The 72,089-nt window shown below is 41.2% G+C and overlaps 2 protein-coding genes across 11 annotated transcripts; one reads left to right on the top strand and one right to left on the bottom strand.

Annotated features, from left to right (window-relative positions):
* The first annotated feature begins 20,993 nt into the window (after window positions 1-20,993).
* On the top strand, window positions 20,994-55,766 carry Slc17a1 (solute carrier family 17 member 1). 6 transcript variants are annotated; one of them, XR_015640627.1, is made up of 15 exons: window positions 21,011-21,096; window positions 23,988-24,056; window positions 26,095-26,267; window positions 27,010-27,070; window positions 27,156-27,243; window positions 27,324-27,411; window positions 28,119-28,205; window positions 30,216-30,334; window positions 30,436-30,597; window positions 31,881-32,013; window positions 32,105-32,252; window positions 44,307-44,397; window positions 46,708-46,844; window positions 51,116-51,399; window positions 51,520-52,653. XR_015640627.1 is itself a non-coding variant. In NM_133554.2 (13 exons), the coding sequence occupies exons 2-12, from the start codon at window positions 24,029-24,031 to the stop codon at window positions 46,840-46,842; spliced, it is 1,398 nt and encodes a 465-aa protein (NP_598238.2). In that variant the 5' UTR covers window positions 20,994-21,096; window positions 23,988-24,028; the 3' UTR covers window positions 46,843-46,844; window positions 51,116-51,398. The 6 variants fall into 6 exon arrangements, 3 of the variants coding, with proteins under 3 accessions (NP_598238.2, XP_087445858.1, XP_087445859.1); XR_015640625.1 differs by having other exon boundaries at window positions 27,010-27,243; window positions 51,520-55,766; XR_015640626.1 differs by lacking the exon at window positions 21,011-21,096 and adding an exon at window positions 21,178-21,686 and having other exon boundaries at window positions 27,010-27,243; window positions 51,520-55,766.
* Slc17a4 (solute carrier family 17, member 4) lies at window positions 54,674-71,871 on the bottom strand. 5 transcript variants are annotated; one of them, XM_087591465.1, is made up of 12 exons: window positions 71,770-71,871; window positions 65,767-65,893; window positions 63,463-63,662; window positions 62,217-62,450; window positions 62,044-62,131; window positions 61,505-61,591; window positions 60,061-60,179; window positions 59,786-59,947; window positions 58,733-58,865; window positions 58,512-58,659; window positions 57,270-57,360; window positions 54,674-55,765 (listed from the first exon to the last, which is right to left on the bottom strand). In XM_087591465.1, exons 2-12 carry the CDS (start codon window positions 65,855-65,857, stop codon window positions 55,631-55,633), a joined length of 1,488 nt encoding a protein of 495 aa, XP_087447591.1. In that variant the 5' UTR covers window positions 65,858-65,893; window positions 71,770-71,871; the 3' UTR covers window positions 54,674-55,630.
* Between the last annotated feature and the right edge of the window lie 218 nt (window positions 71,872-72,089).

Genomic DNA, 72,089 nt, shown 5'->3' with positions numbered 1-72,089 from the left:
ACTTAGATGGGCTCACTTTATTATTGATAACAAACTTGGAACATTCTCATCAGCCCTGAAGGTTCTCCTAATGAGACATTAGATAATTAGGGCTACTCTGTAAGCCCCTTATCTGTAGAGGCAAAAATATGCATACATTTTTATTGTTTATGTTTTTGTATTTAATATGTGGCCCTGACAGCAGGTGATGATGTAAGCTGCTGGAGCTGAGTCCCTAAAGGCAGGTTGTGACAAAATCACAACATTCCTCCCTTTCATGTTACAAAAGTTGAGTGCATAGGAAGGGCTGGTGAGGAGGCAGGAATGAGGGAGGGTGCAGTGCTCTTTAGTCTGCTTCCTGCTGACTGGAGGCAAGGCATCTTTTGAGATCCAAGAAAACTAGGACACTAGCCAAGTCCTGGGAGACCTGGCTGTTTCTCTAACTGTGTAGGCTCTCTGGGACCTTCTGGAGCTAGGAAAGTATAAGAGGGTGGAGAAGCTGAGGCTAGTTGCTTTGAAGCTGTCCAGGATGCTGGAACACACACACACACACACACACACACACACACACACACACACACACACACACCCTACATTAGAAGCAGAAGATAAATTTAAGGAATTTAGGGGGAAAGCTTTTTCTTATGTATGCATTTGAAACTTTTAGGGCCATAATCCTTGTAATTGGGGAAGGGGAGGTCCAAAACCAGGGAAAGGTGAGATGTTCCACCCTCAGAAATAGGTAATAGATGGAGAGCCTTCGTCTGTTGATTGACAAGGGAACTTATCTGAAGTCCATCTTACTCATGAGAGGTGGGTTCAAGTCGATTCACTGAAGCTTACAAGAATTTTTTTAAGTTTATAAGAGATAAGTTTAATGGTAATGTCAGCATTTCTGTTGTTTGTAATCTGTACTGAAACCCACAATGTCATAGTAGAAGCTTGAGAAACATTTGGGTTAAAAACATGAAGACATTTTAAGGTGAGCTCAGGGAAGACAGAAGCCTTCGAGGGAGCAGAGGGGCAAGAGCTTCCTTTATCTTGATTTTCAGTATGAATACAGAAAGTAAAAGTGGATCTTCTTCCCTTTATGCAGAAGATACAAATTAGACAGGTGGTTTTACTTTTACACAATGAGAAGTTCCTTTAAGTCCATACTTAGACAGCAATCGAATAAAAATAAAGCTTGTCACTATCAGACTAATAGCTTATCAGAACTCCATTGACGAATGTTAAAACTCTGAACTTTTGAAGGTTTAATATAACAGTAGTTTATTGAGGGAAAGAAATCTGAAGCATTTTTCATTCTTTTTATATACCTTTAATCACTTTCTTATCACAACACATTATTTTTGTCCTCTGACCTTTATAACTTGCCGTACATTATAACTTGCATTTACATATCTGAAAACCCCTTCTTATACCCCAAACATTTTTTAGTTCCTCACAACTTAAACTTTTGTATGCTTAAAACTAGCATAAACTTTACACTCTCCCCCCTATCCAGTTATTAATTATGAGCCACAGGCGGTCGATTACTAGGAGCAACCACTGTAAAGTGGGTTCCTTTAAATGAAGAAACAGTAAAAAGTTACATGGAAATCTGTTTTGTGAGTTTATCTCTTTTCTGAGTCTGGTAACATGGTAAACTGTATTTAGACAGAGAAAGCAGCTCTAGGAGAGTAAGGCCTGAGGCCTGATTGTTACACATGAAGAGAATGGAGAAGGCAGCTGAAGCCTTGGCTGCTGCTGTTACACTGACAAAGCTATCACTAGTCTAGTCATCATCCCCATCAGAGACCGGAGAAGGAATTTCCCCTCAGTAAACCAGAAGTACAGACCAGTTTCCAACACTATTAAAAATGACAAAAGTCTTTGTTGAGGTAAAATTTTAAAAAAAGTTTTCTTTTATCCCGCACTATACTAGCCAGCAGTATAGTGCCACATTGCATCTGTGAAATCTTTTCATCTCAATCATCAAAATGTCTCACCTGCTAGGCTCCATCCCATATAGTATAGTAGCGATGGCTACTCTCTGAACCTGGCAACAATCTCTCTACCCATCTAGTTCCCAGGGCAGGTTGCTACCATGCAAGATAAACACATCCCAATTCCACAGTTGCCTAGTGCGTCCAGCCACCGCACACTCTCTTGAACTCAATTAAATTGTCACATGAAAGAACACACAACAAAATAACCACTGATCCAAATGATAAGATATAATTTGCTCATCTAGAAATACAAAGCCCTGTACACATCCATCCCTTAAGAATATTCATAACAACCTGTAAATGTGCAGAGAGGAATCTTTTTTTTTTTTATTATTAACTTGAGTATTTCTTATATACATTTCGAGTGTTATTCCCTTTCCCGGTTTCCGGGCAAACATCCCCCTCCCCCCTCCCCTTCCTTATGGGTGTTCCCCTCCCAACCCTCCCCCCATTGCCGCCCTCCCCCCACCAGTCTAGTTCACTGGGGGTTCAGTCTTAGCAGGACCCAGGGCTTCCCCTTCCACTGGTGCTCTTACTAGGATATTCATTGCTACCTATGAGGTCAGAGTCCAGGGTCAGTCCATGTATAGTCTTTAGGTAGTGGCTTAGTCCCTGGAAGCTCTGGTTGCTTGGCATTGTTGTTCATATGGGGTCTCAAGCCCCTTCAAGCTCTTCCAGTTCTTTCGCAGAGAGGAATCTTAACATCAGCCTCCATGTTCTCCCCGCGGCTTCCTCTCCCTTCCCGTTCCAGTCTCCTCCTGTTCCCTCAAACTTTTCTCCTGCCTATCCTTCCTCCTCATCCAATGACAGGCCTTGTTTTATCCTGTACCTGCCTTCACCTGCATAATGACACCAAACTAGATACCTGGACAATCACCCTAGGCTCCTCTGTGGCCACTGGGAACAGAGATCCCAAGGCAGAATCAGTCTTTAGATGCCAGGCCAGAAGATCCAACACTTTCCTGTAGAAACTTAAGGGGACTGTTCTATCTTGTCTAGGTAAAGTGGGACAATCAATTCCCCAGTGTCCTGCTTTGTATAGCTTGTACAGCATGCTGTTAGCAGACTAGGTAAAGAGCAAATTTCTATCCAATGGCCATCTTTGCCACATTTAAATCAAGCTCCAGGTTGGGGAGGGGCTCTTCTGTGCCCATTATCTTCTTTGGAGGAGATCAGGATGCTGCCAGAAGCTATCACAGAAAGCTTATTGTTTTATTAAAAAATTTAAATGTCATATTTTGCAGATCTCTGAAGCATTTGAGGATCATCTATCTAGTAAGTATATCAGAATAGACAACCTTTGCTTGCTTCTAGTTACTTGATTCAAAGTTAGTTAACTTTGAAAGCATATGCAGGAGGCTAAATAAACCGTGTTACTGTAATTAATTATGATAGTACTTAGCAGGACTACAAGTTTAGTTCTGAACACAATAAAGAATGTGGTCATTTATAAAATGACTGGCTATTTATTATCTTAATTATCCTTAACAGTTTACAGTAAATTAATACTTTTCATAAGACTAGAACTCTACATTGCACCCCTATTTGGTTTAGCTGTTAAAATAATGATTCTGAATCGAAACTCTTCTAATATTAAAAACAAGGCCATAGAGAGACTCACAACTTTACCAATCATTTTATGGTGTACCGTTATATCCACCGTAGTTAATGTGGCTTCGTTTATCCAAGTAGCCAAAACTTAAAAGGCAAAGAAGCTAAAAAATATTGCTGTGAACCTGAGTAGACCTTAGGAGTTTGTAGATCACGATTAGCAAGTATATTTATTTATCAATCAATAACATATGTTATTACTTATCTAACTTTTCCAGCAGCTTAGTGTCACATAGTTACCAAAGAGATAAGTAGTTAGACATAAATCTTAAATTCGCTTTTGTTAATCTGAATAGACCTTTATAGTCTTAAAATGTCATCATCATATACAGTATATACATCATATACATATACACATATACAATATGGTGTAGCAAATATAACTCTGAATTTCTATTATCACACAAAAGTCCATGCCAATCCTTGAGACTTCTTATTGCTTCCTTAGTCTAAAAGGAAATACAGTCCCAGACCCGGTGAGAGAGAGACCCAACCGCCTGGTCAGGTGGGCACTCCTGAGGCTGCAGAGCGGAAGAGACCACCAACACTGCTCACCCCTGCCCACATCCCTGGCCCAAGAGGAAACTGTATAAGGCCTCTGGGCTCCCGTGGGGGAGGGCCCAGGAGCGGCAGGACACCTGCCTGAGACACCGCAGGAACCTGAAAGAAACAGACCGGATAAACAGTTCTCTGCACCCAAATCCCGTGGGAGGGAGAGCTAAACCTTCAGAGAGGCAGACAAGCCTGGGAAACTAGAAGAGACTGCTCCCTGCACACACATCTCGGACGTCAGAGGAAAAAGCCAAAGACCATCTGGAACCCTGGTGCACTGAAGCTCCCGGAAGGGGCGGCACAGGTCTTCCTGGATGCTGCCGCTGCAGAGAGCCCCTGGGCAGCACCCCACGAGCGAACTTGAGCCTCGGGACCACAGGTAAGACCAAATTTTCTGCTGCAAGAAAGCTGCCTGGTGAACTCAAGACACAGGCCCACAGGAACAGCTGAAGACCTGTAGAGAGGAAAAACTACACGCCCGAAAGCAGAACACTCTGTCCCCATAACTGACTGAAAGAGAGGAAAACAGGTCTACAGCACTCCTGACACACAGGCTTATAGGACAGTCTAGCCACTGTCAGAAATAACAGAACAAAGTAACACTAGAGATAATCTGATGGCGAGAGGCAAGCACAGGAACCCAAGCAACAGAAACCAAGACTACATGACATCATCGGAGCCCAATTCTCCCACCAAAACAAACATGGAATATCCAAACACACCAGAAAAGCAAGATCTAGTTTCAAAATCATATTTGATCATGATGCTGGAGGACTTCAAGAAAGACATGAACACACTTAGGGAAACACAGGAAAACATTAATAAACAAGTAGAAGCCTACAGAGAGGAATCGCAAAAATCCCTGAAAGAATTCCAGGAAAACACAATCAAACAGTTGAAGGAATTAAAAATGGAAAGAGAAGCAATCAAGAAAGAACACATGGAAACAACCCTGGATATAGAAAACCAAAAGAAGAGACAAGGAGCTGTAGATACAAGCTTCACCAACAGAATACAAGAGATGGAAGAGAGAATCTCAGGAGCAGAAGATTCCATAGAAATCATTGACTCAACTGTCAAAGATAATGTAAAGCGGAAAAAGCTACTGGTCCAAAACATACAGGAAATCCAGGACTCAATGAGAAGATCAAACCTAAGGATAATAGGTATAGAAGAGAGTGAAGACTCCCAGCTCAAAGGACCAGTAAATATCTTCAACAAAATCATAGAAGAAAACTTCCCTAACCTAAAAAAAGAGATACCCATAGACATACAAGAAGCCTACAGAACTCCAAATATATTGGACCAGAAAAGAAACACCTCCCGTCACATAATTGTCAAAACACCAAACGCACAAAATAAAGAAAGAATATTAAAAGCAGTAAGGGAAAAAGGTCAAGTAACATATAAAGGCAGACCTATCAGAATCACACCAGACTTCTCGCCAGAAACTATGAAGGCCAGAAGATCCTGGACTGATGTCATACAGACCCTAAGAGAACACAAATGCCAGCCCAGGTTACTGTATCCAGCAAAACTCTCAATTAACATTGATGGAGAAACCAAGATATTCCATGACAAAACCAAATTTACACAATATCTTTCTACAAATCCAGCACTACAAAGGATAATAAATGGTAAAGCCCAACATAAGGAGACAAGCTATACCCTAGAAGAAGCAAGAAACTAATTGTCTTGGCAACAAAACAAAGAGAATGAAAGCACACAAACATAACCTCACATCCAAATATGAATATAAAGGGAAACAATAATCACTATTCCTTAATATCTCTCAATATCAATGGCCTCAACTCCCCAATAAAAAGACATAGATTAACAAACTGGATACGCAACGAGGACCCTGCATTCTGCTGCCTACAGGAAACACACCTCAGAGACAAAGACAGACACTACCTCAGAGTGAAAGGCTGGAAAACAACTTTCCAAGCAAATGGTCAGAAGAAGCAAGCTGGAGTAGCCATTCTAATATCAAATAAAATCAATTTCCAACTAAAAGTCATCAAAAAAGATAAGGAAGGACACTTCATATTCATCAAAGGAAAAATCCACCAAGATGAACTCTCAATCCTAAATATCTATGCCCCAAATACAAGGGCACCTATATACGTAAAAGAAACCTTACTAAAGCTCAAAACACACATTGCACCTCACACAATAATAGTGGGAGATTTCAACACCCCACTCTCATCAATGGACAGATCATGGAAACAGAAATTAAACAGTGATGTCGACAGACTAAGAGAAGTCATGAGCCAAATGGACTTAACGGATATTTATAGAACATTCTATCCTAAAGCAAAAGGATATACCTTCTTCTCAGCTCCTCATGGTACTTTCTCCAAAATTGACCATATAATTGGTCAAAAAACGGGCCTCAACAGGTACAGAAAGATAGAAATAATCCCATGCGTGCTATCGGACCACCACGGCCTAAAACTGGTCTTCAATAACAATAAGGGAAGAATGCCCACATATACGTGGAAATTGAACAATGCTCTACTCAATGATAACCTGGTCAAGGAAGAAATAAAGAAAGAAATTAAAAACTTTTTAGAATTTAATGAAAATGAAGATACAACATACTCAAACTTATGGGACACAATGAAAGCTGTGCTAAGAGGAAAACTCATAGTGCTGAGTGCCTGCAGAAAGAAACAGGAAAGAGCATATGTCAGCAGCTTGACAGCACACCTAAAAGCTCTAGAACAAAAAGAAGCAAATACACCCAGGAGGAGTAGAAGGCAGGAAATAATCAAACTCAGAGCTGAAATCAACCAAGGAGAAACAAAAAGGACCATAGAAAGAATCAACAGAACCAAAAGTTGGTTCTTTGAGAAAATCAACAAGATAGATAAACCCTTAGCCAGACTAACGAGAGGACACAGAGAGTGTGTCCAAATTAACAAAATCAGAAATGAAAAGGGAGACATAACTACAGATTCAGAGGAAATTCAAAAAATCATCAGATCTTACTATAAAAGCCTATATTCAACAAAATTTGAAAATCTTCAGGAAATGGACAATTTCCTAGACAAATATCAGGTACCGAAGTTAAATCAGGAACAGATAAACCAGTTAAACAACCCCATAACTCCTAAGGAAATAGAAGCAGTCATTAAAGGTCTCCCAACCAAAAAGTGCCCAGGTCCAGACGGGTTTAGTGCAGAATTCTATCAAACCTTCATAGAAGACCTCATACCAATATTATCCAAACTATTCCACAAAATTGAAACAGATGGAGCCCTACCGAATTCCTTCTACGAAGCCACAATTACTCTTATACCTAAACCACACAAAGACACAACAAAGAAAGAGAACTTCAGACCAATTTCCCTTATGAATATCGACGCAAAAATACTCAATAAAATTCTGGCAAACCGAATTCAAGAGCACATCAAAACAATCATCCACCATGATCAAGTAGGTTTCATCCCAGGCATGCAGGGATGGTTTACTATACGGAAAACCATCAATGTGATCCATTATATAAACAAACTGAAAGAACAGAACCACATGATCATTTCATTAGATGCTGAGAAAGCATTTGACAAAATTCAACACCCCTTCATGATAAAAGTCCTGGAAAGAATAGGAATTCAAGGCCCATACCTAAACATAGTAAAAGCCATATACAGCAAACCAGTTGCTAACATTAAACTAAATGGAGAGAAACTTGAAGCAATCCCACTAAAATCAGGGACTAGACAAGGCTGCCCACTCTCTCCCTACTTATTCAATATAGTTCTTGAAGTTCTAGCCAGAGCAATCAGACAACAAAAGGAGATCAAAGGGATACAGATCGGAAAAGAAGAGGTCAAAATATCACTATTTGCAGATGACATGATAGTATATTTAAGTGATCCCAAAAGTTCCACCAGAGAACTACTAAAGCTGATAAACAACTTCAGCAAAGTGGCTGGGTATAAAATTAACTCAAATAAATCAGTAGCCTTCCTCTACAGAAAAGAGAAACAAGCCGAGAAAGAAATTAGGTAAACGACACCCTTCATAATAGACCCAAATAATATAAAGTACCTCGGTGTGACTTTAACCAAGCAAGTAAAAGATCTGTACAATAAGAACTTCAAGACACTGAGGAGAGAAATTGAAGAAGACCTCAGAAGATGGAAAGATCTCCCATGCTCATGGATTGGCAGGATTAATATAGTAAAAATGGCCATTTTACCAAAAGCAATCTACAGATTCAATGCAATCCCCATCAAAATACCAATCCAATTCTTCAAAGAGTTAGACAGAACAATTTGCAAATTCATCTGGAATAACAAAAAACCCAGGATAGCTAAAGCTATCCTCAACAATAAAAGGACTTCAGGGGGAATCACTATCCCTGAACTCAAGCAGTATTACAGAGCAATAGTGATAAAAACTGCATGGTATTGGTACAGAGACAGACAGATAGACCAACGGAATAGAATTGAAGACCCAGAAATGAACCCACACACCTATGGTCACTTGATTTTTGACAAAGGAGCCAAAACCATCCAATGGAAAAAAGATAGCATTTTCAGCAAATGATGCTGGTTCAACTGGAGAGCAACATGTAGAAGAATGCAGATTGATCCATGCTTATCACCCTGTACAAAGCTTAAGTCCAAGTGGATCAAGGACCTCCACATCAAACCAGACACACTCAAACTAATAGAAGAAAAACTAGGGAAACATCTGGAACACATGGGCACTGGAAAAAATTTCCTGAACAAAACACCAATGGCTTATGCTCTAAGATCAAGAATCGACAAATGGGATCTCATAAAACTGCAAAGCTTCTGTAAGGCAAAGGACACTGTGGTTAGGACAAAACGGCAACCAACAGATTGGGAAAAGATCTTTACCAATCCTACAACAGATAGAGGCCTTATATCCAAAATATACAAAGAACTCAAGAAGTTAGACCGCAGGGAAACAAATAACCCTATTAAAAAATGGGGTTCAGAGCTAAACAAAGAATTCACAGCTGAGGAATGCCGAATGGCTGAGAAACACCTAAAGAAATGTTCAACATCTTTAGTCATAAGGGAAATGCAAATCAAAACAACCCTGAGATTTCACCTCACACCAGTGTGATTGGCTAAGATCAAAAACTCAGGTGACACCGGAAGTCCCACACCGGCGGATCCCGGACCGCAGCAGCTCTCTGCTCCCAAACCCCGTGGGAGAGAGACCTCACCGCCTGATCAGGTGGGCACTCCTGAGGCTGCAGAGCGGAGGAGACCACCAACACTGCCCACCCCTGCCCACATCCCTGGCCCAAGAGGCAACTGTATAAGGCCTCTGGGTTCCCGTAGGGGAGGGCCCGGGAGCGGCAGGACCCCTGCGCCTGAGACACTGCCGGAACCTGAAGAAAACAGACCGGATAAACAGTTCTCTGCACCCAAATCCCGTGGGAGGGAGAGCTGAACCTTCAGAGAGGCGGACACGCCTGGGAAACCAGAAGAGACTGCACTCTGTGCACATCCAGGCGCCAGAGGAAAACACCAAACGTCATCTGAAACCCTGGTGCACGGAGGCTCCCGGAAGGAGCGGCACAGATTTTCCCGGTTGCTGCCACAGCGGAGAGGACTTAGGCAGTACCCCACGAGCAAACTTGAGCCTTGGAACCACAGGTAGGACCAATTTTTCCCCTGCAAGAAACCTGCCTGGTGAACTCAAGACACAGGCCCACAGGAACAGCTGAAGACCTGTAGAGAGGAAAAACTACACGCCCGAAAGCAGAACACTCTGTCCCCATAACTGGCTGAAAGAAAACAGGAAAACAGGTCTACAGCACTCCTGACACACAGGTTATAGGACAGTCTAGCCACTGTCAGAAATAGCAGAACAAAGTAACACTAGAGATAATCTGATGGCGAGAGGCAAGCACAGGAACCCAAGCAACAGAAACCAAGACTACATGGCATCATCGGAGCCCAATTCTCCCACCAAAGCAAACACGGAATATCCAAACACACCAGAAAAGGAAGACCTAGTTTCAAAATCATATTTGATCATGATGCTGGAGGACTTCAAGAAAGACATAAAGAACTCCCTTAGAGAACAAGTAGAAGCCTACAGAGAGGAATCGCAAAAATCCCTGAAAGAATTCCAGGAAAACACAATCAAACAGTTGAAGGAATTAAAAATGGAAATAGAAGCAATCAAGAAAGAACACATGGAAACAACCCTGGACATAGAAAATCAAAAGAAAAGACAAGGAGCTGTAGATACAAGCTTCACCAACAGAATTCAAGAGATGGAAGAGAGAATCTCGGGAGCAGAAGATTCCATAGAAATCATTGACTCAACTGTCAAAGATAATGTAAAGCGGAAAAAGCTACTGGTCCAAAACATACAGGAAATCCAGGACTCAATGAGAAGATCAAACCTAAGGATAATAGGTATAGAAGAGAGTGAAGACTCCCAGCTCAAAGGACCAGTAAATATCTTCAACAAAATCATAGAAGAAAACTTCCCTAACCTAAAAAAAGAGATACCCATAGGCATACAAGAAGCCTACAGAACTCCAAATAGATTGGACCAGAAAAGAAACACCTCCCGTCACATAATTGTCAAAACACCAAACGCACAAAATAAAGAAAGAATATTAAAAGCAGTAAGGGAAAAAGGTCAAGTAACATATAAAGGCAGACCTATCAGAATCACACCAGACTTTTCGCCAGAAACTATGAAGGCCAGAAGATCCTGGACAGATGTCATACAGACCCTAAGAGAACACAAATGCCAGCCCAGGTTACTGTATCCTGCAAAACTCTCAATTAACATAGATGGAGAAACCAAGATATTCCATGACAAAACCAAATTTACACAATATCTTTCTACAAGTCCAGCACTACAAAGGATAATAAAGGGTAAAGCCCAACATAAGGAGGCAAGCTATACCCTAGAAGCAAGAAACTAATCATCTTGGCAACAAAACAAAGAGAATGAAAGCACACAAACATAACCTCACTTCCAAATATGAATATAACGGGAAGCAATAATCACTATTCCTTAATATCTCTCAATATCAATGGCCTCAACTCCCCAATAAAAAGACATAGATTAACAAACTGGATACGCAACGAGGACCCGGCATTCTGCTGCCTACAGGAAACACACCTCAGAGACAAAGACAGACATTACCTCAGAGTGAAAGGCTGGAAAACAATTTTCCAAGCAAATGGTCAGAAGAAGCAAGCTGGAGTAGCCATTCTAATATCAAATAAAATCAATTTTCAACTAAAAGTCATCAAAAAAGATAAGGAAGGACACTTCATATTCATCAAAGGAAAAATCCACCAAGATGAACTCTCAATCCTAAATATCTATGCCCCAAATACAAGGGCACCTACATATGTAAAAGAAACCTTACTAAAGCTCAAAACACACATTGCACCTCACACAATAATAGTGGGAGATTTCAACACCCCACTCTCATCAATGGACAGATCATGGAAACAGAAATTAAACAGAGATGTAGACAGACTAAGAGAAGTCATGAGCCAAATGGACTTAACGGATATTTATAGAACATTCTATCCTAAAGCAAAAGGATATACCTTCTTCTCAGCTCCTCATGGTACTTTCTCCAAAATTGACCATATAATTGGTCAAAAAACGGGCCTCAACAGGTACAGAAAGATAGAAATAATCCCATGCGTGCTATCGGACCACCACGGCCTAAAACTGGTCTTCAATAACAATAAGGGAAGAATGCCCACATATACGTGGAAATTGAACAATGCTCTACTCAATGACAACCTGGTCAAGGAAGAAATAAAGAAAGAAATTAAAAACTTTTTAGAATTTAATGAAAATGAAGGTACAACATACCCAAACTTATGGGACACAATGAAAGCTGTGCTAAGAGGAAAACTCATAGCGCTGAGTGCCTGCAGAAAGAAACAGGAAAGAGCATATGTCAGCAGCTTGACAGCACACCTAAAAGCTCTAGAACAAAAAGAAGCAAATACACCCAGGAGGAGTAGAAGGCAGGAAATAATCAAACTCAGAGCTGAAATCAACCAAGTAGAAACAAAAAGGACCATAGAAAGAATCAACAGAACCAAAAGTTGGTTCTTTGAGAAAATCAACAAGATAGATAAACCCTTAGCCAGACTAACGAGAGGACACAGAGAGTGCGTCCAAATTAACAAAATCAGAAATGAAAAGGGAGACATAACAACAGATTCAGAGGAAATTCAAAAAATCATCAGATCTTACTATAAAAACCTATATTCAACAAAACTTGAAAATCTTCAGGAAATGGACAATTTCCTAGACAGATACCAGGTATCAAAGTTAAATCAGGAACAGATAAACCAGTTAAACAACCCCATAACTCCTAAGGAAATAGAAGCAGTCATTAAAGGTCTCCCAACCAAAAAGAGCCCAGGTCCAGACGGGTTTAGTGCAGAATTCTATCAAACCTTCATAGAAGACCTTATACCAATATTATCCAAACTATTCCACAAAATTGAAACAGATGGAGCCCTACCGAATTCCTTCTATGAAGCCACAATTACTCTTATACCTAAACCACACAAAGACCCAACAAAGAAAGAGAACTTCAGACCAATTTCCCTTATGAATATCGACGCAAAAATACTCAATAAAATTCTGGCAAACCGAATTCAAGAGCACATCAAAACAATCATCCACCATGATCAAGTAGGCTTCATCCCAGGCATGCAGGGATGGTTTAATATAAGGAAAACCATCAACGTGATCCATCATATAAACAAACTGAAAGAACAGAACCACATGATCATTTCATTAGATGCTGAGAAAGCATTTGACAAAATTCAACACCCCTTCATGATAAAAGTCCTGGAAAGAATAGGTATTCAAGGCCCATACCTAAACATAGTAAAAGCCATATACAGCAAACCAGTTGCTAACATTAAACTAAATGGAGAGAAACTTGAAGCAATCCCACTAAAATCAGGGACTAGACAAGGCTGCCCACTCTCTCCCTACTTATTCAATATAGTTCTTGAAGTTCTAGCCAGAGCAATCAGACAACAAAAGGAGATCAAGGGGATACAGATCGGAAAAGAAGAGGTCAAAATATCACTATTTGCAGACGACATGATAGTATATTTAAGTGATCCCAAAAGTTCCACCAGAGAACTACTAAAGCTTATAAACAACTTCAGCAAAGTGGCTGGGTATAAAATTAACTCAAATAAATCAGTTGCCTTCCTCTATACAAAAGAGAAACAAGCTGAGAAAGAAATTAGGGAAACGACACCCTTCATAATAGACCCAAATAATATAAAGTACCTCGGTGTGACTTTAACCAAGCAAGTAAAAGATCTGTACAATAAGAACTTCAAGACACTGAGGAAAGAAATTGAAGAAGACCTCAGAAGATGGAAAGATCTCCCATGCTCATGGATTGGCAGGATTAATATAGTAAAAATGGCCATTTTACCAAAAGCAATCTACAGATTCAATGCAATCCCCATCAAAATACCAATCCAATTCTTCAAAGAGTTAGACAGAACAATTTGCAAATTCATCTGGAATAACAAAAAACCCAGGATAGCTAAAGCTATCCTCAACAATAAGAGGACTTCAGGGGGAATCACTATCCCTGAACTCAAGCAGTATTACAGAGCAATAGTGATAAAAACTGCATGGTATTGGTACAGAGACAGACAGATAGACCAATGGAATAGAATTGAAGACCCAGAAATGAACCCACACACCTATGGTCACTTGATTTTTGACAAAGGAGCCAAAACCATCCAATGGAAAAAAGATAGCATTTTCAGCAAATGGTGCTGGTTCAACTGGAGGGCAACATGTAGAAGAATGCAGATCGATCCATGCTTATCACCCTGTACAAAGCTTAAGTCCAAGTGGATCAAGGACCTCCACATCAAACCAGACACACTCACACTAATAGAAGAAAAACTAGGGAAGCATCTGGAACACATGGGCACTGGAAAAAATTTCCTGAACAAAACACCAATGGCTTATGCTCTAAGATCAAGAATCGACAAATGGGATCTCATAAAACTGCAAAGCTTCTGTAAGGCAAAGGACACTGTGGTTAGGACAAAACGGCAACCAACAGATTGGGAAAAGATCTTTACCAATCCTACAACAGATAGAGGCCTTATATCCAAAATATACAAAGAACTCAAGAAGTTAGACCGCAGGGAAACAAATAACCCTATTAAAAAATGGGGTTCAGAGCTAAACAAAGAATTCACAACTGAGGAATGGCGAATGGCTGAGAAACACCTAAAGAAATGTTCAACATCTTTAGTCATAAGGGAAATGCAAATCAAAACAACCCTGAGATTTCACCTCACACCAGTGAGAATGGCTAAGATCAAAAACTCAGGTGACAGCAGATGCTGGCGAGGATGTGGAGAAAGAGGAACACTCCTCCATTGTTGGTGGGATTGCAGACTGGTAAAACCATTCTGGAAATCAGTCTGGAGGTTCCTCAGAAAATTGGACATTGAACTGCCTGAGGATCCAGCCATACCTCTCTTGGGCATATACCCAAAAGATGCCTCAACATATAAAAGAGACACGTGCTCCACTATGTTCATCGCAGCCTTATTTATAATAGCCAGAAACTGGAAAGAACCCAGATGCCCTTCAACAGAGGAATGGATACAGAAAATGTGGTACATCTACACAATGGAATATTACTCAGCTATCAAAAACAACGAGTTTATGAAATTCGTAGGCAAATGGTTGGAACTGGAAAATATCATCCTGAGTGAGCTAACCCACTCACAGAAAGACATACATGGTATGCACTCATTGATAAGTGGCTATTAGCCCAAATGCTTGAATTACCCTAGATCCCTAGAACAAAGGAAACTCAAGACGGATGATCAAAATGTGAATGCTTCACTCCTTCTTTAAATGAGGAAAAAGAATACCCTTGGCAGGGAAGGGAGAGGCAAAGATTAAAACAGAGACTGAAGGAACACCCATTCAGAGCCTGCCCCACAGGTGGCCCATACATATACAGCCACCCAATAAGACAAGATGGATGAAGCAAAGAAGTGCAGACCGACAGGAGCCGGATGTAGATCGCTCCTGAGAGACACAGCCAGAATACAGCAAATACAGAGGCGAATGCCAGCAGCAAACCACTGAACTGAGAATAGGTCCCCCGTTGAAGGAATCAGAGAAAGAACTGGAAGAGCTTGAAGGTGCTCGAGACCCCAAAAGTACAACAATGTCAAGCAACCAGAGCTTCCAGGGACTAAGCCACTACCTAAAGACTATACATGGACTGACCCTGGACTCTGTCCCCATAGGTAGCAATGAATATCCTAGTAAGAGCACCAGTGGAAGGGGAAGCCCTGGGTCCTGCTAAGACTGAACCCCCAGTGAACTAGACTATGCGGGGAGGGTGGCAATGGGGGGAGGTTTGGGAGGGGAACACCCATAAGGAAGGGGAGGGGGGAGGGTGATGTTTGTCCGGAAACCGGGAAAGGGAATAACACTTGAAATGTATATAAGAAATACTCAAGTTAATAAAAAAAAAAAAAAAAAAAAAAAAACTCAGGTGACAGCAGATGCTGGCGAGGATGTGGAGAAAGAGGAACACTCCTCCATTGTTGGTGGGATTGCAGACTGGTAAAACCATTCTGGAAATCAGTCTGGAGGTTCCTCAGAAAATTGGACATTGAACTGCCTGAGGATCCAGCTATACCTCTCTTGGGCATATACCCAAAAGATGCCTCAACATATAAAAGAGACACGTGCTCCAGTATGTTCATCGCAGCCTTATTTATAATAGCCAGAAAATGGAAAGAACCCAGATGCCCTTCAACAGAGGAATGGATACAGAAAATGTGGTACATCTACACAATGGAATATTACTCAGCTATCAAAAACAACGAGTTTATGAAATTCGTAGGCAAATGGTTGGAACTGGAAAATATCATCCTGAGTGAGCTAACCCAATCACAGAAAGACATACATGGTATGCACTCATTGATAAGTGGCTATTAGCCCAAATGCTTGAATTACCCTAGATCCCTAGAACAAACGAAACTCAAGACGGATGATCAAAATGTGAATGCTTCACTCCTTCTTTAAATGAGGAAAAAGAATACCCTTGGCAGGGAAGGGAGAGGCAAAGATTAAAACAGAGACTTAAGGAACACCCATTCAGAGCCTGCCCCACATGTGGCCCATACATATACAGCCACCCAATTAGACAAGATGGATGAAGCAAAGAAGTGCAGACCGACAGGAGCTGGATGTAGATCGCTCCTGAGAGACACAGCCAGAATACAGCAAATACAGAGGCGAATGCCAGCAGCAAACCACTGAACTGAGAATAGGTCCTCTATTGAAGGAATCAGAGAATGAACTGGAAGAGCTTGAAGGGGCTCGAGACCCCAAAAGTACAACAATGCCAAGCAACCAGAGCTTCCAGGGACTAAGCCACTACCTAAAGACTATACATGGACTGACCCTGGACTCTGACCCCATAGGTAGCAATGAATATTCTAGTAAGAGCACCAGTGGAAGGGGAAGCCCTGGGTCCTGCTAAGACTGAACCCCCAGTGAACTAGTCTATGGGGGGAGGGCGGCAATGGGGGGAGGGTTGGGAGGAGAACACCCATAAGGAAGGGGAGGCAGGAGGGGGATGTTTGCCCGGAAACCGGGAAAGGGAATAACACTCGAAATGTATATAAGAAATACTCAAGTTAATAAAAAAAAAAAGGAAATACAATAATAAAGAGCTAATTAGTGCTAAGAAGTTTCACAATTGTTGCTTTATACCAGGTGGTCATCTTAAGATGGTGAAGTCACACGGCATATATATATGGATCAAGAATATATATATACTAGGAAACATATACTATATATTTATATATAAATATAAAAATGATTTATATGTGTTATTAAATTTGAATACACACATTTATATATGTGTGTATTAAGTTGAATCCAAGATATATATATATGTGTATATATATATAATTGAATCTGAGTTACATACACACATATATATCCTAAACAAGAGTTGAAACACACATACACACACACACACACACACACACACACACACAGATTTTAATTATAAGCCTATAAGCTTAAAGCCAAATTTTGTTACTGATGATACAGATTTTTTAGCCATACCAAACTAGAAATTTACAAATCCTGAGATAAGAGTTTACAGCATAATCTGTTTTTGAGAGCAGAGTGCAAAGAAATTCTAGAGATAAGAGATTTTTTTTAAGAGCAGGGAAATAGGGACTGGGGATTTAGCTCAGTGGTAGAGCGCTTACCTAGGAAGCGCAAGGCCCTGGGTTCGGTCCCCAGCTCCAAAAAAAAGAACCAAAAAAAAAAAAAAAAGAGCAGGGAAATAGAACCCTAGAAATAAGAGACTTTGGGAATGTAGAGCAGAGCAAGTTTAGATAAAAGGTATTTGGAGATTTGGTTTCGACAGTAGTAGTTATTAAGGATTTGTGAGAATTCGAAATCAAGTTCCAAAATCTGAGTCCAGGGAGAGAAAGAGAGAGGGGGGGGGGGAGTTGGGGGGAGCAAAGCAGAACACCGTGTGCTGGTGTAGGGATGGGAGTGTGTGATTGTTAGAGGGGTGTAGGGGGGTTATCCTGTATGCGCCAAAAGAGAGCTGAGAGTGCAAGCGGGCTGCAGGACTGCCTTTTGTGGGTGAGTCCGTAGTGGACTCAAAGCCTGGCTGCAGAAAGCCAGAAGAGGGAGAGAAGGGAAGGAAGCCATCCACGTGGGTCAGCAGGCTGAAAGAACTAGAGCCATGGAGAACACAGGGCTAGAGAGAAGCAGCAGCTGAAGAACTGGACTCTAGAATTTGGCATCAAATTCACAAAAAAATGAACACACCTCGGCAGTGCTAGATTAGCAGTTTGGTTCCGAGTAGACGCTGCAGGGAAGAACAGATGAGTCCACTAACTGGTCTGCTTCTTTGGTTTTTCCACTCCTGATCATTACAAGGTGCACTTAAGAACAAACCGACAGACATAACAGTTTTTGCAGTGTGGGGAGGGAGATCAGGCCCAAAAAGGGAGCAAGGAATAAATAAATAAGGAAAGGGGATTTTTTTTCACATTTCCTGATCTCTCCACAGCAAGTTGAGGTCAGATTCAACTGGAAAGGGGGGGAGGGGTTGGAGGGTCTCCAAAGAAAGACATCCCAAAGGGACTGAGGAGACGAATGATGCAGTTCTGATAGGTGAACTAGGGAGAGGTCCCAAACCCAAAGTCCTGAAGCATCCCAAGGACTCAGGGAAGACTGAACAGAGAAGGCACAAGCTGCCCAATGAGTTGTCACCTTCACTGTACGGGCCAGTGCCTAAGAGCCAGAGGGTGAAAACTGTGAAACTGTGCTCAAAAAAACAAAGCCTCACCCAAGGAAATTGGTCAGAGACAGGTACCTCCACCAGAGGCTCAGAGAAACATTTAAGCCAACTGAGGGGGAGAATTTACCAACTGCCAGTGTTGGATTGGATGCAAAGATTGGTGGGCCAGAAATTATCCACTTTCTGTCGTTGAGGATGGAGTGGACCAGTAGGGTTCGGTATGGCTAGACACCAGGAGAGACACCCCCACCCCCTAGACACAAACATACATAGCATTACAGTAATGTTAGGATAACACTTGTGGGGTGGGAGTGGGGGAGGACCTTTGATGGGCCCTTGACAAGGCGTGTTGCTAAACAGATTACACCAGGCAACAGGTTTATTGGGGGAAGGAAGGAAGGAAGGAAGGAAGGAAGGAAGGAAGGAAGGAAGGAAGGAAGGAAGGCAAAAATCCAGCTCAGAGTAGAGACATGAGAGCTAGAGAGAGACAAACAGCCAGAAAAAGAGACAAAGAGGGAAAGAGAGAGAGAGAGAGAGAGAGAGAGAGAAAGAGAGAGAGAGAGAGAGAGAGAGAGAGAGAGAGAGAGAGAGATTGAGAAAGAGAGAGAGAGAGATCCATTTACAGGTCACACTTGGCAGAGGCAGGTGATGACATAAGCTGCTGCTGGAGTCGATGAAGGCAGGCAGGTTGGCAGAGAGCCTAAATTAGCAATTACAGTAGTGGGACTTGTTTAAAGGTAAAACCAATGATCTATCTCATTGAGGTAGTACATTTCTCAAGTGACAGTCAAGAAATGATGGAGGCTGGAGAGATGGTTTGGGGATTAAGAATGCTTCCTGCTCTTTCAGAGAACCCAAGTTCAGTTTCCAGCACCCACGTCAAGCAGCTCACAACCACAACAGACACCAGGGACTCTAGAGCCCCCCAATAATACATAGGCACACATATATACACATCCTTTACAGTTTTTAAAAAGAAATAATACATGCTGGCTGAGGATGTGGCTCAGTTGGTAGAGTGTTTGAACATCATGCACAAAGCCCAGCACAGCATCTAACCTGGTACCGTGGCACGTATCTGAAATTCCTGCACATGGTGAGTAGAGGCAGGAGGTTTGGGAATTCAAGCCTATCCTTGACTACCTTGTGACCCAAGCCAGTCTGAACGACATGAGACTCTGTCTCAAAAACCAAACAAGAATAGAGAAGACAACTTTGAAGCAATTGAGGAGATTTAAAGGGTTGTGGTTTTGTTATTAGTGTTTGTTTTTGGAACCCAGGGACAGGGGACTAAGATGCATATTTTATACCAAAGCAGGCCTGGCCTCCAGGTTCTCCCAGCATCCCTTAGTCCCTACCTGGCATATCCCAAACCCGACCACAACCCCAACCTGGTTGCCCTTCTCTTCTCTCTACCTGCATATTCTTTCTCTCCCCCTGCCCCTTGCCCATGGTGATTTTCTTAGGGGGCCAGTGAATTCACCGAGAGCAGCTTCCCAATAAACCTGCCCTTAATATAATCTATTCTAGCTTAAATTGGTGGTGGTGAAGAAATGGCTTGTCATTAGGTATGTTTTAAATTCTTCCAATGAACTAAGTTTCTATGCTAAGTTCTTGTAGAAGAAACTATATAATGTCTAATAATCGATTTAAAATACTGCAAAAAAAACCCTATTGAACAGAGAATTTTAAATGAGAGTTTAAGGTAGTTAATAGGTCAGTGGTTGCACTAGACTGTTCTGTTTCTTTTGTATGTCTGAACTTTCCGTGATAAACCCCTAAGGTAAAAATTTAATGAGTGAAACATGGAATCCGGATGAAGCAATTTCAGAGTGTTGTGAGGCAATAGACAATGGAGCCAGCAAACAGAAAAATGGGTCCCTCTTGTGTAATTTGTACCTAGAACTTAGGACGTTGGTGCCAAGTGGGAGTGTTGTCTACTCACGAGGTGAACATTGGACAACTACTAACTTGGAGCTTTCAATCATTAAAAAGTTCCCCTTTCCAGAAAGTACCAGAAGCCGCCAGCTATATGAGTAGATAGTACAGACTTCTTGGGCACACAGAGGATCAACACATCTAATAATCACAACTCCAGCCGAGTAACAGGACAAAGCTCCTTGGCAAAGGTTTTCTTTCCCCTCCCTCTCCTTCCCTTCCTTTTCTCCCTTCTCCTTCCTTTTCTGATCGTGTCTTATCATGCATCTGGGGCTTCCCTGGCCCTTGTTATGTAGCCCAGACTGGCCTCAAACTCATATCCTCTTGCCTTGGCCTCAAGTACAGGGCTCACAGGCCCTCACCACCTTTGGCCACAGCATTTATTTAAGGGGGGGGGGGTGATTCAAGCCATGGAGAATCTGCTGTCAACTACTGACATGCGTTGAAAAAGCATAATAAAATTAAAACGTTTACGTGTATTAGTGAATCATCAACAGTGAAAATTATCCAACTCAAGGCGTAGATGGTACTAACTGATCAGTAGATTACAATTCAATTCAAAAGATTGGGAAGAGCCCGGAGCTGAACCAGGAGAAGCCACAGGACATGTCACGGCTTTGAGAGGCAGGCCCTAAGAAAAGGTGCAGCTTTCTGAGCACATCAAATGTCAAAGAGGTATGATCTCTGAGGAGTTAGGAAGGAGGAAGGAGGGTATGGGAGGGGAAAGGGAAGGGGGGCAAAGGAGGAGGAAGGGAGAGAGGAGGATTGAAGGAGGGAGAGAGGCAGCGAGGGAGGGAGGAAGGGAAGAGAGGGTAGAAGGGAAAGAATAGGCAGGAGGAGAAAAGGAAGGAAGAGATGGTTGGAGGAGGGAAAAGATAATAAAGCTGAAAGGAATGGGTAAAGCTGTAGCATTTTGGTGACAATCCATGGAATTCCAAAGGCCTCCTCAATGGAGACATCTTAGGAACATTTCCAAAAGGCATTCTCCATCCTGCCTTGGCTGAAGAGTATGGGATCTGTTTATTAAATCTTGAAATTGTTCCAATCAGTTCCCGGAGGTTCTAGTCAGGTAGATCCCAAGACTCATCTTCTCCTCAGAAGACACAAGGCCAGAGCAAATGTAAAGTTAAAAATTAAACATTATCCTTGTCATGGTGAGGTCAAAGGATTTGGTATAGAATTTACCAGCAAGTAGGAGGACTTTCTCACTAAAGTGGAGCGAAAAGTCTCCCTGGAAGGAGGAAGGGCTGTTCTCTCTTAATCAGGTCAGTGGGACTCTTGTTGTGTGCCAAATGAAGTGAACATCTAATTCTTCAGAGGGTTTTGGGGTCCTTTCCTGGTAGATAATTTCCCAAGGTAATTAACAATGTGGGCAAAAAATATTTTAGAGGAATTCATTTGTCTTTTGAGGCTTCTCTTGAAGAAAGGGAAAAGAGTTTTAGGAATGAGTGTGAAGTGTGAGTTACTCTCAAGGACATAAGGAAAGCAATGAGGTGGGCTGTGTAATGAACTGTCTGTGACTGCTGTGGTGTGACACTAGTGGAGGGACAGGGTAAATGTGCATAGCCTGCGTGGTATCCTTGGCTGCGAGTGGGTACCCTGTGTGGTGTGTGTAACTTGTGCACGTGTGTCATTATATGTTATAGAGATAGATGTAGGTTTGGTTTGTGCATGGAGATGTTTCTGCTGCATGTGAGAGGGGGTGTTGTACTATTTGCGTATGTTGTATATGTGTATAAGATATGCACTTACATGTGGCTTGTGTATGTATGGTGTGTGTGTCATATATTTGGGTGTATAGTATGCATGTACTGGGTTTGTGCATAGTGTTTATGTGTACTATGTATGTAATGTGTTCTTGTGCATATAGTTTGTGTGTAGCATAGTTATGTGTGTGGTAAGAACATATTGTGTGGATAATATATACGTATACTGTGTTGCATGTATAGTGTGTATGTGGTTTTCTGTCTGTGTGTATGTGTAGTATTGAGGTATTGCATTATATGAATATCATATGTATTGTGCTTCTTCCTGTGTGTAGTGTTTGTGTGTATATAATTTCTTTCTGTTTATAGTATGTTTATGAGTGCATAATATTTCTGTGTATGTATTATTTGTGCTCTGTGTTGTATGTATAGCATTTTAGTGTTTCTCTGTGTATGTAGTATGTGTGTAGTGTTTGTATATATGTCTAGCATAGGTATATTGCTTATGTGTCTGTAATGCTAATGTTTCTATGTATGATATGTGTGTAAAGTATTTGTGTATTGTTATATGCATAGTATATGTATAGTGTTTCTGTGTGTAGTGTATATGTGTAAAAGTGTGTGTGTAGTATCTGTGTATTGTGTTCTATATATAGTATGTGTGTAATATTTCTCTCTCTTTCCGTGTGTGTGTGTGTGTGTGTGTCTGTGTGTGTGTGTGTGTCTGTGTGTGTATACATGTGTAGTGAATCTGTATTGTGTTGTGTGTATCCTTGGCTGCAAGTGGGTACCCTGTGTGGTGTGTGTAATTTGTGCACATGTGTCATTATATGTTATAGAGATAGATGTAGGTTTGGTTTGTGCATGGAGATGTTTCTGCTTCATGTGAGAAGGGGTGTTGTACTATTTGTGTGTGTTGTATATGTGTTGTTATATGTGTGTTGATATGCACTTGCATGTGACTTGTGTATGTATGCTGTGTGTGTCATATATTTGGGTGTATAGTATGCATGTACTGGGTTTGTGCATAGTGTTTATGTGTACTGTGTATGTAATGTGTTCTTACAATAACAATAAACAGAAGCTCAAAAGAAGCTCCAATGTGTGAAAATCATGGTTGATGCTCTACTCATTCTAGAATGTTTCAAATACACAAATTGTAGGTGTCTGGGTCACCTACATGTGAGGGTCATGTGAACTGATAAAGTCAGATCCCAAATTCTAGGTTCACAGCTTATGTGGCAATTGAATTTTAACTTATCCTTATCGCCAGCACCAGCAGCAGCAGCAGATGCAGGCTTGGCTGCAGTAAGTCACTGAGGCTACAGACAGGTTTACTTGGGGCTGTGGAGAATGATCTATCTCCAGAGAGATAAGATAATAAGAAGACAGTCATATTTCACTGCTCTTAAGGTACAGAAAATGACTTATACTTATATTTACGTCTTTCCCAGTATTTGGCCACTTTGTACATATACATTTCTAACCACTACAGTGTCTTTCTCCCAATGGCTTTCTGTCAATTTGCCTTACTGGGCAAGCATACTGGCAGCAAATGTCCTCAATTTTTATTTCTTTAATTTAATTTTATTTCTATTTTTTATTGGGTTAAACAAAAAAATCCCTGGGTTGTCAGAGCTGCTTGTTTTCTATAGTTATCAGATTTTCTATATATTTTAAACAAACAACAACAACAAAAATCATGAGAGTGGAATTTAACTAAGGCCTTAAGGGAGGTGACAGGACACTGCCTCTCTCAGTGAGTCATCCTTTGATCCTGGTTTTCAGTCAGAGAGAAGTCCTGGGCGCTTGGTCAGTTGCTTCCTGAATTGTGTTGACCAGTGTGTTTTGTACCTACAGTGGATGGAGACCAAGTCCATCAATTAGAAGATAAGTCTCAAATGGAGAACCGGTGCCTCCCCAAGAAAGGTAGTGCTGTCCCACTGTCCACTAGTCCACCCTCTAAACACAATACCACTGATGGCATGAGAGAGATATATTCTCTGGAAACATAAACAGAAAATTTCAAGAAAGACAGTGTTTTTACATGATGCTTAATGTTTTTCTGACATCCCATAACTATGATGCACCTAACAACACAAATATTTGCATTTAAAATTTATAGTTTAAAACTCAATATTTGTTCAGCTGAACTTCAAACCATTGTGGATTCGTGTCATTTTTCTCTTATAGAATTTTAATCTTTTTAGTTGTGTCCCAGGCCTGTCCCATTATTTAGTGGTGGCAGTCGTAGGGGGATCCATTCTGTTACTTTGGCAAGTCCACAGATAGATACTGTGCCCCAACTGGATTGCTCCTATAAGGTTTTGATTAAGATGGTGAGATTTTAAAATTTGAAGTAATGAGCTTTTGATGAGGCTTAAATGTGGTTTGGGATGCTTAGGATGAGTTGACTGTGTTTTACATGTGTGATAAACACAAACGGGTAGACCACGATAGGCAGAATTCTAATATTGCCCCTAAGAGATTCCAACCCTGGTACATGCAAAGGGTTTCCCAGTTAAATAGGGAAATTATCCAGGTGAAAGTGATTGAATCACGCGAGCCTTTAGAGGTCACAGATGGAGCCATCAGACAGATGTGAGGCAGGTCTGGCATGGTAAAGATTAACCCATGCTAGTTTTGAAGATAGGAGAGGCCATGCAGATTATTTTTGTCTGTTTGGGGATTTCAAAACAGCCTTTTGTGACTAGTTTCTTTAGCTTAGCATGTTTGGCTAAGATGAATCCAGACGGTTGGGTCTTTCAGTGCCTCCTTCCTTTTTAATTCTGAGCAATATGCTTTATGTTAGCACAACACAGTGTGTTTATTCTTTCTAAACATTCTGTTATTTTGAATAAAACTGATGCAAACATTTTCCTACAAGTCTTTTTATGAGCATATGTTAATTTTTCCTGGGAGAATTCTTCGAAGCAGATATTCTTTCCCTTCATTGAATTATATTAGTTCATTTACCAAAAAAAAAAAAAGTTTAGAAGCTGAGGAGATGGATCTGTCAGAAAATCATTTGCAGCACTAGAGCCTGTGTTCAGATCTCCAGCATCCATCCATATAAAAAGTGAGGTGTGATAATATGTCCTTTGATTCTGGTACTGGGGAGACAGATAGGAGAGGATTCCTGGAGCTTGTTGGCCAGACAGTCTAGTCTAACTAGAGAGTTCCAGGTTCTTTAAGAGGCACTTTCTCAAAAACTAAGGTGGATAAAAATGAAGAGCAAAGCGAAAGACACTCAACATTGACCTCTGGACTCCACATATGTGCAACCACCTTCCCCCAATATGAGCATGTATGCAAACATGCAACACACACACATACACACACACCTACATATATACACACCCACACACCTACATATACACACAGGTACACACACAGACCTACACCTACACACACACACACACACACACACACACACACACACACACACACACACTATTTAGTTGTAGACCCACATGTATTTCTGTACTCCCTGCTTTTTCCTACTGGTGAATGTGCTTGGTTTTATACCAATACTACATTATAGCTTGATAATGTCCCAGTAAATTTACCTTCTTGAGGAAAAAATTTTCTCACTGTGCAAATATGAGTTTCTCAACCAGAGTATTCATATCAGTTTGAAAATGAAAGTGTTTTCTTTGAGAGAAAATACCATTGATATTGGTAAAGGGACTTAATTCCAAAGGTATTAATCAAAGGTCCCTTTAAAATAGACGTACACCAAAACACTTGGTGAGACATATTCTGAGACATTCTAATTAGAACCATGTCTTAAAGTAAGAGGAAATTAATAAATCAGTTCCACATTTTCCCGTTATATGATAATTTCTAGAAGGATGTTTTACAACAAAATTTTAATTTACTATCTATGATATCTAGGGTTGCAAATACCTGAATATTTAACTTTAACTGTGTTGCTAATTGAGTTTTTTTTTTTTTGACTTCTCAGTTCCAGGTTTCTGTTCCTTTCGGTATGGACTGGCTATCCTTTTGCACTTCTGTAACATTGTCATCATGGCTCAGCGAGTGTGCCTGAACCTCACAATGGTAGCCATGGTGAATAAAACAGAGCCACCCCATTTATCTAACAAGTCTGTAGCAGAGATGCTGGATAATGTAAAGGTATATTGAGAGTACAAAGTGCAAGTTTAAAACTTCAACTTGTTAGCTAATTTCTACAGAGGTCAAATATTATTGGCAAGATAATAGTAATAATTAGAAAATGAAGCTTAAGCTCTAAATGTGGGCAATGGCATTCAGTAGGCTGGGGTCTCAGAATGAATAAAAAGAGGAAACAGGCTGGGCATCCCCATTCATTTCTTTGTTCTTACTAACTATGGATGCAAGGCAACCAATTCTTTAGACTCCCCCCGTCCTACCCCCCATACTGTCATAACTGACTTGCTGGGATGACCAGCATTGTGGAATTATGACCAAAATAAAACCTTCCTTTCTTAAGTTGCTTTTGTTCAGTATTTTGTGACATTGAAGAGAAAAACAAACAACACAGCACATAAAAACAAACATAAGCTCTATGTCTATACTGCTCACATCCCCAAGATATATTATTATGTGTTTGTTAATATCTCCAAAACCCAAAAGAATTTGAAACCTTTCTGGTCCCAAGCATTTCATATATTTGGAAACATATAATTGGAAACATCAATGATAATATATAAATATATAAATATCAATATGCAAAATGACATTATAAAATGATAAAGTTGTTGGGGGGGATCTTTAGAAAGAAGTGGGAACTCCTTTACAGAGATTGAGTAGGGATTGCACACTCCTGGGCCCCAAAAGCACCAGATTACATCTCTAATGCAGGATTCTTAGACTTGTCTCCCTTTCTTTCTTTTAGAACCCTGTGCATTCCTGGAGTCTTGATATTCAAGGGCTTATTCTCAGTTCTGTCTTCTTGGGTATGGTTGTGATTCAAGTTCCTGTTGGGTACCTATCTGGAGCATACCCAATGAAGAAAATAATTGGGTCTTCATTGTTCCTCAGCTCTGTGCTGTCCCTGCTCATCCCACCAGCTGCACAAGTCGGAGCAGCTTTGGTCATTGTATGCCGAGTACTCCAAGGAATAGCCCAGGTATTAAGACATGGTTAAAGTAGACACAGAGTTTGAATTCAGAGTATTAGAATTAGAAGGTCCTCATCGTTTCATTTCAGGGAGCAGTGTCAACAGGCCAGCATGGAATATGGGTCAAATGGGCACCTCCCTTGGAACGAGGCAGACTTACCTCTATGACTCTATCAGGTAAGTACTTAAGAATGGCCAGGCCCTGTTTTCGTCTTATGGCATGTTCTTTCTGAGAGCCTTTAAAAACATATGCTTTGAATTGTTGGGCTCTTCAGAAACATCTCCTGCAATATTCTTGCTTTAATTAGGGATGGGGAGATGGCTTAGTGAACAAAGGGTTTGCCACACAAGCATGAGAACCCTAGACCAATGTCAAATACCAGGCACAACAGCACACATCTATAACTCCAGCACAGTTGGTGTAGAGACAGGCCAGGGGCTCACTGATCAGTCAACCCCACTAAAACAGTGAGGTCTAATTTTGGTGGAAGACCTTATCTCAAACAATGTAGAGACTAAGAGGAAAAAAAAACTCCATCAACCTCTAGCCTCCAAATGAATGTACATGTGTGTGTATGTGCGGGCGCGCGGGCGCACACACACACACACACACACACACACACACACACATACATGCATAAACAGGGAATCTGTTTAGAATGAAAAAGAGGTGTTCTTAATTCAAACGAGAGAGAGAGAGCGAGAGCGAGAGCGAGAGAGAGAGAGAGAGAGAGAGAGAGAGAACAACACTTTCTCCAATCCTCCTGAGCATTATGAAACATTAACTTCTTTCATTGGAGATTGTTCATTACAGATGCTTATTAGCTCAACTTTCAGATGTCTTTGTCAATTTAACAAGTGTGTCTTCTGTGCCTTTTGATTAGGGTTTGTAATGGGACCATTTATTGCCCTGCTTGTGAGTGGCTTCATCTGTGATCTTCTGGGTTGGCCCATGGTTTTCTACATCTTTGGTGAGTCTCTTTTTATAAAACCTCAGCAAGTCATTAAAATATAAGAATACACAAGGGTTGGGGATTTAGCTCAGTGGTAGAGCGCTTGCCTAGGAAGCGCAAGGCCCTGGGTTCGGTCCCCAGCTCCGAAAAAAAGAACCAAAAAAAAAAAAAAAAGAATACACAAAAATCCAAATTTACTATTTATACGAAACCCCTATCTTAAAAATCTTCATAGTCTTCACTGAGGGAAAGAGAAGTCAACATTGAAGAGGGCCAATGACCAGAAATGCAATTCATAATCTCTTAGCCAGTCTACATAACAACATGTTCACAGTGTGGTACATCTTATGTAGAAAGCTCTCTAAAGCTCTCTGGGGGACAAACTGTCATAGCATTACCTATTCTAATTTCTGAAAGGTCATAGGATGAGTATGTTATATATAATCTACACCTGCAATGCTAGGCCATAACCGAACATAATGTGTCTCCAGAGAAAAATACACTGCACAAGAATAAACAGAATAAGAACATATATTGCCAAGTGAATTATGATGTTGCCTTTGGATTTCAAGCTGTACTGCTTGCCCCTTTTGACTAACTTCCTCCAACAAGACTCCATCCACTTCTCAACCTTTCACACCAGTGCTACCAGCTGGGAATCAAGTATTCAAACATAAGAATTTTTTTTTTGGCAAACTTTGGATTTATTTACTGGCTTAGTAACTTTTCTATTGACCAAACCACTATGACCAAAGCAATTCATTTAACAAAAGTATTTAATTAGAGGACTTGTTTACAGTTTGAGAGAGTAAGTTCATGATTATAAGGGTGGCAAACAGGGCAGCAGGCAGTCAAGCACGGCACTAAACAGTATCTGAGAGCTTACATTATGAGACTACAAACATGAGGCAGAAAAAGAGAGAGAGAGAGAGAGAGAGAGAGACAGAGAGAGACAGAGAGAGACAGAGAGACAGAGAGAGACAGAGAGAGAGACAGAGAGAGAGAGACAGAGAGAGACAGAGAGACAGAGACAGAGAGAGAGAACTGGAATGGAATGGCGTGGACTTTTGAAACCACAAAAACAATCCCAGTAATACACTTCTTCCAACAAGACCATACTTCCTCCTATAAGGCTACCTTATTCTTCCCACACACTGAGGACCAAACATTCAAACATGTAAATTTATGTGGGCCATTTTCATTCAAACCACTACATTTACCAAGCAATTACTTTGAAAGACAGGCTGTGGAATTATAGAGACAAGTCACAATGTAAATTTAGGTTACAAGAGATACCACTGTTCCTAATCCTAAGAGAACAAGTGAGCCAGAGTTGTCAAAACCCATCACAAAATCTCATAGACTGGATGCCTGAAGAATGCCTGGTTATTCGCAAAGAACACACATAAGGAGGTATCTCTAGGGGGGAGATGTTTCAGGTTTGAAAAGATACCCTAACTCCCTAACTCTCTCCCTCTCATCCCTTTCCAGACTTTCTGTTTACCAAATTACAGGAAAGCTCGGGGGGTGGAAGGAAGGGCTGTTGATGTTTCTTTATGCCATCTATGGCTAAGTCAGTGGGAAGAGGGACAGATTGAATGTAGGGCCACAGCAAATGCCTATTCCCCACACTATGCTAAAGGCAGTCATTATCAGGCAATTATCGGGCACCACACTCATCCTCAATAGCAATGGTGATTAGGAACTGGGCTCTGTAAATGCCTGGTTTGGAATGCTCCTGAAGTAAAGAGGCACTACAAGTCTGGAACTACCAAGGTCCAACATTAGGGAAACTTAGGTGAGTGGGGGATTAGGACTGACCACTGGGCTCACCAACACTTCAGCATTTCAGTAAAATTCATTCTACATCAAGGGTTAGCTGTGATTACAAAGAAGACTGTCAAAGTCTGAGCCTCACAGGGTTTTAGAGAAGAAAGAAATCACCTGGAATCTTAGACTTATGCTCTGAAATGTGTTTGATCCAGAACTCTACATAGAGCTTCCTTTTAACATGTATCTCTTTAACAGGTATTGTTGGGTGTGTTCTGAGTCTTTTCTGGTTCATCCTTTTCTTTGATGACCCCAACAACCACCCATATATGAGCAGCAGTGAGAAGGATTACATCACATCCTCTCTCATGCAACAGGTAGAACTCCGAGCTCTCTTTGGGCATCTTCTAGATTCTGCTCCAAACAAAACACATTCCAGCTGATCCTCACTCAGAGTGATTCTTGATTTATTTTCCAGGTGCACTCGGGCAGACAATCTCTGCCAATCAAAGCTATGCTTAAGTCTCTTCCACTCTGGGCCATTATCCTCAATAGCTTTGCTTTCATATGGTCGAACAATCTTCTGGTTACATACACGCCAACATTTATTAGCACCACGCTTCATGTTAATGTTAGAGAGGTAAGTGTACCATTTGTTCTCATTTTTAACTTTGTGAACTATTCCTCTTTATCTTTCCGTGTCCTGTGACCGTCATTCAGTCTTTGCCTACTTCCTGCACTGACTAGTCACCTGGAGATGCATGGTTTCCTACATGTGTGCTCTGCCCACACAAAGGGTGTTGGTATAAATCATGTCTGGAACATCAATGATACACATGTATCCACGTTCACACAGTTCCCCAGCTCCCCTTAATATATGTCTTTGGTATGTTACTTAACACATAAGTTAGTATAGTGGTGAATGCCTGCCTACCATCTCAGCACCTAGGAACCTGAAGTAGGCAGATTGCTCTAACTTTGAGGCTAACTTGGGTCAGAGTATGAGATTTTTATCTCAAAGAAGAAAGGGAGGAGGAGGAGGAGGAGCAGGAGCAGGAGGAGGAGGAAAAATTGACAGTACCATTCCCTTCAGGGGGATGATAGCAGTTATTGAGCCAGTGCTGGCCACCATGACTAGGTGGCTAGTCAGTGCAGGATGTAGGCAAAGACTGAATGATGGTCCTAGGACACGGAAAGATAAAGAGGAATAATTCACAACTCTTGTCAACTCATTGTCTCAGAATAAAACCACAACTCGCAGGCTTATGCTAGGAACTTTCCACAATTTGATATCAAAGTATCAAAAAAGGATGAAAATGGAGTGTGGACTCCCAGCAGTCGAACTTTCTATCATGTACTTACCTCTTTGTCCTAGTGGCCAGCATAGTGCTTTGCTCACACAAGCTCTCACTGACTCAACTTCATCTTACTGAAACCATGGAGTCATTCTTAGAGCTTACCATGGCCAGTTAGAGAATTCTTGCGATTGTCTGTCATCAAGACAATCTATATCATCTCTCTCATTTTCCTCAGGGCTGACACATCCTGTTCTCAGCTGTGTTTTCTTGCGGTTTTCCAGATCTCATGATACCAAAAACAAACAAACAAAAATTATAGAAGATGATGACAATTGTTACTAACCTCAAAATGTTTCTCTTTGCATTGGAATTCATGGTCCCAGTCACAGCCCTGCTGTATATACCTGGATGGTTTCCTGTATCAAAGTACATGCTTAATTCATTCGATAATTATATGGGACAAGGGACTGATCCCAGCACCTTGTGCATGACCTACAAGAACTCTTATCACAGAGTCACATCCTCAACTCCAGAGTACACATTAGTTACTGAATTTCAATGGAACCAGTGACCATCCAGGATACCTTCTTCACCATTTGCACTCAGAATGATGTTTCCTCCTCAGAATGGGCTGCTGTCCAGCCTCCCCTATCTGCTTGCCTACATCTGTGGTATCGTAGCAGGTCAGATGTCAGACTTCCTCCTGTCAAGGAAGATTTTCAGCGTAGTTGCTGTCCGGAAACTCTTCACCACACTAGGTAAGGAACAGTCAGGACAGACAAACACATGGGCAGTCCTTCAGCCCTCTGTGCAGAAACACCTAGCTGTATGCTCTGGATCTCTCTGCAGGGATTTTCTGTCCTGTGATTTTTGTCGTGTGCCTGCTCTACCTGAGCTACAACTTCTACAGCACCGTCATTTTCCTTACACTTGCCAACTCGACACTTAGCTTTTCCTTCTGTGGACAACTTATCAATGCCTTGGATATTGCTCCCAGGTAGGGTTCTCTTAAAACTTATTTATTTTTGTGTCAATAAATAAAACTGCATGGATTTATTATGTAGAGCATGATGTTTTGAAATGGATGCATTATAGAATGGTTAAATGGAACTAAGTAACATATATATTGTTCATATAGTTCCTTTTTGTTTGAGGTGAGAATGTTTAAAATCTACCATAGTAGCAGTTTTCAAGCATACGATGTATTGCTGTTAACTGTAGTCACTGCGTTCTTTGGTGATCTATTGAACTTATTCCTTTTGATTGAAATTTTGTATGTTTCAGCCAGTATCTTCTTAAATATCTCCCTTCACCCCCAGACTCTATAACACCCATTCTAATCTCTGCTTGATGAATTCAACTTTTCTATATTTCACATATACATGACATTATGTCACTTGTCTGTGAATTGCTTATTTCAGACAACATTATATCTTCAAGGCTTATCCATATTGTTAAAAAAATTGACAGCATTCAATGTGCATGCAGACCACATAGCCTTTCTACATTTAGAGATTGCCATTGTCTCTAGTAGCTGCACTAATTCAAGTTTCTACCTGTCGCCAACACTTCTCTCTCGTCTTTTCTGTAAGAGCCATCTAGGAGGAGTAGGTACAAGGTAGACTCTCACTATATTTTGAACCTGCTTTTCTTTGATAGTTAGTGATCTTAAACATGTCTCTGTGTGAGTGTGTTGGCCATTTTTAGGTCGTTTTGGGGAAGTATCTGTTTGTTTTCTCTGAATAAGTTTAATTAGGTTGACACTGAGTTGTATTTCTGATGTATTTCAAATAATGATCCCCTTTCAAGTGTGTAATTTACATTTTCCCCATTGCATTGGTTGTTTGCTCATTGTTTCCTTGGCTTTGTAGAATATCTATAGTTTGCAGTAATTCCTTTTATTGCTTGAGATTTTTTTTTTAGTTGTATCAAAAAAAATCATTGTCCAGACTTAAGTCTTGTGTCAACGAGGGTGCTGAGGGTACCTGGAAAAGAATGGGGGACAAGAGACATGAAGAAGGACACCAAGACAAGATTCTGATCAAGGCGACAATTTTATTTTTCCCCAAGGCTGAATTTATACCATAACAGGGGTAACAGAAAGAGGGGGGAAGTATGAAACATTTACGCAGGCCAAGGACACAGTATTCGTGTGGTCAGGGAATCGGCTGATGTTGACAGGATGTCAGAAAGTCACAGGTTTGTCATATCTATTAGTCAGCAGGATGTTGGTTTTTCAGAAAGGTTACGGGTCATCACATTGGGTATCTTGATGTATCATATTATTATTCATCTTGACCACCAGATTTGTATTAGTCTTCTGCAGCTGACTGGGGATTTTCCATGAACCCAGTCATACTTAATTCTAACCATAATAATAACATCAATAATGGAGGGTTTCAAGGGCATCGCTCCCAACATCTTCCCCTTCCTTAGAGTCAAATGAAAAGGTAGCCAAATGGTTGTACTGTCCTGGAATGAGCCCCTTGGGAACTGTGTCTGTCTTAGGTTGGAGTGATATTTGTCACATGGCCAAGAGAATCTTGTGACCAGGGTCCGTCATGGGATAAGGCAGCAGCTAATGGCGGCCCTCTTAGGCCTTTTATTTGTGAATATATCACTCTCTTACCTGTCATTGACTGTCCAGCTCAGCATGCAGGGGTGACAATTCATTGATTTTTCAGCAAAGGCATCAGGACAGCAGGCAGAAAAGAATGTTGGCCTCATTTGGCTAGAGGACAAAAATGTCCTTGCCTGGGCTGGGAGGAGATGTGTAGGTGAGCTTGGCCATCATCAAAGCATCCTCCATAGCTAGCCTATGATAATATACCTGAATAGGTTTTGTTGCTATATTATCTACCTGTTGTTTAATAAAGCTGGTTAAATGATTAAATGTCCAACTACCAAAAGATATAAGCAAAAGAAGGACTACTAGGGGGCCCAACAGAGAGGGAAGCAGGGTGGACAACCAAGGAGAGGTGGAGAATCAATTTTGATACCAGTACTCAGCCTTTTCTCTTTCTTGTTTTCTCTTTTTTAATCCTTTTCTGACCTTTTTCATGCTCTCTTTCACCATATTCTAAGACACAGGAAGTATCCAAACACTGCCTTTCTCTCACAACCCAGAATTCAGTGTGATCACTCAAAGTTGAGAAATTAAAGATAGAAAGCCAATCAGAAATAAATACACTTGTTAGCATGTAGGTTTACGTAAAAGAGGGGCCAGACAATTGTTCTTTCTGATTAACCTCTGACTCTTAAAGACAGTGTGGTTCAAAATTAAAATATTCAGATATACTTGAAACTCTGCTCCATATTTGATAGATGTGGAAGTTTAAAAATTGAATGAATTTATATGATTGTAAATGTTTACCATGAAATATCACACAGAAGGGATGCCACCAGGCAGGGAATTACAATTTTCACTGATATTAAACACCTTAAATAATTTGGAGAAACCTCAGCATTGAATTATAACCATCAGGGGAAAAAAGACATTAATAGGTATCCCATGCATGTTATATCAGAAAAAGCAAACCCCAACTCAGTGCTATACAATATCAATAATTGAAAATTAAATAATATGTTGAAAATTAAATAACATGGAGGGAAAAGATAACATGTTGACTGCCATTGTTGACATTCAGAAAATAATTCCAATAGACAATTAAATTTGGGTTCCTGCAACTATCGTAATTGCATTATACAAAAAGCCAAACCCTAAGAAAGGTATCTCATTGTGGAAGAACACATATCTCAGCTGTCCTGGAGTGGGTGACAGAGCTTCCAGTTCTTCTTATGCGATGGCAATGGTGCAATTCTTTGAGCAAGCAGCTCCTCTCAGGTGAGTGCAGGCTGTAGATGAAGTCGCGTGCGCCTCCATGGACTCCTTCTTGGGGTGAGTGCCCAGAAGCCGAGGAGTAGGAATGTACAGGTTCTTTTAACAATTTTATGGTAAATATAATCCCTGTATCAGCACCTGACTGAAACATTCTAAGATCTCAAGTATATTAACGTGTTCAATCCTGGCTTTGACTCACAGAGGTAAATTTAATATTTAGGGGATGCAACATTCCCTTGTTTTAGAATTAGAACCTTCACAACGGGAATCTGAGACATGTACATTAGTAGGATGGCAGGTATTATAAGTCAAACAACACAGTGTATTAGGTGATAAAATTCTTAGGAACAAGGGAAAGGGGCTGGGCAAGAAAGCTAGGGGGTGGCCCATGGAGAGCTGGTGGAACAACCAGATCAGGTGACAAACAGCATTCAGTCACACAGCTAAACGAGGAAGCTTTCTTGGGACAAAAAGGCCAGTGCAAAGACAAGCACAAGCTTTGTGCCTGTGAAACAGAAAGGCGAGCAGAGGGGCAGCTGGAGTCTGTTACTGGCTGTCTCTCTGGACCTAGATTCTCCCTTAAGGAGTACCTCCCTTCTCTGTCAGCTCTGTGGCTCTGCCTCTTAAGAGACCCAGCCTCTGAAGGACACTAGGCTTCCAGTAAGAACTAATAACAAAAGGATGGAAAGATGGGTAGGACCTGGGTGATAGATGCCACGTGGCTGACAAAAGAATTGTATAGCTCTGTCTGCTTTAGGGGGGAAGTTTCTTCCAGGCTGTCAGACATGCCTGGCGACCTTGAGCCAAAAGACCAGAAGAAAATAGCATCTGAGTATTGAAGGAAGCTCGCCCAGGGGGGTGTGATCCGATTGAAGCCTCGGGTATCAGAGAGTAAGCTATAGTCAGAGATAACTGGCTATAAGGACTCTTTCTGCTGCCATTCCTGAGGCAGGAGTCACAGTTGAGCGGGACTTCCTGTCTCTTATATATAATAAAGAGTTTGCTAACACCGGAGTACTGATCTTTAATAGAAATATAGGCCTCCCCTGGAATTAGAAGCCTCTGAATTCCAGGACTTCAGTAGTAGCCCTTTACCAAGCCGTCTCACTGGGTCAGAGGACCATGGAAAAGAAAACATTGACCCTGACCTTGGCCAAAGCCTCCAGTCGGAGTAGCTGAAGAGCCGGTGCCCAGACTTTCTCCTCTCATCATCCTAGAGTAAAGCCTGTTCTGTCTGGCAAAACAAAGTTCCTCACAGTCTGCTGCAGACTCTTTCTGAAACTACTTTAAGGGCTTCCCTGCCCCCTAACCTGGGGCATTTTGACCACAGGGGCAGGAACTGACTGCTGCGGGGATAGATTCAGAGGCACTCTCTGTGTCAATGATGACTAATGGGAAAGGTTACTTAATGCTGGAGACTGACTCCTCTCTTGGAATAGGGCCAACAGATAAGGCAGACTCCCTTAAAGAACGTCTCTTAATGAACTCTCTCCTTCTGTGAACAAGTGTTGAAGGTCTAGCTACTGAAGGCAGCGACTGGAATTTTTTTTCAGGGCCAAAAGTCTCATAATAGTCTTAAAAAAAAAAAAAAAAAAAAACAAACCACTAACTCCATGCTATCTTTTTGCTGTCAAAGCATCAGCCCCGGCTGGGCTTATCACCTTGAAACTCCTCTTGTGACCGCTAGGCCTGAGCTGCGCCACTGCCCACGTGCAGCCTGCAGCTCTGGAGTTGTTACCCTCAGCCTGTCACCCTCAGCCCCACACTTCTCTATTCTGTGCCATCCCTTCTTTAGAAGCTGTGAATATCTAAGCAACAGGGAGATCCTTTCTTTAGGATCCAAGGCAAAGCTTTCAGGGTCTTGTTAATGCCTGCTTCAGACAGGATCACTCGCTAACCTGGAGTCCTTCATACACATGTGTAATGAACTGTTAACAGCTGCTAGACTGGGCAAGGGGAGCAAAGGGAGGGGCATTTCTCCTTGGGGAGGAGGCTCAAGAGAGAAAGACAAAACTCCCGGGCAGAAAACAATTTTTCTTAAGCAAATTATTTCCAAGTTAAACACCAAAGGGACCAAGTAAAATTCCTTGACAAACAAAACAGTTCTATGATTTCAAACACAGTTGTCAGTCCAAGTTCAAAAACGAAACAAAAGCCAAAGACACTCCACAATACCACAGAAAACAAACTAGACAAACAAAACCAAGACAAGGTGTCCTATTATCAATTTCCACAGATGCCTGATACCTTCAGTACTTGGCCCAAACTGCAGCTTAACCTTAGCTGCTTCCGGGATGAGGCAGACTATCTGATCCCACCTCCCAATAGGATACCAGAGTGTCCTCTAGATTACTTTCTCCTCCTAGAGCATCCTTTAGGGCCTGTGGCCTGTGACAACTAGCACGTCTGCCTGTCGCAGCACTTCACCGGACCCACAGCAACCACCGAGGGGACTCTAACCCCTCTCCAGAGGGGACTCAAACCCCCCTCTGAAGGGACTCAAACCCTTCAGACATCGGACGTGGGCAACACAAGACAACATGAAATAAAGACAAGACAACATGACACAGAGACAAAACAGAAAGTAACACAGAACACAGATTTGCTTGAGCTTACCTCCAATCTCTTTGCCAGTTGAGGTCTGGGGGGGGAGCACAGTTCCTCGCAAGTGCACCAAAATGTTGTACGACCCCATATGGCCCTACCTCAGGAGCACCACCCACAGAGCACAGATTGACAAAGTGACCGCTGCAATAGCATGAGGGTATAAGGTTTTTAATCCACATACGTGGGGTTGTTCGTCCACATGGGCAGAGGCAACCTCGAACCCAAAAAGCACACAATCTTTATTCATTACAGAAGGCAGACTTCAGTAACAGGATTAGCTGGCCCATAAAACAATCACTAACTCTGCACTATCTTTTGTATTAATTGTTCCATCCTGGGGAAACTGTGGACAAATATTTCCTACAAAATCTAAGAATTTATTTAATTTTTTTTCTTAACCCTATTCTTCCCATCCTGAGTGACTCCCTGAATCCTGTCACAAAAGGTGACTGTAGAATGCTTGTCCCATCACTCACCACTGAGATCTGCGTCATCAGGGGAGAAATTCACACCAAGCCTCTAACCAAGGTCGGCAGTCCATGGTTGCCAGAAGCAGGGGAACAAAGGCTCCAAGGGGGGAGCAAAGGCTCCAAGGGGAGAGCAAAGGCTCCGACAAACAAGGAAGACAAGCTTTCCTATTCACAGGGGACAATGTTCTCCTCCAGGAGACCTCCAAACAGCCCCATGTTGGGCGCCATTTATCAATGAGGGTGCTGAGGAAGAGAATGGGGAACAAGAGACATGAAGAAGGACACCAAGACAAGAGTCTGATCAAGGCGACAATTTTATTTTTCCCCAAGGCTGAATTTATACCATAACAGGGGTAACAGAAGGAGGAGGGAAGTATGAAACATTTATGCAAGCCAAGGACACAGTATTCGTGTGGTCAGGGAATCGGCTGATGTTGACAGGATGTCAGAAAGGTCATAGGTTTGTCATATCTATTAGTCAGCAGGATGTTGGTTTTTCAGAAAGGTTACTACAGGTCATCACATTGGGTATCTTGATGTATCATATTATTATTCATCTTGACCACCAGATTTGTATTAGTCTTCTGCAGCTGACTGGGGATTTTCCATGAACCCAGTCATACTTAATTCTAACCATAATAATAACATCAATAATGGAGGGTTTCAAGGGCATCCCTCCCAACAGTCTTGGAGTGTTCCTACAGTTCTCTCTCTCTCTCTCTCTCTCTCTCTCTCTCTCTCTCTCTCTCTCTTTCTCCCTCTCTACCTCTCTCTCTCTCCTTTCTTTCTTTCTTTCTCCTCCTCCTCTTCCTCCTCCTCTTCTTCTTCTTTGTCTTCTTCTTATCATTCTTCTTCTTATTATTATTATTATTTTCTTCATTTTTAAAAAATTTTTATGTTTTAGTTTTAGAGACATGGTTTCTCTGTGTAGCTCTGGCTATCCTGGAACTCAGAGATCTGCCTGCCCCTGCTTCCCAAGTGCTCCCATTAAAGGCATGCATCCAGTTCCTACAGTGTTTTAGTAACTGTTGAGTCAATGCACTGTACATTATCTAAAGGAAGGACACCATTCTGTTTTCTTCTTTTAGTAAACACACATTGATTCTAATAGGTTCCAATACTAATAGGTTCCAATATTGTTCTTTTTCAATTCTCTGCTCTTGGAAATTTTACTAAAAATGAATCCTGCCATAAATACCTACTTTTATTTCTTGACTCTATGCATATGTTTGATCCATCAATGTCCCACAGATTTAGAGTGCAGTTCATCCAACTCCTTGGTTAAACTTATTCCTAACTACTTCTTTCCTAGTTCTTTAAAGGAGATTATTGCAATTTTTCTTAATTTGTTACTAAGTAATCATTTTAAAATAGGAGGTGAGAGTGAAAAGAGCAAAATGCAAAGTCAATCTCAACTATTAAGCAAATTTCTGGCCAGCCTGGTTTATATAAGATCCTATCTCAAAATGCCCAAAACAGAAAAGGGAAAAAAAATCTCTTTTGTTCTCCAATCCTGATCTCAGGGGCACTTCAGAATTTCAAATATTCTGAAGGTCACAGGCAGAAGAGTTACAGTTCTGAGGGAATATCTGTGTGAGTCAAATATAAATATCAACAATTATACATGGAGACAGACTGTACACCTGTAACAGACCTGTAAAGAGTAGGCCAGAGACAGTGGGTACCTATTTCAGAGTCAGGTTACTGGATTGTTAGTCTACATGGTCAAGCAAACCTCTGGTTGGTATCTTAATCCATACACACACAAGGGGCAGAAAGAGAATCCTTACTTCAAGAGTTGTTGAGAGCACTGAGGAGCCATGTGTTGGGCACATATTTATAATCCCAGCACTCAGGAAGCAGCAGCAGGACTTCGAGAGTAAGACCACCTGGGCTATATATAGAATAACTTAGTGTGTATATATATTTGGCATATAGCAGATGTCATTGGGATTGTCTACATCATCGTTTCTGATGTTAAATGCATGTTCAGATGCTAATCTCATAACTACCTTCACTTATTTTACTATCAAGGAGATCTATGTTCAACTACTGAATTTCTAAGTTGTGGCTGCTGGTGAGGAGTTTGTGTTAGTCAGCTCACTACTATTATACCTAATAGCTGAAGTAGACTTATTTATAATGAGAAAGGGTTAATTTTTAGTCACAGTTCGGGGACTTCAGGCCTTTATGGGTAAACTCCATTGCTTTGACAGCACTTTGTGACAGGAGTGAACATGAAGCAAAACTTCTCATCTTCCCTCTGAGACATGGAAGAGTCAGGAACAGAAAGGCTCCATCTCCTTTGAGGGAATATCTCCCAATGGCCTAAAGGCTGTCCCTTAGGTCACACACTTCCACCACCTCTGGTAGTACCAACCTAGCAACCAAGTCTGGCAACCAAGCCCCTAGCAACCAAGCCTCTTGCGCATGCATGCAAACCACAGCATGATCCTACCTAAGAGTTTAGTTCATACTTGCTTAGTGTGAAAACTGCCTTTTATTACCAATGTCCTTTGAGAGATTTCTGTGGCTAACCGAAACAGCTGTATAATTCACAGCTTACATATAACACATTGAACTGTGGAGCTAACACTCTGTGGAGAACACAGACAAAATATTCACAGGATTATTTCAAAGCAGTAGCCTCTAATGGAGTAAGGCAAAACAAAACAAATGTGAAAAGAAACTGGTCCTTACCTCAGGTTCATATAAAGTCCACAAAACAAAGTATCCAGTTATTTATTTAGTTTCAAGAATTACCCTTAAAAATGCCACCAAGTGTTCTAATTGTATAGAACTCTATAAGACACTAAAATTTTTTGATAAAGAATGTGCTTCTCAGCCTGTTGGCTAAGATCAAGTATAGAATGTCAATATCGATTGAAATGTGTTCACTTAAAAATTAAAGCTATTGGCAAATAAGTCTATCTGTAAAATCATGAATAATTATCATGTAGGTTATGTCTTTTGTGCCTATCGTGCCCCGGCATGAATATAATAATCTTATCCACATGTTATGGGTAGGAAAACAAAGGTTGAAGACAGTGAGGTTTCACACCTAGGTACGTTTTTCTGCAGAGTTGACTAGCTATAGTGAGGCCCAGCTTCAGGGATGCTGTCTGTCAGCATCTAGCAGCATGTAAGGTATCTAAGCAGGTTGGGTGACATCCAACTTGCGCTAAGCTGCATCATTCCAATGGATTTAAATTCCTTGTAACAGCAAAGAAAATTCTGAGGGGAAAAAGAGTCATGCAGATACGGGTTCATGAAAACATTGAGAGAACAAGATTGAGTGAGACAGATGGCCTGGCAATGTAGTAGCCGCCAAGCCTTTGGGGCAATAAGAGATGTTTCCAGCAGATTCTTAGGATGACCTGTGGTGCTATAAGGCAGTAATATTGTCCTCTTAAGGCAACTGCAACAGCAATTTCAATTATTTTAGCTATTTTAATTAGTAAGTGGGTTACATGCCTTTGAATTCTCCTTCCCTCCCACAGGGGGCTGCACCATAGTTCAGACATCCTAATTTTTTCCAGATCTTATTTAACCATTTTACACTCAAGTATTAAATCATTAAAAAAAAAAAACCAAAAACCAAAACCCCCAAAAACCAAAAAAACTAAAACTAAAAAAAACAAATATTGCAATTTTTTTTCTTACAAAATACTTTAAACCATGGAACCATGGGCTGTTCCAGCTGAAGAATAAGCAAATTACAGCTGAGCCTTATACAAAAACCTGTCTTTTTTTTTTTTTTTTTTTTTTTTGGAGCTGGGGACCGAACCCAGGGCCTTGTGGTTGCTAGGCAAGCGCTCTACCACTGAGCCAAATCCCCAACCCCCAAAAACCTGTCTTATATTCAAGCAATTTAAAGGTTCCCATGCTTCCAGGTGTCAGAACCCCCACTATGGGAAGGGGGACTGTGAAATGCAAGCTCACCTGCCCAGCCTATGGCAGGGTGGTGCGTCATCTTGTGGTTCCATAAGGAATTTCAGAGAAAGTTGTTGGGACAATGGGGATAAGTTTCTTTTGTTAAATGAAATCTACAAGGAAATATGACTTTGCTGCCAAGAAGAGACACAGATTAAATGAACCAATTCAAAAGTCAATGGAATAATAGGAAGCCTACCAATACTGTCATAACACCAGATAAAATAAAGTTTAGTCCAAAATGTAACTCAGAATTGTAAAGATAAGTGTATCCGATTCCTACTTTTGTTCAAACTCATAATTTAAATTTACTTATTATTATTATTTGTGTGTGTGTGTGTGTGTGTGTGTGTGTGTGTGTGTGTGTGTGTGTTGGTCAGATGACAACTATGTAAACTCAGTTTTCTCCTTCCACCTTAGGAGTTGAACTCAGGCTGCCAGACTTGCACAACAAATGCCCTTAACCACTGAGCCATCTTGCCAGCCCATACATTTTTATTTATATTCATCATGCACTGCAGGAATTCAAAAAAAATTATGAGGCTTGACTGAATTACACTTAAGTAATTAGACATAGTTACAAGTAAGGGCCTTTCAGATCTCAACAGATTATCCATAATAAGAGGTAGACAAAACTATCGGAAATGACATTGATGGTTAGAACAAATGAGCATACCTAACCTAACCGACATAGTAAGACACCACTTAATGAGAGCTGAGTTTACATAATGATCAGTGGTCTGTAAGACTCGACAGAGGGGGGCCAAAACATTCATTATCATAAAGCAAGCTGCAGTTAGCTTGACATGACTATAATCACCCAGAATGTATTCTCTGTTTGCAGTGATATAGGTCTGCCATTGAAAGGAAAAGAAAAAAAATGCCTAAGCATGCGCTGGCTTTAAGAGGAAGTTCTCACCATCTCTATTCATCTCCAAAGCCAACCCGTATTTAATTCTGCAGCTGCATCAGCTGCACAGGATGCTGGGAATATAGTGTACAACAGTTTCACATTGACTTTCCAAAAGACATGACTCAAGAGGACCTTAAATACTTTTAGGGACCCATACAAGTGTTTACATTTATCTTAAGATTAAGAGAAAAAATACAACCTTTTTGTGATAGAAAATTAGTGGTGTGTGTGTGTGTGTGTGTGTGTGTGTGTGTGTGTGTTTGTGTGTGTGTGAACTAGTACTTTTTATGAGCTCATAAAGACAGAAAGAACAAGAGCTCAGGAAAGTAATTACTGTCTCCAGCTCCATCCAAGGGTTTTGTTGCTATGGCAAATAGGTGAATTGCAGAAACTGAGGCCAGCTAATGGTTCCTGCCTGATCTCTGTGGCTGCTCAGGGGCTTAAGCTTTCTTCACAATAGGATATTCTTCGAACAGGATGCACTGCTCACCTCTCCCATGACTTAGCTCAAAATTCCAATCTGTAACCTCACAGTGTTCCTGAGCAGAGGCTGGTAAGTTAAAGGAAATGCTCTATGTTCCTCCCACATTGAACATGTAAAGGCAAAGTAGATACAGTGTAGACCAAAGGAAGTAAGACAAAAAAGTCTGAAGACTCTCTTGCTCATGAGAGGAAAGACCTTCTAACACAGAACCTCTAAGGCTGGGCTAATGGGCCAAAGCTCCCAGGCCTGAATGAAACTCCCACGGACTAAGCACCAACTCACCCTCCGTGGCTGGTGGACTTGCCCTCTCCTTGGTCTATGATGAACTGTGATTTCCTTGTTCATTTCCCTCTAAGGTTGCTATGAACATTCAGGATTGACCAACCACAGCTGCTTATAAACAGCCTTCTCATTTTCCCACCCAGGGACCGGCAACTGCCCTTGGGGTCAGTGACTCTAGGCCTGTGTGATGAGACCAAGTAAACACAGTCCTTCAGTCAATCACTCTACACCCAGTTCCCATCTCGCCTTCTGAATGTCTTCAGCTGTGCTTAGGAGTCTCAAACACTGCCGAGTTTTACTCTAAGTATGCCCCCATTTCCATAATGTCATAGATTCTTTACTTCGGTGGAGGTCAACCTTTCTGATGCTGTAGAACAGTGAGAATGCTGTTGCCATGTTAATGGTTGTAAGCAGTAGGAATGAGTATTCCCCCATCCCTCCTCCGGCCTCATTGGATTGGGTGGCTGTCCCCGAAGTGCTAGTATCACTTTCCATCTGTGTTCTCTTTCCTTTCTGTACAGATATTATGGATTTCTAAAGGCAGTCACAGCTTTAATTGGAATATTTGGGGGCCTAATTTCTTCAACTCTTGCTGGGTTGATCCTTAATCAGGTAAGTCGCATGCATATATGAATATTTATTTATTCACTATTGAAGGCTCCTCATCTACCTCAACCCCCATCCCCATCAATTGAACTAGCTCATAAACTGGTTTGTTTGGGGGACAGCTCCAAGTGGAGAAGTTGTGTTGGGAATTCCTTTGGTTGTACCCTCACACAGCATGGGCCAAGGTGAGGTGGTCAGCACACATCGTGACCACATTGCTCATAGAGGAACCTCCAAAATCCTGCTTCTCAGACTTATGTTGTCATAAAGGCAGAAGACACCGACAAAACTATAGAAATTCTTTGGTAAGAGCAATGGCCTCACTAGGAAAGGGAAATTCAAGGCATCTGGGGTCAAATGTCTGCTGAGCATGTTCTTCCACCAAGTCCACTCAAATTCCTAATTATTGTCAACTGAGCAAACTTTTCTGCTAATTTCTCAAAGGTGTGAGGAAATAAAATTTCAGAACTTTGCAAAGTTGTCTCTGCCCAGGAAGGAATCTTGCCTTTGCCTAAGTGTGGGGGAAGAAAAAAATTGAATAGAATGTCCCCTGAGTACGTGAAACAATAAACTAACAAGACTGTGAGGTCCACATTCAAATCCTGTTCCTCCCCCAGATCTTTTTTATTTTTTTTTATTTTATGCATATGGATGGTTTTTCTTTATATGTGCCTGTGTACCATGTGTATGCCTAGTGGCCACAGAGTCTGAAAGAGAAGGTAAAATATCTTCTGGAATTTGAGTTACAGTTCATTGCAAGACATCGTATGGGTGCTAGAAATAGCGAGCCTCAGTCCTTTGGAAAAGCATTTAGTGCTCTAAACCTCTAACCTGTCTTTCCAGCCCCATCAAACCCTGTTTCTTCTAAATGTCATATGCCGAGAATTGTTTTTCAGGACCTTAGCTTTCTGGTTGGAGCAAATTAAATCTTTCTAGAGAAACATCCTGAATTCTTGTTCCATTGGGGTTTCAGTACATTTAGCACAAAATTGAAAAATCACAAAACACTTGAAGAAATTTGAAACAAATAACAAACAAACAAACACAGAATTATAGCCTCAAAGATACTGGAAACAATGCAAACATTTTAAGAAGTGAAAGAAGAGACTAACGATAGTGTATCATTTTTAGTCTTAAATTAAAAAAATCATATTTTTAAGAATGTATTTAATGAATTATTTATATATATATATATGGAGAAAACCAGAGGATAGTTTTTACAGAAAAATTTAAAAGATTAATAAATGGCAGGAGACACCATTTTCTTATAGGAAAAGACTAGACATTGTAAAATGCCTTCTAATTCTGTTGTAAGATCTGTGGGTTCAATATAATCCCAATCAAAACTTTAAATTATTTTTTGTGGGAAATTATACTGTTTTTATACAATTTGGTGTGTGTGTTTGCAAAGGGCTAAGAAGAACTGGGGAGTTTGGGGCTTTGCTTGGTTTGGTTTGGGGGCTTTGTTTGACACAGGACTTCACTGTGTCAGCCTGGCTGACTTGGAACTCATTATGTATGGTATGCTGGCCTCTTACTTGCACTCCTCTTACCGCCTTTGTCTGCCTCACCAATGCTGAGATCTCAGGTGTATGCCACCATATCCAACACCATGAACACCATGAAGAAGAAACCTGGAGCACTTTCCCTTAATCGTATCAGAACACTGCCATGGTAAATGTGGAATAATATGAGGGACATTGTAGCAAAAATAATCATTACTGAACAATAGATTGGTTATAGAGCACAGAAATTATTCATCTGCCAACTGCATTCGAAAACACACTGTCTACATACCTGTCTATACATGCTTATCTGATACAACATACTGTTGTCTATGGAAGATATCTCAAAATAGACATGGAGTTTAAAAATAATAAACCATGAGAAAAAAGATACACGAATTACAAGAAACTAGTATATTGCCAGGTGGTGGTGGCACACACCTTTAATCTCAGTGCTTGGCAGACAGAAGCAGGCAAGCACAATAATCTGAGTTTGAGGCCAGCCTGATCTACAGAGCAAGTTCCAGGACAGCCAGGGATACACAGAGAAACTGTCTCAAAAACAAAACAGCAGCAAGAGAAAGAGGAAGAAAGAAGTATATCACTAGCTGGTTAAAACAGAATTGTATATACAGAAAGACAAAAAACAATTGTGTAGAATGAAATGATGAATTACTTGGTTATTTATAAGTTTTTGAATGCTTGAATGACCTGTTGACTACACATATTATTTTAATACTATATTTTAAATGTTATAAGACAGAAGATTAAGATCAGTCACTCATACTTACTCTGTATATTAATCCCTCAGGATCCAGAATATGCTTGGCATAAAAACTTCTTCTTGATGGCAGGCATTAACGTGACATGCCTGGCTTTCTACCTTCTGTTTGCAAAAGGAGATATTCAGGACTGGGCTAAAGAAACAAAAACCACACGGCTGTGAAGGTGAGACATTATCAGATTCAGGACAGTGTTGAAGTTGAAGATCAGGGGATAGAGCAGCTGGAGATGAATTGCTGAAATAGAGAGCAATCAGAGCCGTGGGCTGGGGGAGGGGGAGCATACTAAATCTGAAACAGTAATGCTGATACCACTGCCCAGTGGTAGCCTGCTCTGTAATTCTGGTGTAGTGCTAGGGAAATGTTAGTGCCCCACCCCACACCTCACCCCTACCCCCCCAAAAACCAGACAGGAGCCAATCTAATGCAATTCACGGCAGGGTCTTTATTCTATTTCAGCTAGCTCAACCCCCTTCTCTCTCCATCCCCCCCAAACACATAATGCACTGCCATCACACAGGACAGTTTTGGTGGTGGAGGAGCCCTGAATGTCTATGGGGCAAGGCTTTATGGTAAGCAGCAAGCAGGGAGTCCATGTGCAAGCATCTAATTGGAGAACTATTGTGGCCTTTAACATAATTAGCTCATGCTGGGAGTCATATCATAAACTTAATTTCTACTCCCCTCTGCATTGGTGATCATTAGGCAGGGGTTGGGCTTGTGACCTGGGGGTGCAGGTTTGTTGAAGCAATAACCTGGAGATGCTGGTCTTGTTGGGGGTGAGCATAGAGACTGGAGTTAGGCTAAGGTTTTGTTGGGGAGGGCAACTTGGAAACTAATGCTAGATACCAGCCTGTTAGTTTAGGTCAGTTTCTCCAAAATGGAATCTTATCTTAAAAGATTTGGTCTCTCACTGGGGAGACATCAGAGTTACTATATATATTTGGGAAACTGAGCTTGAAAAATGAACAGTGAGGAAAGATGCAAGAGAGATGAGAACACTGTTCAGGAATGTGGAACAGGGTTAGGAAATGTGGGTGTTGAGGTGAAGGAAATAGTATCCCTGCAAAATACTCTCTAGGACTTAAATTTCATTGGTTCTAAAACTCACCACTGGCAAGAGCTATCATAAAGATGATCCAGATAAAAACAGCTTTCAAGTGAATGGTGAAGAGAAGAGGTCAGCTAAGGTGAGAGAATCTGGTACTTTGCTTTTTATGTAAACTATGAACAGTGAGTAGACAGGAGAAGAAATGACTCATGAATTAGAATTGGCAGTTGTGAAATAACCATGTTTTTAAGGCCCATTGAATCAAGAGGCCGTTCTAATAACTACCATCAATCATCAGTGTCTCACAGAAGGAGAGACAAAAAGACTGAGCCTGCTTTTTATTTTTTTTATACATGAGGGAAATGAATGCACATGTGTGTATGGACTCCTGTGAATGCAGATGTCTGTGTGTATGGAAGTCAAAGACAACCTTAGATGTCCTCCTTATGCTGCCCATCTCTTTTGAGACAAGGTCCTTTATTGGTCTTCAGCACAATAGAGTCTCCTGGCTGGCCAATCAGACCCATTGATCTTCTTGCACTGCTTCCCTAGTGTTCAAGTTACTAGTGTGTGTCCCAGTAGTGTGCCTTTTACATGGATTCAGGGAACCAAACTCAGGTTCCTGTGCTTGCAAACCTTTGAGCCAAGTATTTGTTTTCTGTAGTTTCCTGATGTTTGTTTAATCAGTAGAAAAAAGAAAGAAAGAATGGAGGAAGGAAGGAAGGAAGGAAGGAAGGGAGGAAGGAAGGAAGGAAGGAAGGAGAGAATGTGATAAAGAAATACAAACAGTCAGAAAAGACAATTTCTCTTGGAAAGAAATATGGGATCAAAGAGGTTTTGTTGCTGCTCTTGGCTGCTTGCTTGGAGGGGAGATGCATTTGCTGATAAACCAACAAATTGTACATACAAACCACTGCTCATCAGACCTTTTTGCTGTTGATGTTAATGCATTTTTATATTTACTTTGGTCAATGTGTGTTACCCAAGAATTCCCATAGAAGAACTTGATCCAGTGTGTGGTGGTGGGAGGGCCTCAAGCTCACTGTGGAGTCCAGGCAGACTAGCCTGGAACATGAGATCCTTGGGTCTCATCCTCTTAGGCACTGACATTATAAATGTACATCACTGTGCCTGATATTTAAATCCCATTTTAAATGGAATTATTTTCTCAGTTTAATGTTTGTATTAAATGCAATAGGAGTACAGTTAACTTTTATATATTTCCTGCCCTACAGTTTCAGTGAGCAAATCCTACTAGTTTTTGGTGGATACCATCAAACTTCTAGTTAAATAAATTTGCTATCCATGAATATAAATAATTTTTCTTCAGTTTCCAATCTGGATAACCTTCTTTTGTCCTTCCTCTTCTCTAATTGCTCTGCTTAGAACCTTTGGTATAAAACTCAATGCAAGGGACAAGAGAAAAGATCTCTTATTTGGTACTTTTCTTTCTTGGCTTGGTTTGTCTTCAGAGGTGATTTTTTTGGGTTGTGTGGAAGTTACTGTGTGTTGGAGTGTTGGGGGGCTGCACACACATTCTTTCTTTTTTTTAAATATAATATCTCAATAAGGATAGTTTAGACTACACTTGAAATTTCTATGTAGCCCATGCTAGCCTGAAGCTCATGAGTTTTCCACCTGCATTTCTGGGTGCTTGGGTTTCATGAATGTGCCACTATGACGAGATTTAAAGATGGGCACATTTATATTGTTCAGACCTTCAGGTAAAAACGGGAATTTTCAAGTTGTTACAAAGCCTTTCTGCACCACAACTCTCTCAGAGCTTCACTTTGGGGTATGTGTCTGCTATGTATTCCCCACCACACCCGAGGCACCATTGCAACATTACAGTTCAGCCTACTATGCAAAGACCCGCCATGTTGCCACAGATAGGCCACTTCACAATAGGAGAACAGAAGTGAACTTCCTAGACAAAACCTGTGGTCAAGGCAGTGATAATATTGTTGTGAGGTGTTCAAATACCTGCAGCATTTCCCCTCCTTAGGTAGAACGCTCGGCAATCACCTGCAGCCAATGAGTGTTCTGTCCTGCCTACAAGGTGCTGATAGACAGGCATTAGGCAATGTATGATTGCCATGTAAAACTTAAACACACATGCACACAAGACTAAAAATGTCTAAATGGAAAATAGAGGCATACAGATATACAAAATCACATATGTATAGAGGACAGGAAAATCATAACTAAATAGGCTAGAGTAACACTGGGGACAAACTGGGGAGAAGAAGATAAATTAAAGGGGTAGGGGCAGGTGATGGAGGAATGCACACAATGCATGTTACCTGCTTGTGTGCAGCCCTTCTTATATAGCATAGTGCTGTATACATTGGATATATAATATGAAATTGTAAGTTAAACATAAATAAAATCAATTTAAAGAAGACTAGAACGGGGCTGGACATGATGACATACACCTTTAATCCTGACACTCAGGAAGCAGAGGCTAGCATATCTCTGAGTTTGAGGTCAGACTGAGTTCTAAGACAGCTAGGGTTACAGAGTAAAACCCTGTCTCAAAATAACAAAAACAAAATCAAGTCAACCAAACAAAAAAACCTGACCACAAAAACAAAACAAAATAGAATAATGTGTGCTTTCTCCACTGTTGCTCCAGTTAGGGCCCTGTGTGTACACTCTGGTTTTGCATCTTGGCTGCAACCTCTTCCCAGGTTCTGGAGAGGATGCATGAAGTCAGAGTTGCTGGTATAAATGCCTACTAACAGGCAAATAGCAGGGTCACCCTAGGCTGTCAGATGGCAACCCCCCAATCCCTACAGGTGGCAGTTGGTTCTCGAAAATGGCAGATGGTGTTTCAGTGCAGGGACACAGAAGTTGGAGTGTGTGATTGGTTGAGAATCACCAAGAAGGGCTTTATTTTCATTTTCTTGATAACAAATTAGCTTATTAAGAGCTGAAATTTGGGAACAGAGAGAATGTACCTATTATTACTATAAATGCAAGGTGCTGTTTTTGAAAGCAGCATACTACAGGTATGCCAACTCTGATGGTCATAGTAGGTTTTTAATTTGTTTGTTTTATTTTCAGGATGCAGCCTCAACACACAGTACTGAGTGTTCTCGTGCCCTTGAGAGTGGACCTACAAAAGGCTGTAGCTGCTCAGATATTCTCACATACATTTCCCAGGGCAGAGCAGGGCAGAGGAAGGTGGCATGTGAGCACCTGGCAGTCATGTTTATTTTTATGTCCACAGGGAAGTCATGTGAAAATGGCCTTGATGACCTCTCACTGATGACTTGAGAAAGATCTTTTAGCCTACACAAATGTCTTTGAAGTGTTGGAGCACTCTCTGGGTGCAAGGACTCTCCAGTGACATCTCTGTCTTTTGTTTCCTTTTTCTACAAAAGTTAGTAGAAGAGTGAGCACCTGAGAAGCATGAGGTCAGCATCCATATTGAAAGGAAGAGGATTCTGTGTGGGACTGCAGTCATGGGAGTCATGAACACCTGAAGACCGGTAGCCTGAAGCTTTTAAGGGAGTCATTGCCTCCCACTTTAGTCTGAGTGATTCTTTTGCACTGTGTATTGTGTGTAACAAGTTATACTTCTGACTTTAAAGAGGAATCTGTCTGTCTTCCTATGATCCAATAAACAAACATAAGCCAAAACTTTACTCCACTACTTTATGAAAAGGTTTGTGGTTTGGTTCATTTTTTCCATTTACTTTTTTAGAAATAATTTTCAACATTTACTTCTCTTTGTTGTAAATATGAGAACCATTTGACAAATCTCAAATTATTTTTATTCTTTCAGGATGGTCCATTTGGAAAGAAAATATAAAAAAAATTGTTTTCCTCTTCAATGGGCTCAGGGAGAAACTCAAACTTGTTATATGCAGAACCCGAAGATGATTGATTAGCAAACAAAAAATAGGGATTGACAAGGTCAATCAGTCAAGAATATTAACTGTTCTTCCAAGGACCTAGGTTTGATTCCCAGCAAGTACATGGCAACTAACAACCATCATCCGTCTTCTGGCCCTTATGGGCACTGCAAACACATGGTGTCTAGGCATGCATGCAGGCAAAAGCCTTGTATGCATAAAATAAAAATAGGCAAATTTCAAAAACGAAAAAAGAAAAACAACAACAAAAGAAATGCGAGAGTCTTGGGAGGAAAAAGGATGGATTAATGAAGAACTTGGATAGCAAACTCTGGACCTTAATGAGACTTGGGTCAATTCCAGGATTGCCAAAGAAAGTGATGGTGTCACACCTAAGTTCCTGACACCATAAGAAGAGTCTGTAGGCTCTGGAATCAAGGCGTATAAATTTGGGGCAAAATTTGTAGTATACATGTTGGGGACCAGCTGTGGCTCTGATGTACTGCTTTCTCCCTTATGATGTCCTGGAGCCCCTACACCCAGGCTGGAAGGATGAAGTGGAGTCTGGAACTGGTGAGGTTTGCAGGATCCTGGTCCATCTGGGAGTGAGTGCTGGTGAGGAAAAGGGCTTCTCCGAGGATTTTAAGGAAACAGCTCTCTTAAACTATCTTTGTGCACATATCTTTATTCAGGTTGGGCTTATATGCATGTACTTTATTCAGGGTGGACCGAGCTAGATATGAAACTTGGAGAGTGGAAAGGAGTTTTCAGGGATTGTAAAATCATTGGTTAGAATTTAAAGTACTGGGACTCCCTCATTTGCATGGAGAGGCATGGAGAATCCTAGGTGCTTGCTGGGTGCCTTCTTATCCAAGAAAGAGAAGTTGAACTTCTAGGTCTGCCAAGGACTATTTGACCATCCCCAGGGAGAGGGTATGGGGGGGGGGGTTGGGCTCACCAGACAAGGCCAGAGAAAAGAAGCCCTGCTGATAAAGAGAGTATTCCATTTTGCATGTAGCTCAAAGAAGTTATTGGAACATGGTAGACTGGAATCTTAATTACCAGGGTTTCCACAAAATTGGTTCCGCTTTCTCTTGTCCTTATTAGCTTTAACTGTGAACTTGACACAGCCTAGAGCCACCTGCAAAGGGAGTCCCAATTTAAGTATTGATCAAATTAGATTGGCCTATGACATGTCCATGGGGCATTGATTGATTTTTAACTGGTGCAAGAGAGTCCAGCCCATTGTGGTCAGCACCACCCAGAAGCAGATAGTCCTGAGCTATATAAGAAAGCTATCAAAATTTGAGACTGTAAACTAGTCAGCAAGCATGAGCCTTCAACCAAACTAGCAAGAGGCATTTCTCTGTGGATTCTGCTTCATATCCCTGCTTGAGTTTCTGCCCTGACTCCCCTCAATGATGGGCTATAACCTAGAAGTGTAAGCTTGCTTGGTCATGGTATTTGTCACAGGAACAGGGAAGAAACTAGGACTCTTTCCCATTCCCTTTGTCTCCCTAGCTGGTCTTCTATACCACCCCAGAACTTCTCCAATAAAAGACTCATCAAACGTTTATCAGTATTTACTGTAAACAGAATCTCACACTTTGCTAAGGATATCTCAAATAATGCATGCCCTGGCTTCTGAAACTTTCTGGGTTTATATTCAGGCTGGGTAATGGGCCAGAAGAGGAAGAATATGGGTGTTCCAGGGGTTGTAGGGAGGCAAAAACCTTGGCCGGCCACCTGCAGGGCATGTCTTTCCTGTCATTTTTCTGTCTAATAAGAACCGTGTAGCTTTTGTCTTACCCACAAACCACCTCTGTACTTTCAAGTAGAAAAAAAAAAAAGATACTGAGAATGAAACCCATCATAGACTTTTCACTAGCAAATATGGATGCGACCTTGGCAAGGCCTCCCTCATTCATTCCATTCTCCTTACCTTCCTAGGGAGGCTTTGGGTCACACCATTCCTTCCTCAGCCTTTTCCCAGGAACTTTGCATTCATGCTTGGTGCTTTCGCTTCTACCACTCATTTCTCAACGAGCTCTGCCTCGTGGTTGAAGACAAGCTTGCCCCACACTGTGTCCAATCTCATACCCTCTCACCTTTCTCCCACCCACTCTTTTGCCTCCAAAGTCTCAGGAGTGAACTCCCTTCTTCTCACTCTTCTTTCTCCCTGTCCATTAGTCAGATCTCTGCAGACTGGTGCCATATTGACTATTCACTCTTCATAATTTATTTTTTCTGGGTCTCCATCTTAATGCTAATCTCTTGGTTTTACTTCTATACTTTTCTTCCTCCCTCCCTTTTCCTTCTATCCTTTCCCACACCTCCTTCCCTCTTTTTCTCTAAACACCCTCTATCTGACCATTAAACACTGGAAATCTTGAAGGATTAGTCACAGGCTTTCTCTGTTTACCGTCTACCCAGGCACTCTCATTCATATTGAAAATGTCAATTATGACCTATGTTTAAATTATTTCCAAATTCATAGCTAGACCCCAGATGTCACATCCAAACCTTGTGCCCATGTTCCTATTTGTGGTCTTCATTGATTATATTACTATCATTGTGACGAGCATCCCAATTGTTCTAATAACAAACCAAACCAAAATGTAACTGTTGCTATAGTCATTATCTATGCTCTCATAGAGTATTAATGTAGCCAGGCTATTCCCTTGCTTATTTCCCCACCTCCACCATTCCCTGGATTGCACTGGAACCCCCTACCCAACTTTCTTATGCAGTTTAAGAGAGCTGTTTCCTTAAAATCCTCGGAGAAGGCCTTTTCCTCACCAGCACTCACTCCCAATCAGAACCCAACTATGTCCCTTTCCATTAAAATACCTCCACTGATTTCAATGTAAAGACCAATACTCTTTCTTCACTGGGTCCACAATGCCGTGTGTTCTTGACTTGTGATAGCAAACTGCTACAAGCTATTCACAATTGTGATGTCTGCCATGTCACTATACAGACTAATATATTCATTAATATTCATTTAGTGTTTGAGCACTTGGGCTCTCTTTTGTTGTTCCTGTGTCACCCGTGGGGATTCTTAATGAAAAGAGACATTTGAAATGAAGTGAAGCAAGCACGGGTCTCACATCCATTTTTAAGAGACATTCTACATCAAATGAAGCCCACTGACAGTGACTGAGATCATAAGAGTCAGAGAAACAGGCAAAGGGCATCCATGATGAGACTGATGCTGCAAAGCAGTGCATGAGATCAGAGACACACAAGGCCATTCTACTCACTAAGACTAAGACATAAGGGATTTGCATGGACCTACATACAGATACATACAGATGAGACACCCAGGTTAAAGTGGTCAGAAAGAAGGAAGCTGTTGGTGGAAGAGTGGCCTCCGGAAAGTGCCTGGGTGGTGTTCATATTGCAGAGGTGGTTTTGCTCCAAAGCCGAGATCCACATACAGAAAGCTGTCTGCAATGGCTGCATTCTACTACCCTTCTTATAGCAGTTGGAGAACGTCCATACCTTTTTGCATGATAGATTAATTCTTCATTGCTCTTTATCCTGGCTGTTTTCAGTTAGACGTCCTACACACACCAAGAGCTACAGTGGCTCTAACCCCTTCACTTGGCATGAGTGGTCCCTTGCCACAGAATTTCGGCTCACAGACATCCTGTTTTCCGGCTGTCAGTTCTCTTCGCTGACAGCTCACAGAGTACCATTCTCCTGCGGTTCCAACTCATTACTCCTGTACTTCTGGCTTCCTCTTTAGCTTTCATGGCAAACTGTCCTCCCATCCCTGATGCTTTTACCATGGCAACAGGGGAAAGTATAAAGGATTTGTAGAACCTCAGACACACCTGTGATTTCAGGAGCACACAGTTATAAATAACCAGACTTTTCTTTCCTTTATGAAGCCTCCAGGTATGGAAAAAAATACATTTAATATCGGATAGTCGGGGTCTCTTAAATGATCCTGGAAATGAAGCCTCTTCCAGTTGTAAGGTTTTAGTTGTCCAGTAGGCACAAAAACAGGCCTTTTTTACAAATTACTAACTTTGCTCAGAGATGGGTGAATGTTGGTTCCTTAGCCCAGTCCTGTACCTCTGCTCTGCCGAAGATGAGGTAGAAGAGCAGGCCGACTACATCAATAGCAGCTGCAAGTAAGAAGACATTTCTCCAGCCAAACTCTGAATCCTGGAGGCAGGAAACTCCCTGTTAGTAATGGTGGCTTATGTCTTATCCCATGGTTCAGAACAGTTGTGGTTCTATGCCTCGATGCTTCTTCTTCTAACTCAGCCTTCATGGCTCCTATATTGCTCCGGGAACAGACTGCTGCCTGTCCCACACCAGGCCCGCATACCTCCTCTTCCCTCGGCAAGAAGGCACTTTCCATCATTGGGGTCATTTCCTCACTTTTTTTTCCCAGTACTTGCTTAATGTCACCTTTTCAAAGATTCCTCGTGTACCACACAATAAAAAATCAGACATGTTTCCTACTCTCTTCTTTCAGAATAATATGTCTATAATTCACTTTAGTTTTCTGTCAATTTCTTTTTTCAATATAGATTTCATGGGGTATGGCTGGGAGACTTTTGTGTGTTTGTTTGCTAAAACAATTGGCTTAGTACATGCTAATATTTAATAGTTTGTTGAATGAATGAATGAATTGATCAGTCAGTCAAGTGACAAGAGAAACAAGGTCTATATGAGAATTACCTTTTAACCAATCCCTAATAGTGTGCTTTCAGAGACTAGAAAGGAATGGAAGCTTCGAGAGCAAGAGGGGACTTGATTTCATTAAAACAAAAATCCTTTCTTTGTTAATCTCCTGTCTTTTCTCTGAGTTGTTGACACACCATCATGGATAAGTTAAAAATGAGATTTTCATAAATGTCACAGACATTGTTTCTCATGTAAAGTTTATGTTTATATAATCCTTAGGCAATGTTCAAGTCATTGGGTTTAATTATTTGTTTATTTTTACCTTCTCATCTTTCAGGGATTTGTTTGTGAGACAGACTCTGACAATGTGACCAAACTGGCCTCACAAGTGCTGGGATTATAAGCGTGCACCACCTTGCCTTGTATATTGTAACTATGTCAAAGTGCTCCTTCCAGATGGAAGGCTTCAGACTGAAAAAGCAGCATCCCAGCACCAGGCTCCCAGGAGCTTCTGAGATGTTTCATGAATGGCAGAGCGAATACTTGGGAACATAGGCGTGGGGAGCTTTTTAGTCTGCCATTCATTAAACAGTTTGCACATCAATTTCCAAAGACTTGTTAGCTTCCTAGATAGAAAAACTACTCCATCCTTGTTTGCCTAGAGCATTCAAGATATTAGCACTGAGAAGCTGTCAGAAATCCTGAGGCCCCTCAGTTTGAGGAAACCACGATAGATGATCAGATGACACTGAAGGAGAAGTGACATGAATATTACTGAGAACCCTGCATTTTAACATGAGATGCTCACCTTATATAAATTCACAAACCATAAACTCACTACACTGAGTGTTTGCTCACACACCAACCCCATGCAATATGGAATTCTCCTACATAAATTGAGCTGGGAATGAAGGTATGCTGGGAACTCTAGACTCATGAGTTTTGAGGATTTTTTCTCATTGAGCCTTAGACTGGCTTCTACTAACTACCACCATCAGTTACTTTTATTAATATTCCTTACAACATTTGGACTTACCTGACTGATGAAAAATCCAGCAACAGTAGGAGCTATGCCTCCAGCTAAGTAAGAAAAGACTTGCAATAGTCCTTTGAGAAAGCCAGCATACCTGGGAAATGGGTAGCCACATGTAAGCCAAGGTTGCCCTATCGTATCTCTATGTTTGTCTCTTTGGATTCTTAGGGTGGTGTACATTAAACCTGAACAAAATATGCTATCATTAGATTCTTATAATCCTGTGCTACAGGCTCAGCCTTTCAGGGGCTAGCCTATGCTAACATGTCACCTTCTTGGTTCTTATTATTGACACCAACCTTGTAGCCCAGTCTAGGGATGCAAAAGTCTCCTCCTTATTGATTAAAGAACTTTATGTAACAAGATGCTTATCCTCTGAGACCAGCCTATTTCCCACATGTCTCAGTGACCCATTGTGTCCTGTGTATGTCCTGTTGCCTGAATTAGGCTCTGGGAGTTTTATGTCTGGTCTCGGTTCTTTCTGGCATGGCTTGCACCAGGCATAATGATTTTTTCCCCTGGTAATGTTTCTTTTTCCATTGTTTTTTTGGTAGCTATATATGTATTCACATATGTGCTAGTATGCATGCATATATGTGTAGTGCACATGGAAACCAGAAGGCAATTTTGGATGTCATTCTTCTGGTGTCAGCCATACGTCTTTTAGAAGTAGTGTCTCTCGCTAGCCTGGAAATTGCCCCGTAGCTAGACGGGCTGCAAGCAAACCACAGGGCTCTCTGCCTATTTGAGTGCCTTCACAGTACTGATATTACAAGCACACACCACTACCCCCGGCTTATCTTATTTTATGTTATCTTATCATCTTGTAATGTGGGTTCTAGGGATGTAACTCAACTGCCCATGCTTACCTGGCAAGCATTTACTGACTGAGACATCCCTTCCAACCCTGTTTTCCCTTCATTTAATTCTCACATAGACCTTCATGATGGGATTTCTTGAGACCTTTCAGTGGCCAATCTGCTGCATTCCTTGGCAGAGACTGACATGTGACATGTGAAGTGTTTTCAGGGCCACAGACTGCTCTTGAATCAGCTAGGATCAGCTCTATTTACAATGGCCGATAGCCAGGGTCCCTTCCAGGAATGATGGAGATGTAGCACTGATGTTATGACCCCCTGTGACCTGACGCATACACTACTCTTTAGCTTTGCATCAGAGCAAGGGTAGGTAGGGTTCCTGCACCTGAACTGAACTTCTATGAGGATGAAGCAAAAGGGTCCTTACCGTGGAGCTATATCCAAGAAGTTAATGAGGGCTCCTGAATCACAGAGGCTGGCAAAGACAGAAGATAGTACCAAGAAGGCCATTGTAGTGCTGAGGCTGGAGCTGACCCAAGGTAGGGGCACAAGGATCCCGGATGAGACAAGGACCCCTGCAGCAGAACAAAAGACATTAAGAAGTGACTGTTGAGCTCCCACAAGCACAGTAGCCAGCAGGGCCCTTACCTAGGGCAGTGAAGAGCTTCCTGATGGTTACAAGCCGGAGGATGTTCCTGGAGAGGAGAAAATCTGCCAGTAGACCCCCAAGAATAATGCAGACACAGCCGAACATGAATGGCAGGGCAGACAGGATTCCACTCTGGAGATTGGAGACAGGTAAATACAAGTGTCCTCAGTACTTCCCCATCTTGAACCTGACTGAACCTGATGGATGGATGGTCCATGTCTGTGGCTTTGCATTATATACATACCACTTTCAATGTAAATTAAGTCTTTGTTACTTCAGTTTTAATTTTAATTTAATTCTTTACAAAAAATATGCACATAACTCAATCGTGGTCTTCATTTTTTTTTTGACAGAAGCTCCCACTATGTGGCCCTAGCTGACCCAAGATTTACTATATAGAGGAGGTTGGCTCAAACTCACACATCATATTCTATACCCTTTGGCTTCCGAGTGCTGAGATTAAAGGCATATACCACCATATCTGGTTTCATTAATTTTTAATAAAAGAAAATGACAAATGCTCTCTTCATATATAAAGATCACTTAGAAATTGTTATTTTAAACATTATGAGCTATGCTTAATGGTAGATACCTGTAATCCCCACAGTAGGGGAGGTAGAGGGAAGAAGATCTATATTCTGAGGCTAGCCTCAGCTACATAGTGAATTCCACACACACCTAGGCTACTTAGTGAAAGTCTATCTCAGGAAAAAAAATCAAGATGAGAAAAGCAAAATCTAATAACATCTTTGCAATAGAATTTATTAGTCATTTTAAAATTTTAATGTTGCTGATAGAGCATCTTGATATAAATGTTGACTTCATTAAGTATAAACTTTTGCATAAGACTTTTAAAGACTTTTTAAGATTTTTAAAAGTATGACCTGATTGGAACCATATCTCTGCCCAAGTGCCAAGTGGACCACCCTGAGGTCAATGTGAATCCAAGTTACCTGCATTTCTTAGGATCCTGGCCTAATCCCTCATCCTGTGGGCATGAGTGAGATCATATCGAGAAATGCAATAGCCAGGTCAATTTTCTTTGTACTCACATCTCGGAGATTTGCTTGAAGTACAGAGCTGATATATGTGGGTGTATATGCCATTATCGTGAATAATAGCCAGTATTCACAGAAATATGAAACCACAATGGCCCAAAGTGGGAGAGATTTCACCATGGCTTTAATGGGAAGAGACCAGCCCAGCGAGCAATCCTAAAGGACAAACCATAATTATTCCCTCCATCACAAGATAGGAGCTCTACTGCTGTACCCTGCCTCAGAGACACCCAGGGAGAGGGAAATGACATGGAAATTCCTTAGTGTACCTCTTGAGCCAGTGAACACATGATGTATCTCTTCTCACCAGTGCTGATAAAGGGATGATTCTGTGGGTCATCATATACGAGGGGGAACCAGAGCAGGCAACAGGCACAGCCAATTCCACCTAGGATAGAAGGCCCTTCTTTCAGTTTGATGATTACTATAGCTGGTAGATAACCAGCTATACCTTGCCCCAACCCTTGAATGGCTCTGTATAAGTGGAGGGTACTTCCTCAGCTCTTGACTTTAGTGTTGCTCATACAACTTGCGTTTGTTATGCCCTAGGGCAGCTGCCAGCTGAGGCATTAAGAGACACTGCCTTTGTTTATTGTCCTCTAGGGAGGAAGTGCTCCAATGAATCCATGGTCTATGGCAGATGAGAGAAACAGAGAATAGAGCCCCCCCACAGGTGTTCAATGGGACTTCAGGAAGAATAATAGCTGCTTCAAACCACTGAGTTCACAGAGGCTTTGAAACACATGTGCACACTGTTATACTGAGGATCCACACATGACTTTACACTTGGGTGTGCTTCCCCCTTCATGGCTAAGCACCAGATTACACTCCTCCTGCTGCTTGTGCTTTCCTTCTTCACTGAACCCTTTCCTGCCTTTCTTGTATCTTTCTTGTTTTATGTGCAATTGATTACTTAGGCCATTTCTATACATAGAATAACATTAATAAGCATCAAACAGAATTTATCTAATACATCGTTTGTTCAGCATTGGAGAACTCAGCATCATCAATACTGAGTAGCAATGTGGCCCATTAAACTTGACTGTCATCCCTCGGGTGTCATCCACCTGGTCTTTGGACACAGCATTTCCAAAGGACTTACCAAGGAGGATCAACTGGCTGGCAACAAGTGCAGGATCCTGCCTGTCTCTGCCTCCCCAATTACAGATGTGCACCTTGATGCCAAAATGTTTGATAAAGGTTCTGGGAATCAGACTCGGTTTCTTGTGCCTACATAGCAATCACTTTACCATATCTCTAGCTTAGAAAGGCATATATTGATGTCCTTAAAGTCTTAATGTTCTTCAGCTATATATTTAGACTACTGAAATTCATATTAGTTTCTTTTTTCAGGTTTGTTTTATGTATATGGGTGTTTTGTCTGCATATATGTATGTACACTTTTGGAGATCAGAGGAGGGCATTGGAAACTACCAAAATTTGAGTTACAGATGGTTTTGAGCGATCCTGTGGGGCTTTGAATTGAACCTGGGTCTTCTGCAAGAGCAGCAAGTACTCCTAACTGCTAAGCCATCTTTCCAGCTCCAAGAATATTAAATTTTAAATGCTCTTTTATCAGCAAGAGTTACACTTTGACTAATTTTGCACATTGCCAACTTCACATAAATGCTATCTATTAGGATATCGATAACCAGAGACACATTCATCTGCCGTAGAGAAACATTTTGAGACTTTATAAAGGAACAAACTCACCAAAGATGTAGAATATATAAGGCCATCCTAGGGCCTGGCAAAGAAGACCACCAGCAATAAGAACAAGGAACGTTCCAAGCATTGACCCTGAGCAAAAGACACAAGGACACTATGGGTAAGAGAGCTGGTCTTGGAAATCAGTATACTTCCTACAGAGTCGAGTGACAGTGACTTAGTATGGGCTTAGATCCAGACTACCACAATACAGAGCCTGCTCCCTCACTCAAGGACTGTATGATCTCAGACACGTATCAGTCTATTTGTGTCTTGGATCAATCTATTTGTGTCTTGGAATCTCTTCACTATGTACTTACTCCTTACATAGTTTATAAGGTCCCTGTGAGGGTAAAATAAATGAATGTATGCAAAAATACAAATATTTTTGGTGTATTATTAACATGTTGTTCTGACCACAAGTTCTTAAAAGCAAGGATTATGAAGTGAGGAATAACTACTATCCAGACATTCATTCTTACAACAGGCCATTGCTGAGTATCCTCTTGGACAGTACACATAAATGACATTAATATCCCAGTTACCTGATGCAGCGATGGTGATGAGCTGACTCCTTTCCAGTGGGGGAGCCCATTTGGCCCACATTGAGTACTGACCTGTTAACACCATAACCTAGGGGAAATTTTCCACTCTTAGAGCTATCAGATCCTTCTAGAACATAGTTTATGCCAGTTATACTTGGTAAAGATCTGGATACCTGAGACATGCCTTGGATGACCCGAAGGACAATTAGTAAGGCTACTCCAGCCTCAGCTGCCAGTGGAATGAAGAGAGTCAGGACGGAAGAAACTAACAAGCCCAAACCAACCACATACTTGGCTCCAAACACTCCAGCCACATAGCCAGTAGGGATTGGAGCTAAGAACGATCCATAGTTGAGAGAGCTGAGGAGGATTCCCTGGATCTCAGGTGTCCAGTCGTAAACAGGGGCCTAGGGAACAAAGGGGTTCTCACTGTTTGGATACACAGGTGACCCGTTTCATTCTATTTTTTTTCTTGAGACAGGTTCTCAGCAGCCCAGGCTGCTCTTGATCCCTTAGTCCTTCTGCTCCCACCTCCAGAGTCCTGAGATTATAGCTGTGCCTCACACCTGGCTCAGCTGTGACTGTTCATAGTGAGACACAAAATTCACTTGAGACACAGAAAGCAATTCGAAGATCATTTTAACCTCTCTTCAATTCTTCCAGTCCACTAGTTTCATAAGGAAAAAAAAGACCTAAAGATATGAACATCATGTTCTTTCTTATCACGCTGACTCAAGGAACTGACCAATTAAAATAAGGGAGTCCATGATGCATTCATCATATGTGGTGATACATGTATGGAATCCCAGCACTCAGGAGCCTGAAGCAGGAGGATAATGAATTTGAAAATGGTCATAGAAAAAAATACCATCTCAGAAGGGCGAACCACACACACACACACACACACACACACACACACATATATATGTATATATACATACAGATATATGTATGCATACATATATGTATGTGTGTATACATGCACACACATATGAATATTTATATATCATATACATGTACATATAGGGTCTATATGAACTATACCTTATATGTTAAACATAGATACATATATATTGTGCATATTATAGATAGATACAGATGGAAGGAAAAGCTCATAAGAAAGAAACAAAGCTGAAATATTGAGCGTTATGTGGAAGAGAAAAGAAGACATAATCTGTGAAGCTGGTTTTGTGGTTCTATAAGGTTTTTTGCATCCTTATAGAAGAAGAATTTAATTTTACGGAGTGCTTTACCATGCTTTGTTCTGACTTAGTCATGGTTTCATTCACAGACACTAAGCAGAGATAAAAATTTCCTCAGGTATGCATTTATGTTCTCATGCTAAAGGAATTTCATTTCCTCATAAGATGGCCCTTGAACCAAAGAAACAGTTCAGAATCTCACAAAACAAGCCACTACCTTAGATTCCTGTAGTGTTTCATTCCAGAAATCTTGGGAGTCAGTGGTAGGCCTTTCTATGGAAGCGTTGGCATGGCTGGATGCTGCTGTGGTGTTCACCATAGCTGTTATGGCGATGCTCAGGTTCATTTGTTGGGTATAAACAGAAAAATTACAGAGATGCAAGATGAAAGCCAAACCATGGCGCAGTGAGCAGCAGCCTAGGGGAAGAAGTAACATTTATATGGTCAGCCTTCTTTCTTCCTGTACTAAGTCAGGAGGAGGCAGAACACTGGTGTCTCTGGAATCTCAGAAGTATAGGGAGACTGGACTCTGTTCTTTGGGAGGCTCCATTCTCCCAAGAGGGAGTGCTACTTCCCTCAGAAGAAGAGCCTTGAAGAATGTATGGAGAACCAGCCTCAGAGATGGGGTTTTCATGGCTCTAGGATGAGCCATCAAGGACAGGAACAGGTGTAAAACAAGAACTGTTAGGAAGCTGAGGTTGCTTGCATGCTCATGTGTGTGTGTGTGAGGTTATGCATGTTCGTGTGTTTGCTCAGGGGTGTTGAAAATGACTCTCAATTCCATGCTTAAGCAGCTGAGATTAGTGTAATTTATAACTAGCAATAGGATATTTAACTTGTTCATAATTTGAGTGGCAGGCTAGTGTTAGGTTGAAGATGTGTATCGTCTTCATCTTAACACTGTAATCTAGGCTTACGCAGAGCTTGCCTGTGTTCCAATCACTTTTGTGTGACCACAACTGAGAGGCAGAGAAATCCTGAGGTAACGTGGTGACCATGGTCAAACTCTGAGTTTACAGCTTCCTAGCTTCAGTCAGGGAGCAGATGAGATGGAATAGTTAGGACTGCACCCTTGTGTGTGGAGATTCACTTGTTAAATTACAAATATCACCTTTGGCCTAAGTCTAGGATCACTTTGAAAAGTCTCCTTCCTTCATCTGAAAAAGTTTACAATGGCATTTTGGTCATTGTTATTTTGACATCATAGTCCGTAAAACAGGATGACCAGGCTGTCCACTCCAGATTTCACCCATAGATCAAGTCTTTTCTCTGCCCCAACATGGAACTGAACTCATTAGTTAAGTCTCATCTAAGTTGTATCAAGTAGTTTGTGTTGCTTATGTAACTAAATTAATTTTACTATCCCTGTGTTCATTTATTTGTTGATACAGGGTGTTCTCAAACTCAAGACCCTACAACTTCAACCTTCCAAGTGTTGGGGCTACAGGTGTGACCATACCTGACAGTGCCTGTCATTTTCATGCTTCTTCTTCTCCTAGAGCTTTGATTAGATAGAGGATAGACAGACAGACATGTAATATATACATTTATGTATGGATCATGGGGAAAGACAATTTGTTTTACTGTTTGCAACATTGAAATCATCCTTTCATTTTGTTATAGTGAAGGGAGCACCTCTGCAAGATGAGAATTCACTGGAAACAATCCTTTATGTTGCATCTTGTGCATGTGACGTGCTCATCAACTACACTACACTATCTTACTCCTATGTTATTGCTCATGGGTTTTCACAGATGTCTTTTAATCTTGGAATCAGTCACCTGGATCTCTATCCCAAATGTTCTACTAACAGCAACTTTCAACAGTGTCCATGGCTTCTGTTTCACAAGGGTTGTACAAGAACCTTCCTGTAGGTGCTGTGAGGAGAGCTGAAGGGCTCCTGTGAATGCCTCATGATGGGCTCGATAACATTTGACTCTCCTTGCATCCTTGGAACAGTCTCCTCTTAGTCACAGGCTGCTTCAAATGACAAAACACTTTAGTAGAATCTTATTTAGCATGTGTAATTAAGAAGAATCTGTAGACACGTACATGTATATTATTCTGTCCTTGCCAGCTTTGTACAGAAAAGTTGTAAGTTTTCAATCTTGACAGTGACTTGAAACGATTTAGATAATAATAGAGTCCAGCCCTAGACAAAAAGCCAAAGGCTGGGCTTGGTTTCTTATCCAGACAGAGTCTGCTGGGACACTGGTTTGGGTTTGTTAGTCATTTGGTTTTTATAAATTGTTTTGTTTTTGCTTATTTACTTCTTTTGGAGTTGTTTTGGGTTTTTTGTTTCCACTTCCCAATAATGGTCACATGATTCTTACCTGGTCTGTGTGCCTTCAAGATTACCTGTGAGGAGTGAAATAGTTAAAAGTAAAACTGATTCATCATTATTTGGCACTGTTGGCTATTGGCAGCAGTGAGAAAGATGCTATCAATCAAGAAAAAGGAAGCTGGGATGATGAGTCTCCTATTTCTCTCATAACCAGAGTTCCATGTGTTCCATTTTTACCTTTCTTGAAGGATTGTTCTTGGGTCATGTTTAAATTGCTGTCATTGGGAATGCCTCCCTCTCTCGCCTTGAGGTCTGTTCCAGTAGACATTTTGACTTTCTCCTCCTTAGGGCCAGCATCTACTTACTAAAATAGAAACATGTGAGAGCAAATGTGGTCAGGAAAGCACCTTACATTTTATATGATGTAGTCCCCACCCTTGGCTCTATTAGTAACAAAATGTGAGGCCTTGGGAAAGATACAGTTATCCCAAGTCTTATTAGTTATTATCTTTGAATGGGGGAATCTAGCCTGAAATGCCTAGGTCAATTATGCATTTCTTTCTATGTCTCTGTTCTCTGTTTTAGACTTATGCTTGTAGCATCTGGACATGAAGTTTTAACTACTTATTTGAAATTTTATCTGAAAGATTCTAACAGATTAAATTTTCTGTGGTGGTGGAAACTGTCCCTTAAAAACACTAAGACCAGGTAAAATGTGGCAGACAACTGTCGATTTTGGCAATTGCTCCAAAGCGAGAGAGAGCTACCTCTGTGGCTGCAATGAAAAGTTCAGAGTCATGCACTCTTCTGTGACGTAGAGTGGGGCATAGAGACAGGGTCTATTTCTGTGGTACAGGTTTGCGGCCCAATGACTCTGAAGGACAAAAGCTGGTCCATGCCAGGAAGGAGATTATGAGGAAGATCCTAACACACATCCAGAAGTCCCAGAGACATGAAGAATCTCTGCTCACTGTGATACATGACCCTGTCTACACTATTTCCAACCTCTAATCTAAAAATAGGAACTCTGAAAATTCCTGGAGAACTGGGGCTTTGAATTTGCACCAGTTTTAGATTGAGGATTAAGAACTCTTGTTCCTCTAGTGAAAAACCAAGGATTGTAAGCTAGGTTCTTTGGTTAGACACAGACCACAGCCAATTACTACAGGTGAAATTCCACCTGATGTGAGCTTGTGGTTCAAAATGATAAATAGCCAGAGAAGCCCATCAAAGCTACATCCTCAGGCTTAATGCTCAGATGTAAATATACTAGATTCATAAAGGCATTACACAAACATGCTTAAAGTGATTAAAGACAGCCTAGAGAGATGGTATAGCAGTTAAATTCTCACAACAGGCCTGGTTTGGGTTTCAGAGTGCTGGAAGGGTCTATGAACACTACCAGAAGAAAAAAAGTGATCATCAACCTTACCCAGCTGTAAAGTCTTCAACTCCTGGCCAAGCAAATCATGCACTTTCTCTTATGCTAACACAACAAGACTAGGGCAGCTCAGAGAGAAAGAGATATTGATTTGAGCTTGCAATTCTATACTATTAGAATCCACAATGGTGGAGCAAAGGCATGACAGCAGGGGCAGGAAGCTGAGGGCTCACATCTTGACTTGCAAGCATCAGGTAGAGAGTGCAAACCGGAAGTGGAACATGGAGCCTTCCATAACATACTTTATCCAGAAAGTTTACACCTCTAACTGTACCCTCTAGGGAGCAGAGGAAGCCCAAATGAATGAGGTCCTGAATAAGTGTTGATTGTTGGCTTGGGCACAGCCATGACAAGGGCCAAGGCCTCAGATCCATGGGAAATTGACAAAGCTTTCTCCTTGTAAATGAGACTTGAAATCGGCAAAGTTTTCTTTCATCCAAGTACATGTTTATAAATGATTGATCAAATGTTTATAAAATCTAGCAACTGTACTTCCTCCTGAATGTTTATAGCCTGAAACTGTTCTCCTACAAAGACCTCCTATCAAGACTAGATAACTTCTTCCCCTGTGCTGTACATAACAAATATGCCAAGGTTATGGGCTACAAAAGAAGTAGGTACAGACACCCTACTGACACCCATCATTACCTGGCCCAAGTGCCTACCACATTTTCATTCCCTCAGGACCCTTAGTCAGAGTTGCAGAACCAAGCCACATGGAGCATATCTTTCCCCAACAGTACCACCAAGAAGTATTCAAATCCCTGAGAGCAGATCTTCTCACTCAAATCACACATGCCCACTGCAACAACATTGGCATAAATATCTTGTGTATAATTAACCACCTTCTGCATGTATTTAAGGCCTACCCTATTAGACAAAATTCATACCTGACACCATTACCAAGCCAAGAACTTGTAACTAGACAGGTCACATGCCTTTGAATGGACATATTACCAAACCAACTCCTAATTGCCTAATATACCCACAAATTAGTAAATCTTACAAGAAGTTCCTACTTGTAGTAAAACATAGATACACAATTGATGAAGGTGTGAAGAATAAGAGACTGCCGAATGCTAGGCCCTAAATAGGATATATGCATATGTATACACATATACGTGTATGTGTATATGTATACATATATAATCATATACACATTAGCAGGTGCAAAAAATGCTGGAGCAAAGACCCACATGTTCCATGCCAACCAGATATTATATATATATAGATAGATAGATAGATAGATAGATAGATAGATAGATATAGATATAGATATAGATATAGATATAGATATAGATATAGATATAGATATAGATATAGATATAGATGTCTATCATATCCACCTCCTTACAAGGGGCTCGTGGATTATTGTGGAAGAAGAAGTAGAAAGACATTTAAGAGCAAGAGGTGGTTAATGACAACAAGAAAACAATGCAGTGTTTCCACACATATGAACTCACAATGGTCATGGTAGCATGCACAGGACCTGACCAAGCTCAGCCACATTAAATCCCAAAGATAGGGGAGGTATGCACAAAGTCCCACTCCTACCTGAGGAACTACTGTCAATCAATACCAGCAGGGAAAGGGAGAAAGGAGACTCAAAGTTGAATATAGAGAAGTAGGAAGTGGATCTGAGAGAAGTTTGAGGAGGGATGTCTATGTTAGATGCGCACTATACAAAATTCTCAAAGAATTAATTTTTTAAAAAGTAAGCAAAGTTGTTAGGTAAAAATTAAGCTGTAGTAAACTAAACATTGAATAAGACAAACACACAAAGGCACACTTAACATATTTTATGTCTACATAAGTGAGCTAAAAGTTATGAAAGAAAAATTAAGATCCATTAATCTAATAGGTCTTGTTATCTCTCAAAGGGGAGAAAGACATGTAAAAATGGTCATACAGAAGTCTCGCTTCATTGCTGGTGTCTAATCAATGTTTGTGAAATATTGCTGTGATTAAAAATAATTTTTTAGAATCTCAGTGGTTAAAAACGCTGCTCTTTCAGAAGAGGACCTGAGTTCAAGGAGGCTCACAACCACCTGTTAATCCAGCACCAAGGTATCTGACACCTTCTTCTGACTTCCTCTGGTGTCTGTACTAGGGTTTTACACACACACACACACACACACACACACACACACACACACACACACACACTCCATAAACATAAATGAATAAAATTTAAAGCAATAGTAACAAAAATTCACCTAAAAAAAACCTCTGAATACAATATATAGGTATGGAAATTGTTCATTCTGCTGACACCCCAATGTGTATAAGTGTGTGCATGTGTTTACGTGTCTCTCTATATGTGTAATGGGACTCTTGTTTCCAGTTTGAATGCATACTGAGACGAAAATAGTACATGTTGATCCCTGCCTGAACTTGAAAGCAGCCATCTCAGAAGAAAGAGGCTACTGAACCAAACAAGCTCAGGGACACAAAATGGCTGAGACGGACAAGCAGGAGGAAAAATCCACCCTGACATTATAAAAGAAGAGAGGCAGGGCCAACACATACTGGCTACCTGCAAGGGGGCATTTATAGGGTTACACATATGTCCCATAGAGTTTGTTATGGGTGAGTGGTGGAGGCAGAAAGGCAGAGAGACAGAGAGAAGGTAACTGGTAAGTTCATGTGTCTTTGAATCAGAGGGTACAAGCTGTAACTCTGGTATGCATTTCAGAGAGGGAAAGTACCCACTGAAAGCTTGTGATGTCTTCACAATAGCAGGTGCAAAAGATGCTGGGGCAAAGACCTACATGTTCCAAGCCAACTAGATGTGGAAGACTTGAGAGAAATCAAAGTCACAACTTTCTAAAATATGCCCAAAAGCAGTGTCTAGAAGGTATCGTGTGACCACAGAGCACAAGCAGACTAAAAGATGCTCAGCTGCGGAGGAAAGAGTCAGAAGACACGAATCAGCCTGTTCATGGAAAGACCACTGAAGTCCTCAGAGGTTTATTCAAAAGATGCAGCAAGGTCAGTCCACCCAGTCAAACAGATACTGCCTGCTTCACACCACCCTCTATTGCCCTAGACCAGCCCTGGGAGAATTAGAAGCTTCAATTAGAATAAGAGGAGAGGACAGTAGCTGACAAAGAAAGGGAACGAGGGGTTACCCAAACAGTCTCTTCCTTCCACAGTCCAGCCTAGAATTGGGAGAGCTTTATTTTTAGATAAAGTTTGGATCATTGTGCTCTCTGTTGTATTAGGCCTGTTACCTAGGAGATTGGGATTATCTGGAGTATGAAAATGGCCATCTTACTATCTAATCATGAACACAGAAGTTGTGTACAGGTGAAGCAAAACCATTCTTCTTTCTAGGGAATACAAAATGTGTTCATATTAAAGATGTGTAGCATGGGTTGGGTTTGTGTTTCACTATGCAAGTGTTACCTAACATCCAAGCACAACACTACTAAAGCCTCAAGTGAACAGATACAGACAAGATTCTGGCTTATACCATCTGCAAGCCTGCATCAGAATTCAGAAATAAACTTAAAAAAAACTTTAAATCCAAAACCCACCACTGGCTGGCAGAATCAAGCCTGAACAATCTACTGGAAAACCTCAAATGATTTGTTGACTTTTGTTCATACTTTAGGGAGACTGGCTGAACAGAAGAGTCTACCACTCATGGAACTGAAGATGGAATTCAGGGCAGCTTTTTCCTTTCTAGTTTTGCAGACCATTCCAATGATGCAATGCCTCAGAGTTCACCGACCTCTGACTCGTTCACTGATCCAGTAAACATGTGTGCAATAAATGGGATACTTGCTTCTGCAGCTTTCTCCATCCAGCAGGACTGAAGGTCTGATCTCACTAGCCGCTCTGTATCTACTTAAACAGAAGAACTTACTCCTGATTATGGAGTCTCCTGAGTTTGTGAGGTAAGTGGGGTTTGTCAGTTAGAGGAAGAGGGTCAGGCAAGGCTGCTGAAGGGCAGGAAACATGACTATAGACCGAATGCAGGACACGTGCTCTGCTGAGTCACCGGGTACAATATAATAAGAAAAAAAAAAAAAAAGCAAGAATGGCCTACCTGGGAAGGAAGCAAAAGTGTACGGATAATAACGACTAAGGGGCTAATGCTGACTGAGATGATAGATGCTTTGTCTAGTCTAACACCCAGTCTGCTGGTGTCCCGTGGCTGTCTCTGAGCAGTCCTCTCACAGAAACATAAAAGGAAAAGAAAAAAGCACTCTGGACCACTGCATAAAGTCATACGGGGTTTTATTTGCTTTGGTCCCCCATTCTCCTGTGGACATTCCATGTTTACTCTGTTTGGGTTAATTTGATCTTTGAAGCCTGCTAAAAATGTTCTTTAAGACATGAGGGGTTTTTGTTTTGTTTTGTTCGCCTCAGTCTGTTTGGTTAGTCCTGTTTCTTCAAATTAGTGTATCTCACGAAAGCAAGTTAAATGCATGAGTGCTATGTGCAATTTTCTAGCATCAGTAACCCTCAGAAATGTAAGCCCTGAGTTTACAATTGCTGTTCCTTTCGAATTGCTTCAAACAGTATCCTCTCTCCCTTTCACCCTGTTTCCTCCCCTTTCTGTCCCCACCTACCCACTGCTGGCTTTTGTCTCCCTCCTTCATGTCTATCTCCCTCCCTCCCTCTTCTTCTGGAGTTTCTGAGGACCTCATTTGTTTTAGGAAAAGACAGCAGACTGTCTCACATATCAGAACCATCTCCCAAAATAAACCGTCTTGCGCACCATCTATAATCTCAACAGGAAAAGGTCCGTTCCCACACCATCAAACCACAGCAAGAACTTGAAAGCAAACCTGAGGAAGGCAGAGAGCTGAGTCCTGGCTGCAATCCTATCGGTTTCTCAGTTTTCTGCAGCTGTCTAACCCTTAGGAGTAAATTATTACTCAGGGCCTTTAGCCCTTTTCTTTCCAAATGGAGGATTTTATTGGCTCAGCCATTTAATTTTTAACTTTGTTTTATTATTTAATTGATGACATGACCAAGTTCCTTCAATCTTCCTCATACTTTAAGTTCATCTGAAGTCACATACATCTTCCCTGATTGTCTGTGTGTCCTGAAATCTTGCCTGCCTCATTTTTAAAGTTTATTTTTTATGTGATTATTTATGTGTTGG

Source organism: Rattus norvegicus, chromosome 17 (genome assembly GCF_021556685.1).
Source record: "Rattus norvegicus strain SHRSP/BbbUtx chromosome 17, alternate assembly SHRSP_T2T, whole genome shotgun sequence".
Lineage (NCBI taxonomy): Eukaryota > Metazoa > Chordata > Mammalia > Rodentia > Muridae > Rattus > Rattus norvegicus.
The sequence above is the reverse complement of the archived record's forward strand: the minus strand, read 5'-3'. Positions and strand labels throughout refer to the sequence as shown.

Excerpts from the sequence above, each read along its gene's own strand:
- Slc17a1 (NM_133554.2), top strand. The coding sequence starts at position 24,029 with ATGGAGAACCGGTGCCTCCCCAAGAAAG. Across the intron at positions 27,412-28,118 it reads TACCTCTATGACTCTATCAG|GGTTTGTAATGGGACCATTT; the intron begins GTAAGTACTTAA and ends CCTTTTGATTAG. Across the intron at positions 44,398-46,707 it reads CTGGGTTGATCCTTAATCAG|GATCCAGAATATGCTTGGCA; the intron begins GTAAGTCGCATG and ends TTAATCCCTCAG.
- Slc17a4 (XM_087591465.1), bottom strand. The coding sequence starts at position 65,857 with ATGTCTACTGGAACAGACCTCAAGGCGAGAGAGGGAGGCATTCCCAAT. Across the intron at positions 62,132-62,216 it reads TCATCCAAGGCATGTCTCAG|GTTATGGTGTTAACAGGTCA; the intron begins GTATCCAGATCT and ends AATTTCCCCTAG. Across the intron at positions 60,180-61,504 it reads TTATATATTCTACATCTTTG|GTGGAATTGGCTGTGCCTGT; the intron begins GTGAGTTTGTTC and ends CTTCTATCCTAG.